At 38.5% G+C, this 72089-nt stretch overlaps 3 protein-coding genes and 1 non-coding gene across 4 annotated transcripts in view; all 4 read left to right on the top strand.

The window, feature by feature from the left end:
• The window catches only part of SERPINB2 (serpin family B member 2), a 10816-nt gene extending 4286 nt beyond the window's left edge, over window positions 1–6530 (top strand). The window contains exons 3-7 of the mRNA XM_049782079.1: window positions 716–844; window positions 1328–1445; window positions 4904–5046; window positions 5660–5824; window positions 6126–6530. Coding sequence (XP_049638036.1) covers window positions 716–844; window positions 1328–1445; window positions 4904–5046; window positions 5660–5824; window positions 6126–6530 — 960 coding nt within the window. The remainder of the gene's footprint in view (window positions 1–715; window positions 845–1327; window positions 1446–4903; window positions 5047–5659; window positions 5825–6125) is intronic.
• Window positions 6531–13649: 7119 nt separating this feature from the next.
• Window positions 13650–13812, top strand: LOC126021055 (U1 spliceosomal RNA). The gene has a single exon (XR_007499671.1). It is a non-coding gene; the product is annotated as a U1 spliceosomal RNA (small nuclear RNA).
• Window positions 13813–14756: 944 nt separating this feature from the next.
• Window positions 14757–32166, top strand: LOC126020592 (serpin B10-like). The gene is made up of 7 exons (XM_049782082.1): window positions 14757–14924; window positions 17181–17243; window positions 17819–17956; window positions 19522–19639; window positions 26597–26739; window positions 28654–28809; window positions 31762–32166. Exons 1-7 carry the CDS (start codon window positions 14757–14759, stop codon window positions 32164–32166), a joined length of 1191 nt encoding a protein of 396 aa, XP_049638039.1.
• A 14514-nt stretch (window positions 32167–46680) lies between these two features.
• LOC126020589 (serpin B8-like) lies at window positions 46681–58262 on the top strand. The gene is made up of 6 exons (XM_049782080.1): window positions 46681–46857; window positions 49061–49198; window positions 50999–51116; window positions 52654–52796; window positions 54193–54345; window positions 57823–58262. The coding sequence occupies exons 1-6, from the start codon at window positions 46690–46692 to the stop codon at window positions 58225–58227; spliced, it is 1125 nt and encodes a 374-aa protein (XP_049638037.1). The 5' UTR covers window positions 46681–46689; the 3' UTR covers window positions 58228–58262.
• The last annotated feature ends 13827 nt before the right edge of the window (window positions 58263–72089 follow it).

The following is a 72089-nucleotide window of genomic DNA, read 5'->3' as shown; positions in this document are numbered from 1 at the left end:
TCTCAAGTTTCTATTTCTTTAAACATAAACTATTAACTAAATGATAAAATTTAGGTATAGATGTTAATTTTGGGGGGCAAGCAACTTTTATAATCACCTTCTAAATTATAGATAAATGTATTTTGTAATTTTTTAGGCAGTGAGGGTGAGGTGAAGCCTTTTGCTTCATGACCCTGTTACCTAGAAAATTATGAGCTAGGTCAGGTGTACCAGGTTCTTCAAGATGGAAAATTCAGCTAGGAATATGAGGACTGACTGAGCACTGTCTTTTGCATTTACAAATTCAGATTCCCTTTGATGGTCTTCTAAAACCATGATATTTCTATCACATACTCTACTATGTAATTAGAAAGTAAGCGAATTTGGAAGTTACATGAACTTTTAGGAAATTATCCCAAGCCATGTTTTATTTTTTTAAAGAAAATTAAGAAATCTTCTTAGCTGTCTATAAAAAAAGCTATTCTTTCTTCTAGGTTGCTAATTATTTTTGATATTTATTCAACCCATTAGCATAGCAAATTTAAACTTGTCAAGAGTTAGAGTTATAATTTTAGAAGGATCTATATTAAAAGGATCTATTGAGATTCTACTATGCACCCAGGAAAAAGTATATATTAATAAGAAAGATTTGTTGTTTTAAACATTGCTTAAAACATTGTTTATTAGTCCTAAATTTATTAGTTACCTAAAAACATTACTTTCTTCTGTCTTTAAGGCTCAAGTTGCAGATGAAATCCATTCAGCCTTTCGTTCTCTCAGCTCAGCCATCAATCCATCCACTGGAGAATACCAACTGGAGAGCACCAACCAGCTGTTTGGAGAGCAGACTGAGAGATTCAGGAAAGTAAGTGACATTTTCACTTACTGTTTTAGCAGGTGACAGTCTTGAAATGATTGCAATTTCTAAGCTGCTCCTCAGACAACCACCATATCTGCAGTACTATCTGTCTCTTTAGCCCCAAAGCTCTTCTCTAGGACCATCCCTAGTGTCAGAATTCTGTACAGATTTCCTTGCTGCGAAAGTTTCACTTGAAGTACAGTACATTAGAACAAAACTGAATTTCAGAGTCACTGGGAGTTCCTCCAGCTCAACATCTCTCTCCTTAGCACCAGTCAAAAAAAAAGATGCTAAAGGGCAGTGACAAATGAATGATGGCCTCAGGTTCTAACCATCTACATCCTTATCTTTTCTACTTCCTGCACTCCTCACAGCCAAACAGCATTCCTCAAGGTCTTTCAACTTTAACAGGAATCCCATAATTAATAATCATATCAAGAGTTGTTCACTGTACATTTTATGTAATCTTTGGCTTTTTTTACTTTCAAGGAATATATAGAGCTCTCCAAGAAATATTATTCTACAGAACCTCAGGCAGTAAACTTCCTCAAATGTTCAGAAGAAGCCAGAAAAACAATTAATGCCTGGGTCAAGACTCAAACCAAAGGTATAACTAAGGAACTATTTTTATTTTACATTTAGAGAATTCTTATTTGTATTTCAAAACCACCTTGAACTTAGCCTTTATTCCTTATTAGTTATTCAAACAAGCTATTTTATTCATATAATATTACTTGTTTAGATGACAGAGGATTTTAACAAGAAAAAAATTAATTGAAATGTACTTATGCACATCATGTATTTAGCATTTAGCTAATATAACTTTGGATAGTACCTAAGTGCTGAGACCAGTGACCTCAAGGCAAAAACACATTTTAACCCCTTTCCTCTTTCACCAGTTTCCATTGTCAAGTTTATTGAGTCTCTGGCTTACCTTTTCATGATTTTCCAGACCATGTTTACCCTTATAATTCATGTTCTTTAATAATTTTCCTGACTCCAGTCTCTCTTTGTACTTTTTACAAATAATCAAACTTAAATCATTCACTCATTGCTACTGAAGACAGTCATCCAGTAAAAATATTTATTCATCATACACTACATATGGAGAGGAGGGGGGAAAAGATCCCAGGCCTAAGAGTCTTGGGTGAGAACTCAGATAGAAAATCGCTATAAATTGGGGCCAGAGAGATAGCACAGGGGTAGGGCATTTGCTTTGTACACAACCAATATAGGACGGATGATGGTTTGAATCCCGAAATACCATATGGTCCCCTGAGCATGCCAGGAGTGATTTCTGGTGCAGAACTAGGAGTATCTCCTGAGCGCAGCCAGGTGTTACCCAAAAGCAAAAAAAAATTTCTATAAAGTTGCGGCAAGTGCTTTATCATGGTACAGAGGGACCATGCAGGGGAAAACATCAGAAAGGCTCTGCCTCTTGGATTCTAGGACAGGAAACTTCCTGGGATGCTTTGGTGGTAGTACTGAGGAGATTGTGATCCTGTGGTCCTGGATTTAGAACTGAATCCTCAATGAAGCACATACATAGATGGGCCAGGATTCAGATGAAAGGAGTTTTGAGCATGAAAGAGAGGAATTTAGTTTAGTCGGTCTATTGAATAATAATAGGAGAATATAATGCTACAGATGCAAAATGATACTTATGAGGGAGTCATAGACACACCAAGAACAGACTCTAGTGACTTTCTACTTCCCTCAGAGATAAAAGTCTCTATCTTGACTTCTGAGTTTTTAATAATCAAACAAGTATTTTATGAAAGTCCCAGAGAGGGAGTTCAGGGCTTAAGGGGCATCCAAATTCTCACTCTTTCCTGGAGGATCCTTTCTCCCAGCCATGCCATGATCATTGCAACTTCATGACTTTTACAGTGCTTTAACTTCATGACTTGATTATCATATTTGACTTTGAACTATCATTGAATTGACTTCAATTGGTTGCTTTGTAATATCCTCAAGTCCATAATTATTTGAGAGGATGCCCAACATGATACACTTTCCCCATGTTCTCACATGATTTAGCATACTCTTTGGGAATGCAGAAAACCATTCTTCTAACTTTGCAGGTACCACTAGAGGTCTTAAAGAAAGACTTGATGAATAACAACTTGATGAATGACAATATCACCATAAGGAAAAAAAAAACAAAAATGATCATGAACATGTATTTCATGATCTATCTTACAGATTTAGGAGTTATTGGGATTGGAACATTATTTTATTTAAAAGTATTACTTTGTGACTGTCTGTAGACTTGAAGTCCAAAAGAAACTTTTCTGACTAATCCAAAATATTACTAGCAGCTAGTGGTTTTGCCAGATTCCCTCTTTTTCAGTTCCTTTTCCTAAATTTAGAATGAGTAAATAAATATGTTAAAAGTTAGATCACTTAACAAAAAATAGGTAGATTTTCATTTGATTTTGATATTTACAGAATTATTTCAAGTATTTGTTTGATATTTGAGTTTCTTATTTCCCATAATGTAGAAAATTTACATTGAACTAAGAAAATTTTATAGAATTAAATGGCTTTGGTTCTATAAAGTTGTTTTAGATCTTCACCACTATTATCAATTTACAAATTACTCTAAAATATGGACCAACCATTGACACAGAGAAAGCAATGTACATGAAGGTAAAAAGAAGCAAAAGTGAAAAAAAAAGAGTCCCCCAAATAGAGGGAAAGAGGAAAACTTTCCTTATTGAGAACATTATGAATAGTTTCTCTTCTTAAATTTTCTGTTGAGTGGTTGCAAATCACTTGTACATATGGCCAGAAGGCCAAGTAGTCATTTCTTTTTTTTAAACCATATTTTATTTTATTTTTTTTTAATTTTATTGCATTGAAACCATTGTGATTTACAAGATCCTTCATAGTTGGGTTTCAGACATAAAATGAATCAGGGCCAATTCCACCACCAATGTCATTTTCCCTCTACCAAGTTCCCAGAGGGTATCCCAACCACCTCTCTTTGCCCCAACAGCCTGCCTATATAACGGACTCATTTACAGTTTAGATTATAAAAGTTTGGGTCTTTTGATTCCATTGTTGTTAACGTTGGCTTGGATATTTAGTCTGTCCATATTTTTTTTTATCTCCATTAATGGACATGAGACAGCTTGATCCCTTTATATTTTGTTTCTCCTCCTCCACTTAGTTTCTTTCCTTCTTGCTATACTCTGGGGCCAAAGGTTTTGCGACAACTCCCATTTAGGCCATTGTGATTTTGGACAGATTGCCAACCATCTTACCATTGCATTCTTTTCTATCAAATGGCACTAGTATCTCTCACATACTAGAACATTAAATAAAATAATGAATTTAGTGGTTAAAACAGAGAGGGGTTTTTCTGTAACTGGTCAGTTTCTTAAACTGACTTAAAAATCTATTCCGTGAGTACACTATCATTTATGAGAATGTTCTCCAGCTTAGTTATTTAATTTCTTGCTGGTCATAGTACTTTGTATTATTTACTTCTATCCTAAAATTGTTCTATAATTGGTTTTGAATGTTTCCTCACTATTTTTAACTTCCTCTAAGACAATTTTTATTTCTTCACCTCTTGTATCTGTGCTACTTCTAGAAGAGTTAATACAACTTCCAGAAATAAATTTTTAATGAGTATATAGGTTGTCTGATGCTATCAGGTGATTTAAGTGGCATACTGTAGATAAGCACTATAAGCTTCTTTAAAGGCCAGCTATCATTTTCTTTTCAATTAAATAACTTCATATAACTATCAGCTTTTGATAAAAATGTATCCAAAACCTGAAAATATCCTGTTTAAGAATAATGGCAATTCTCCAATTTTAAACACATTTACTCCTTCATTTTACAAATCTTGAAATATTTAGTCTGTTTTTCTGATACCTTAAGTATATCAAGAGAAAACGTTATGTTGCAAGCTCAACATCTCTGCAGACTTTGATAAATGTAGAGATTGAATTCGATGATGACTAAAATCACTTGAAAATAAAACAAACAAGAACAATAAGAAGCTCAGAAATCTTGGTCATAAACTCTAAACATATATTATATTTTCTGTAGGAAAAATCCCCAACTTGTTACCTGAAGGTTCTGTTGACCAAGATACAAAGATGGTCCTGGTGAATACTGTCTACTTCAAGGGAAAGTGGCGAACTCCATTTCAGAAGAAACTCAATGGGCTTTATCCTTTCCGTGTGACCTCGGTATGAACCAGTCAGATAACAGTTCTTACAGTGTTTAGAGCAGGGGTCTTCAAAGTCTTTAAACAGGGGGCCAGTTTACTGTCTCTCAGACTGCTGGAGGGCTGGACTATAGTTAAAAACTATAAACAAAATCCTATGCACACTGTACATATCTTATTTTGAAGTAGAATACCAAAAGGAGAACAAATACAATATTTAAAATAAAGATCAAGTAAAGTTAAATCAGCATAGTTACCAGTATTTCAAAGGAACTATGGGCCTTGTATGGACCCCTGCTCAAGAATGAGACAAGTTGAGAGATAGAAAAAGAAAGGGGAGTTGGGGAGTGAGATGTACACCCCACATATGTGCACTGTACTCTAAGTAGTTGGGGACTATTCTTGTCTCTGTGCTTGGGGGTAATTCTCAGTGCTATTAGGGGGACCAGGTGGTAGTGGTAATTGAACGCAGTGTAAAAGAATGTCTTTCAGTCTTTTGTGCTTTCTTATTGTGTCTTATATGGTTGATTTTAAAGAAATCAGCACTATAACATAATCTGTGCTCTTATATTTCTAATTGTAAATCTCTTTACATCTTGGTATCAGCTTTTATAGTTGACTTTTTATCATCCTAGACTCAGAAAAAACCTGTGAAGATGATGTACTTGAATGAAAAGCTGAACATTGGATACATAGAAGACCTAAAGACTCAGATTCTAGAACTCCCTTATGCCGGAAATGTCAGCATGTATTTATTGCTTCCAGATGAAATTGGAATGTCATCTACTGGCCTGGAATTGGTAAGGCTTTCTGATTCCTTTAAGTTGCTTAAAGTCTTCAATACACATATCGTTGAATGTGTATATAACTTAGGAAATGATCTGAAATTTCTTTCAAAATAAGATGAATTGCTTGATAATAAACTCATTCAAAATCCTTCACATCTCTCCTACCTGCTGCCTTCTTGCAAACCTGCTGCTAATCGATTGTGTTACCATAGTATCCATAGTTCAGTCCCTGAATTCTAACAGTAGAGTTCAATGCTATGATCTTTCTTTTCTTCACACTCAGCATGCTTCTCTTTTATTTTTGGCTTTGTAGTTGGAAAGTGAAATAACATTCGAGAAACTCAGGAAGTGGACAAGCAAAGACACAATGTCTGAAGATAATGTTGAGGTGTATATCCCTCAGTTCCATCTAGAAGAGAGTTATGAACTGCGACCCATCCTGAGGAAGATGGGCATGGAGAACGCCTTTATTAAAGGCCAGGCCAATTTCTTCAGGATGTCAGAAGGGACTGACCTGTTTCTGTCTGAAGTGTTCCACAAAGCCTCCATAGACGTCAACGAGGAAGGCACTGTAGCAGCTGCCAGCACTGGTGGAGTTATGACAGGAAGAACTGGGCATGGAGGACCACAATTTGTGGCCGACCATCCTTTCCTATTCTTTATTGTAGACACCATGACCAATATCATTCTCTTTATGGGACAGTTTACCTCTCCGTAGAGTGGAAAGGTCTGCTTCTGCAGAGACTTTGTAAGCCTCAGGTATCATATGCCACATACCTGTAAATGTTTTCTTACATTTCCTTTTTTTTTTTTTGAACAACTTCTACTTCACACTTACTAATAAATAAAGCTACATATAAGTAATTGTTATGGTCAGATTATGACCATATTAATCATATGGTCTCCCAAAACGACACTATGGTTAATATATCTATTCCTTATTACTAGTTTGTTTTATTGCATTTTTATGATATTTACTATTTAATAGAGTGTTTTCACTGTTATTCACTGTCTATTTAATGTAACTAGGAAAGTTACAGTTTCAAGAGATCATTATTTTTCTATCTGTGGAGATGCATTTACTGATTCAGATCAGGAAGGATGCGTAGGTATCTTTCCAGGATTTTGATAATAAATACGCAGAAGCAAGCATTGAACAAGAGGCAGATATATGTTAGTGCCTTTATAGTCTTGTGTGTAAACAGAGAATTGTTTGTAACTTGTGTAAAATGGCAGAGCTATATAATAAACATGTTTTAATTAATGAATGTTTGAGATAATTTCCTTAAGTCTTCAGATCATAAACCTATAAATGTGACATCTCCTGGAGTTTCCAGGAATAGGATGTCTTAGTTGAACTTGAATAATCCTCTTCCCAAATAGAATAAAGGAGCACAGTTAATTATCAGCCCTATACCACAGTCCATGTGGAGGGGAAAGGTTGGGGCTTATGAAAAGTGGCTCAGGATTGTTTTCTCTTTTCAGCAAAAGAAGTAGAAATTCAGAATTGTGTGAGTCAGGGTCCTATGGGCAAGGAACCCCTTGGTTAAATTTTTAGGACTTCTGGAATAAACAATAAGCTTGGTTCCTGGTCCAAGAATTGAAGCAGGTCAAAGGTACTGAGTTCAGAGGAGCAGAGATGCAACAGTCACAAGAGTTAGAGAGGAACTATGAGATAACTTCTCTTAGACTTCAAACAGTGCTGAACAGTTTTGAGTGGAGCAAGGAAGCACAGAACGTATTTATTTTTAGAGAACTAAAGCAGTTAGAAATGGGGGCAGGGGATGGGGACAGAGCTCTGAGCTAATTGTAGAGTCTGGTTGCAGATGTATACGTAGAGTATGAGAAATATGCCCAAACACCCTTTGATATAAGGCACAGACCCAATGGAACAAGGCACTAGGGAAGGGCCTCAAGACCTTGTTCTAACAGTTAAAACTTGTCCCAGCACAGACCAGAATATGTGGGAGGGAGAGTTGGGCTGCGAAGCTTTGTGCGCTGGAGATTTTTGTATGTAAAAAGGACATAAAGCTTTTCTAAAATTGCTATGATGGTTACATGAACATATATGTTATTTGATAAATACTAGTGATTATGACTATTACTTAAGTCTTCATGCCAAGTTATCACAAATCCCCCCAAATTAGTCAATTAATTTAATTTTATTTATTTATTTTTCTTCTTTGTGGGCCACACCCAGTGGTGCTCAGAGCTTACTCCTGGCACTTCACGAAGGGATCAATCCTGGCAGGCTCAAGAAAGCATATGAAATTCTTGATCATCTGCCCATATGGCCAGTCAGGGGCTCCTGCCTTTTTTTTTTTCATAGAACCTTGGGACACGATTACTTGTTTTACTACATATTTATTCATTTTTCTATAAAACTAAGAAGAAAAGAAAAAAGAAAGGCTGGGGCCAGGAGCCAAATGATCTCAGATGCATTTGTGGGGAAACAATAAGGAGAGAATTAAATATCCAAGCCGAAGTCATTGACAATAGAAACAAAAGACCTAAACTTTATCAATCTAAATTTAAAGAGGTCTATTATATTGGCAGGCCAGGGGGCAAAGGACGGTGGTATAGGATACAATCTGGATTCTTTTGTGAAGGGAAGTTGACACTGGTGGTGGGAATGGCACTAATTCACTGTATATCTGAAATTCAATTATGAAGGACTTTGTAGATCAAGATAGTTTTTTTTTAATAATTTTTATTTTGACCATATTGGCTTGCATATCTTTCACTGTAGTATTTTAGGTACATATTAACATTGAATCAGGGGAATTTCCATCACCAAATTTGTCCTCCCTCCACCCCCATTCCCATCTTGCATCCCAAATCCCCTACCCTCACCCCCTGGGCTGCTAGAATAAGTGGTCTCCTCTGTGTCTAGTTTACTACTTAGTGATCGTATATCTGTTTGGTCCTGGTACCGTCCCTTATTTCACCCTCTATTTGAGAGGCTGAACTAGATAGTTCACGTTATGTGGTTTTGTTTAAAGAAAAGAAAAGCTATAAAATGGGGTAAAAAATCAAATAAGCTGAAAATGGGCAGAGTCCTTCTAGAGGCTCTCAACCTCAGTTTGAGAGAGGACAGGAAAAAAGGAATTGAAAAACCATACTAAATACAAAAAGAAATATTATATAAAATATCCAGTGAGCACTAGATCATGATAGTTTTAATAAAATAAAATTTTTTATAAAAAAGCATATGAAATGCTGGAGACAAACTCACATCAGCTGTGTGCAAGGCAGACACCCTACACACAGTACTGTCATTCTGGCTACTCAGTTAATTTTTTAAGGCCTGAATTATATGTAGTCTATTTCCTTTAATAAGATATTCTTGAAAATTAAGGGACTCTCACTTTTACATTCTCCTAATTTAGCTTTATGTTTCTCTGTATTTTAAAAAGTGATCTAGACAAGTGATAACTAAATTTCTAAATTATTGCAATTAGGAAACTATTCATATTTTACTTTTAGTATTGAGCTAGAATCTGGGTATAGAATCATAAATTCAAAGCACTTTGCGGGGCACTTTAGGGTTCTGACTTGATTCAATTCTCAAGCCAACATTTCTTTTTGTTGTAGATGAGCAGAATATTTTTAACCTGGAAAAACCTCTTGCTCTGCCCTGGGAACTTTTCAGCCAGTGCCATAAACAGAGTATACTGTGTCCTCCCCCACCTGCTCAAACTGTTGAAACCCTTCTCCCCATTACTATTATAATTAGTGATGGGTTCTTTGAATAGCATTTAAGATGAGATTGGGTCATAGAAGTAGAGTTTCCATGATGTAATCCAGGTTCTTCCATCAATATGAAAGAATCAGATTTTCCTTCTCACTATGTGAGAATGCAGGGAAGTCAGGCTTTGTGAGTCAGAAATGGGCTCTCCCTAAAAGCCCAACCCTACACTCACCCTGATCCCAGGCTTGTAGCCTCAAGAACTCTGGAAAAAAAAAAGGTGGTTTTTCAAGCCACCTAATCATTGGTGATTTGTTATAGAAACCTGAACTGAATCATCCCTAACAATAGCCTTGGTCCCACTCTAATTTCTGCTTTGACCTCTATAATCAGATTATCCTACACAGATGTATCTGAAATTCTTCTCTATCTCAAAATAATTTTTTTCTATGTTCTATAAATCTGTAATTTTTTAAATAAAAAATGAATGACTATCAACCAGATATATGATCACTAAGTAATAAGCTAGACACAGAGGAGACCACTTATTCTAGCAGCTCGGGGGTGAGGTTGGAGGATATGGGATGCAGGATGGGAACGGGGGTGGAGGGAGGGCAAATTTGGTGATGGGAATTCCCCTGATTCAATGTTAATATGTACCTAAAATACTAATGTGAAAGATATGTAAGCTAATATGGTCAAAATAAAAATTATAAAAAAATAAAAATAAAAGACTAGAACAAGACACTCCCTACCCATTTGCTTAGACCCTTTTTCTCCATCCTTGCTAGAATTGCTAAGTATATTTTGTTAATTGGATATAAGATTGATTTGTTAGGATTGATTTAAATTAGACTCTTACCACTTTCTCTTTTCATGCTCCTTTCTACTCCAACAGGCATTAAACTAATGGACAACAATATTTACTGACCTAGGTAAATTTAAAGTAAAGCTGGAAATCAAGAGATAAACGGGGAAGGATTCCCTTGGAGAAAGTTTAAAGGAAAAGTGATTAGAAAGTAGCTGTCAAAATGATGAAATCATTTCTTGGCTGGTTCCACAGAATCTACTGGGACAATGACCTTAGCAAGCAGCCAGATCCTCTGGATGTTACACAGGACAATAGCCCAGCTCACTCTAGTGAGCCATAGTCAGCTAAGACTTTGAGAGCCTTGACAGGATTCTTTCAGCGAGTCAGGGTGCTGAAACAGTAATAATGTCTGCTTAGCACAGAGCAGATATTCACCACAAAATTTCTCACTCAAGTCAGGTAAAACACTCTGCTCTATATTCCATAGCAACCTTCAATAGGCAACTCTGGGCCAGCTGATTAGATATATGGTACCCTATGAAAAGAAAAAAGAAAAGGAAACCACATGAAGAAAATAGACCAATGCCTTCTAAGTGATGACTTCTTACTTTTAATCCCTTCTAGATTGTTCTTCTATTCTTATTTATTTTTGTCCTTTCCTTTATTATCCCATGCATACAACAACAGAAAATAAAATGACAGTCTGTCACCTTTCCTTTCTAAAAATATAGGATCATGAAGAAACATTCATAGGGAGAAATAAAGGGGAACCAGAAAAACAAGGAATTCTTGTGTCTAAAACACTGGTCCTGCAGTCTGGACATAGGGATGAGAGAATTGACTTCAGCCTGGCTTTGTCTTGCACTAAACTCCAAACATGAAAAGGTTTTTTTGAATAATTAAACACAAAAGCTTAACTGTTTCTATTTATTATTGCCTGTAGTCATTTCATTCATTCATTTAAAACTTTTTGTTTGTTTGTTTGTTTTAAATCAAATCTACAGAGGCAGATTAAAGAATAGCTCTTTACTGTTGGTAAGCAGACAGAGGGGAGATTAAACCAAGGAAGTGTGAGTAACCATTTGTCATAGTTCAGGTCTCTACTTGCTGACAAGACATAGAGTATGAAGGTAATGAAATAAACCAGGGAAAACTTTGTCATATTACACTATGGTTTTATTTGAGTTTCTGGCCAAGATAAACAAGGAAAAGAGTGAGAGCTTGTTACTGTCAAAAGGGAGGAGCAAATATGAGGGAGGAGCCTGAACTGTTTTACATTTCTACAGTTGGAAGTTACTTAACTCAGTCACTGGCTCTTTCTAAAGGAACAAATTGTCAATTTTGCTCCAGCAGAAGAAAACAAGGTATTGTACATTTTTCTTTGTTTAAATACATTTGTTTATGATTTTCCTTTATATTGAAGTGCTTAGTTAAATAACAAATGATCAAGTTCTTCTTCCCCCCAAAATATCCCATCCCAGAAATAACAGGTAAAGCTACTATCCAGGAATTGTGCACAATCCAGATAAATTTATCTTTGAACTCACTCCAATTTGTACTGGAAAGAGTAACTGAGAGAACATTTCCTTCTCAACAAAGCTAGAGAAATTGCTTTCCAAGGGAACTGTGAAACATTGCATGACTTTTCTTTTTAGTGATGCTTTTTGATTGGTTCTACCTTTCTCTTTATGTCCACAGAGGCAATAAAATAAAATATTCTCAGAATAACTGAGCAAATATTTCTAACCCTTTAGAAGAGGGGGCTTGACAACATGTATTTTAATCCTAGTCATTAATGAATGAAATTAATGGTTATGTTTCAACCTCTCAGACCCAAACATTATCTTTTTGGGAAAACCATTTCATGAACTGTCTTCTGTCTTGTGAAAAAAATCTAATTTCCTAGTACCATCACTTTACACTAAGTGTTCATAAAACTATATTGTGTTCATATAACTCTCCTTAAACTCTTGGAAAACAGCTTTAGGTAATGTAGACGTTATTTTATTTTCCCTGTACTTGTTAGTATTATCATTTTTCTTCACAGTGATATTAACATTTATGGTTTGGATGCATAGTTACAATACTCATAACTGTTAAAGTGCCCGTTATTTTTACAAAATTTCTTTCCAAAATTCTGCATTTTTCTGCAAGTTTTTCACTGTTGTATTAAATTTTACTAATGATGCTCTTAATACTTTCATAAATTTCCTAAAAAAGTATATAATAGATGTCTGAGGATGCTTTTCAGTACACGAGCACATATCTTGCATGATTGAAGACCTGCATTTGATCCCAGGAACAAAAAGTACTATAAAATATAAATTAATAAAAGAGGGGAATTGTTTTTTATTTTATGCTTTGCACATATCTGATATATTGATGATACATTAATTGAGAAACTAATGAGTTGGAAGTAATTGTATTTAAGTTCCTTCAAGTATCTTTCAGTAAACTATTACTCTAGGAATTTGTTTTAAGTATCTAAACTCTAGGATAAACATAAACCATACATAAATAATATATAAAGTTACCAGATCCTAAGATGCCTTTTCCTCTTCCTGACAAGTATGTTTTAACCATGAAGGTAAGTATGTGCCTTCTTAATTTAATCCAAAATTCTGAAAGCACATAATGACTTTACAGGCAGTAACAAAAATAAGGTATTGTTTGAAGACTATGACCATGCTAGGGAGGAAATTTAAGATGAAATTGGAACTTCTGAGAAAAAATAATAGCCACAGCCAGGTTCTGACATTTTGAGAGGGTGTAAAATTATTACAATATGACTTGCTATTATTTTATTTAATCTACTAATGCTACTCTAGGATTATCATCAGTTTCTGGGATAGGTGAGAACTATAGTTAGAGCATTATTCAAAGATTGATGTTGTTTGTTTAGGTCCAAATCTGTGGTGAGGAATGATTTTTCAGTATTAAAGTAAATCCAAGTTATGATAAAACCAAATTTGTCTCCACTTGCCTTCCCTGAGTCAACTATTTTAGCCTCTCCCTGGATTCAATTACTTGACAGGAGAATTCCAATTCTTTCTCATGTTCACAGTCTAAGTGTCTCAAAGAGCCTACTGAGCTTAGTGCAAGAGCAAGTTTTATATAATACTGGCACTTTGTGGGGTGCTTTAACCTAGAATTTGACTTATTTTTAATCATTTAAGCAGGTTAACATATTTATATACAGTGACAATGGATTAAACAAGTTTTTTCTCTTTAGAAAATCCAAGTCTTAAAAGACTTAAAATATTAGCCTAATTACTTAATTATTAGGTAAATTTTGGGAATTGACTATAATATCAAAGAACAAAAAAAAATGAAATAGAATACTTACCTGGCAGGGGAGATATCATGATCATAAAGGTGGTTTCCCCAGGGTGAGGCTCATCCATTGCACTCCAAGTGTGCTGACCCCTGTGATTTCCCCAAATGTGGGAAACTCAACTGCATAATTTGTGGTAGTGGTGACTACATTAGTGCTCTCCCCCTAAAAAAATGAAAGAGAGAGAACCTGAGTTTCTTTGTTTCAAGAAAACTAGTTTTAGAGGATTCCCAGGACAGACACTTACTTATCTACTCAGACGGTCAGGAAAAAGTTCAAAGAAAAAAGAGGAGATCGGAGTGAAATTTCCATAAAGGAGTAAAAAGGCATTCCAAGAATCAAAAAAATTACAATCATGGGGTGAAGAAAACAGATTAAAAACTTAAAATATTGGGGGTCAGATACATGAAAACATACACAACTGGAAAGATTTATGATTATTTCTCATTGCTTGTATGAAGTCAGCAGTGATTCTTTTCTTAGTTGAAATGAAGCCCAAGGACTGAATGAGGAGAGTCCTTATATCTCACATCTAGAACGACTTTTTAACCAAGCATTTCCAATAGAATGAGACTCAACATTACCAGAAGTGCATTAGCACTAAAATTTGAGGCAATTCTTCTCAACTTAACTTTCTCCTATGTAAAATAATGTTGGACTGAACTTTTCCTAAAGTTTACTAGACTCTTATGAATATATGTGCTTATATGCAAATATACCCTTTTTCATATAAAATTATATAAGAAAAATAAATATAGGTACATAAATGTGAAATACTTATAGTAAAATTATACAGTATTAATTTTGTAATTTTAATGAATGACAGTTTTTACAAAGATCTTTCTATAAAAATGAAATAAATGGGAAGCATTATTAAAATAGCTGTATGAATGTGCGTGATTTGGGCCACACCTGGTGGTGCATAGAGTTTACACCTGTCTCTGTGCTCAGGCACACATGGTTGACTAGATGTGGTAAATCTGGAGGATCAAACCCAGACAGGCCATGTTTAGGTAAAACATCCTATTTACTGCACTCCCTATCACTTTGACTTCAGAATGTATCATTAATATGCTCTCTATCTCTGTTTCATTTTCCTTAGGTTTTCAGAATGGACTCCCTAGCAAAATCAATCAATCAGTTTGCCCTGGAGTTCAGCAAAAAGCTAGCTGAAACTCATGAGGGTAAAAACATCTTCTTTTCCCCTTGGGGCATCTCAACAGCCTTGGCCATGGTGTATTTGGGCACCAAAGGTACAACTGCAGCCCAGATGGCCCAGGTGAGTACTGAAGGTCAACTGTTCATGTAGCTTTATATATGTTCTTTCGAAGAATCTGAGTAGATGATGTGAGAGTTTGATCCAATACCAAATATAAGTGTATGTGCAATATTTTAAAAAGTAATAGCTCAAAATTTAAAGAGTATAAACTCATTTTTCTAATCCAAGAAACATTTCCTTGAAGGGATAAATAGAAAAATCAAGTGATTTTGATCCTTGTGATTTCTTTGATTAATGCTTGAATAAATTCTTGGCTGCCTGGATGAATCTACAGAGAATACTCAGAAGATTTAACAATACTTCTGCATAAACAACTATTGGTTTTCTACAAGCATAATCAAAGCATTGTATGTGGATAGTCAGAGGTAACAAAATACACAATCATGTAACTATGAGTAAGCATAGTTGCATACATAAATACATACATTTTATATGTATATGCTTTTAAAGGACAAGTAACAATTTCTATCCAAGAAGGTGCCTTCTGTACTAAGTATGGTTAAATAGTCAGTAATTTTTAGTAGGCAGACAAATTATATATTCTACCAATTGGGGCCTAGGATTTTGTTTTATTCTTGTAGGTCAAGATATACTGTGCAGTTAAAAAAAGTACAAAAAGATCCCAGCTCATAACTATTTAAAAATGTTTCATTATTCTAAGTATTAACTACAAATGGCTAGGCTTCATCTTCAATAAATTTCAACTTGGTCCATCTCATATAAGTGTGTTTCTTCACCCCCTTTATTAGGGCAGCCTCTGTGTCAGGCTAAGGGCATCTTCTATCAGCCTGGGTCAGCTTAGCCTTCTGGTAAGATAGTGCCCCTTGTGGTGAACTGAGCTCAGGATGTAGGAGATGGAATCATTGGCCTGTTTTCTATTATTGTCTGGTTAAGAGGAAGGAAACACAGCTGTCAACATTCTTTTCTGCTAACTGAAATGCTGGAGGAGCACCAAGAAAGTGTGTTATATATCGACTGATAATAATGAGACCGGAAGCATTTATAAAGAAAAAGCCACACAATCCCTATCTCTGTATTTCTCCCCTCCCTACAATTGGGGCAATGCTTGTTTCTAGTTAAAGAGTTTAAATGGTACTTTCAGTTAAACATCTTAACTTGCTTTCAAAGCAACTACTGGTAAAAATTTGACATAAAAAAAAAAACAAGAGAATTTGACCAGGGAGTATATTACCAACATTTTCTTAAATTCCAGATAAAGTATTAAATAGATAGACTAATTGCAGATATTAGTTTTTTTTGTTTGTTTGGTTTTGGTTTTTGGGTCACACCCGGCAGCACTCAAGGGTTACTCTTGGCTCTGCGCTCAGAATTTCTGCTGGCAGGCTAGGGGAACCATATGGGATGCTGGGGTTTGAAGCAGGGTCCGTCTCAGGTCTGCAGTATGCAAAGTAAATACCCTACATCTGTGCTACTGCTCTGGCCCCAGAAATTGATTTTTTAAAATTTATTTATGGGGCCGGCGAGATGGCACTAGAGGTAAGGTGTCTGCCTTGCAAGCGCTAGCCAAGGAAGGACCGCGGTTCGATCCCCTGGAGTCCCATATGGTCCCCCCAAGCCAGAGGCAATTTCTGAGCGCTAGTAACCCCTGAGCATCAAATGGGTGTGGCCCGAAAAACCAAAAAAAATAAATAAATAAAATTTATTTAAAGTGAGGGGGCTGGCGTGATAACACAGTGGTAGGGCATTTGCCTTGCAAGCTGCTGACCTGGGATAGACCCAGGTTGGATTCCTGGCATCCATATATTCCCCAGAGCCTGCCAGGAGTGATTTCTGAGCAGATCCAGGCGTAACCCCTGAAGCACCGCCAGGTGTGGCCCAAAAACCCCCCCAAAAAATTTTTGAAGTGAGATTGGAGAGATAGTAGAATAGGCTAGGGAAGGTGTTTGTTTTTCAGGTAGCTGACTCAGATTCCATCCTTGGCATCTTGTATGGTCCCTTGAGTTTGCCAGGAGGAATTCCTGCCCCGGGAGCCAGAAGTAAGTTCTGAGCACTACTGGGTGTGATCTCCAAACAAAACAAACAAAAAAAACCATAGCAAAACAAATTTATTTAAAGGCAGTACTTGATTTACACTACAGCAACAGAAACACGATTTACATCAGAGCTCTCTTCCTTAACTAATTTGTTCTACAGCTATTGGAGTGACTGACATGTATTTATAGTCAAGAATTTCATATGACTATTCCTGCTATCTGTAAAGTTCACTTACATTATTTCCTTTTATTGAACTTACAGGTGCTCCAATTTGATCAGGATCAGGATGTCAAATCTCCTGAAAGTGAAAAGAAAAGAAAAATGGTATGCTTTACTTTTTAATTTTTAAGTGGATTATTAAGGAGAAGTCCCTTCAGTAAATGTATTTGAGTGACTAATAAAGTAATTTAATCTCTGATGGATACTTTATTTGTGGCAACACATTCAGATTATGGAAACATTTTTAACTTCAAAAGGATCCTTTTATTTCCCTTTATGTTTCTCCCTCTTTTTCTTCCCTTTTAAATCTATCCCTTTCAAACTTGATTACCTTTCTAAAACAAATGTAAAGAAAATGATACCTTTAACATCTTATTACTATATTTTTGTTTCTGGGCCACACCCTGCAGTACTCAGGAATTTCTCCTAGCTCTGCATTCAGAAATCACTCCTGACAGGTTTCAGGGGATCATAGGGTGCTGGGGAGTGAACCAGGGTTGGTCAGATATAAGGTAAGTGGCCTGCCCAATGTACTATCTTTCTATAACTTTTAAGTTTTTACATGTGTCACATTAAGAAACAAATATTGCCTGCCTTAGAATCAATGCAAACGTTTGTTTATAGTATATGAATAATAGATCTTGTTCAATATTTTCATTTGAATAATCCTTTTCTTATAGGATTTCAATTCAGGCCAGGTTGGAGAAATACCTTCTGGCTTCCAGAAACTAATTTCAGAAGTCAACAATCCTAGCAGTGCCTACATTCTTAAAACAGCCAATGGAATATATGGGGAGAAAACATACCCATTTCATAATGTGAGTGAAAATTTATTGCTTTAAATTAATAGAAAAGACAGAGTCACATGCTATCAATGAATAAACTCTTTGTCTACTTCTCTTGGGATACCAGGGACAATTATAATGTGGTCAGCAAAGTAGGTGGTACCCATGGTTGTAGGAGCCTCTGGTACAATTATAGAGGCAATTTTGTTTGCTTAAAGAAAATAAATTTTCAGGCACACTGAGTGATTTATTATTATTTTTTTCTGAAAGGGGGAAGTGGGTAAAATAAGTTTGTGAATCTTTGGTTTAAATCAACAAACATCTAGTTGTGAAGGAAACTGATTTGCAAGCAAGATCCAGAGATCTGACTTTTGTTCAGATTAAAGGAAGGGAATTGTGATTTATATAATAATCCGTGGACAAGTGTTCATAGTAAATGGAACCCAGGAGATAAGAGTAACAAAATATAGTGAACCCTAGGAACAGTGGTGGTGTGGGGCCACAGGAGTCTGGCAAGACACTGTACTCAAAAGCAAAGGGCTGGACAAATCCTTCCACTCTGTGACTTCATTGAATCTAGAGAACCAACATGAATGTTAACAAACCCTTCAGTGCAGACCAAGACCTCATCTTGTGTTCTGACTTTTCAGGGTGATGTAGCTTGAGTTGGGTCAACTAGTTTTTCCTCATTTTTTCCCATCACACCTCAGAAGAGAGAAGAGAGATGTGGATACCCAGGGACACGGGAGAAAGCACCAAGGAAGAGCAAAATGCAACTAAGCAGTCTTATGATTTTCTGTCCATTTCTAGCTATTCCTGTTCATGTCTGATGAATTCTGACTTAGAACTTAGAATATTTTTATTTATTTTTAAATTTTTCCTCTCTCCCCCACTTTCATTAATATTTTAAAAGGAATACATAAAAGCCAAAGGGCATTTTTATTACTGGTAGTCTCATGAACTCTTGATCACTTCCTAGTTCTCTTGAGCTATGTAGGCGCTAAGGGAATAGGAGGACACAGTTCTGAAATGATGGCTCTTAAATAACCACAAACCTAGGAGGAAGAGGCCAGTATTTTCTATTAGGTTTGCAGATAAAAAATCTTGGACCATGCATAGACCTCAGTACCATGATGGCAGATAATTGTGCTTAGATTCTAGGGTAATTTAGGATCCACAGAAAGCTGTTACCAGACACATGACCTAATTTTGGTTTGGATTTTGTTGCAGAAAGTCAAGAGCAAGTTTCAGTACTTCTTGGCTATTGGAATTTTCCTGCACTTCACAGATAGGGTTTCTGTTGCATTCTGGCTCCAATTCTTGGGCATGAATGCAAACAAAAGATGGTATAGAATTGCTGGAGACATGCCTTTCTTCTCTGCCAGCCACTTTGCATCTCCAGTATCTTCTCAGCTAAGTTTAAAGGGGTCAAGGATGCTCTCAAATTGGCTCAAAACTGAAGTGTGGAGGAAAAACAACAGAAATGGGGTTGATGTTCATAACTATTCATCTGCCTACTTGGGCTTTTAAAAATAATATAAATGATTTCTTAGCTTTAGGACAATTTTATGAAAAGGAATTTTTACTTTATCTTTCAGAAATATTTAGAAGACATACAAACATACTTTGGTGCCAAATTACAGTCTGTAAACTTTGTGGAAGAGTCTGGAAAAATCAGAAAGGAAATTAACTCCTGGGTTGAAAAACAGACTGAGGGTAAGTATTTTTAAGCATAATTTGATTATTTTGAATTTTTTATAAAATATATTATAAGTCTTTTGTAAGTTAAGCTGTGGGAACATTCTAAATGTGCAGAACCTTGTTTTTCTATTTTAACTTCCCCTTTGTAGATTCACACATTAAACAGTATGCATTATCTAAAACACAAAAGTCAGGTCACACACTTTACCAAGTAGTTCATTCCAAAGATGAGTTAAGGGGTAAAAAATAGAAAGATTCAAAAAAGGAAATGAGAAATTTTGTTGTATTTAAGAATTTTTAAAGAAAATATTTCTGAGTCCTGGTCCTGGGACATTAAATGTTCTAGATCCTCTTAAATACTTTTGAAAATAAGAATATACAGTTGCTAGGATACAGATAAGCTGCTATAACAAAGGGATCCTAAGTAAGATGGTTTAATACTAAGACAAAAGTCTCTTCTATTGTCTCACCCATAGGTAGATATAAAATATGTTCCAAAACACCATTCAGAGGTTAGGTCAGTGCTTAGATCATCCAAAGGAATCATGATTTCCATAATATCTTTCCTGAGATTCCCTTTATACTATTTCATTCATCCTCTCTTGAACTCATATTACTCTAGAAGTCTAACCAGAATATCACGATAAATGTAAAGCTAAGAAAAAAATTTTCACTTCTTTTACCCAATAATACCTCATCCTTATTCAAAGCAATTTGCAAGGAATCACTTATGTAAAGATAACCATAGTAACATAGCACTTATTATGAAAAGCTAAGACAAAATATCTAACATCAGAACTGGTTAACTCAGCAACTATCAGCACAATCAACATTTGCTATCAGAACTGGGGGGAAAAAGTGTTTCACCTTTATCTCTGAGCTCAAGATGACACTTGCAATTGTTTATTTTTAAATCAACAGGAAATTGGGAAAGAAATCTAGTGAAACTGCTTTTCTTTGAAGGGATAAAGATTTCTACTTGTCATGTTGCAGGACAACTTTTTTGCCCCAGTTTTTCCTAGGCTTATTTTTTATTTTATTTTTTTACAGTGACTGCTCTTTCAGACTTAGGAAAACAGGGGTAGCCACCTTGCTACTTCCTTCTTGCTTCAACTTCCAACTTGCTTCAATAAAATCTGAAAAAAAGTTTTCAGACAAATCGTCACTTGTTTACTAAAATTTGAGCATTCAATTTCTTTTTTTGCCACACCCAGTGATGCTTAGGGGTTACTCTTGGGTATGTGATCAGAAATTATTCCTGGGTTGGGGATCATATGGGACTCTGGGGGGAATGAACTGCAGTCTGTCTTAGGTCAGCAGTGTGCAAGGAAAATGTCCCATCATGCACCATCGCTCCGGCCCCTGAGCACTCAATTTCTAACAAAAAAATAGGACTCTCCTAGGTGACTTAGCAGTTCTTTATGAAATAAGGAAGAAATTAATAAGGGATACTTAAAAAAAGGAAAGCTGAGACTTTAAAGAAATTATTATTCAAGGTTCATAAACAGAACTTGGTGAATATTAAAAATTAATTCTGCTCAAAAGTACATGAAAATATATTAAATGCACTAAATATAATTAAATATATTAAATACCTCCAAACTTCAGAGTTTATTAAATACATATGTATGCAGATGTAGGAAATATATATATATACATATATATATATATTAGAAAAAACGGACTAAAGTTTCCCCATAATTCAAATTCAATGTGCTTAAAGAATTTAGTGTCTTTTGCACCTGTGGTGTCCCTGTGTTTTTCCGTCATCAAGAGTGGCTTCACCACCAGAAGACATGAGATACCTTTGCAGCCCCCACTTTTTCTTCCCTTTGCTCTCTGGGACTTAGTTTTTCCTTTACAGTCTCTCTCCCTGATCTACCACTGTGTTTCCAACTGTTGTCATCCATTCATCTTCATCAAGATAGTAATCTAATATTCTAATATTAATATTATTAATACTAAAAAAAATACTCCCTTTAAATTCAGCGCCCATTAAGTCACCCACATGAAAGTGCCAATATATGCATAAGACCAGGTGGACCATGTCAATACTGTACTCAGAACCATACCTGGTGCCTTGTCACCAATGGTCTGAATCCAAGCTCCTTTCAGTGACATGGAGTCTGCCTGGCCCTGCATTTTAAGCTGTGTCACTCCAAATTTATCACTTAGAAAGTCTGAGTGGCCATGTGCCCACAGTGCTTGGTATAACTCACTGGTCTGTGACTTGCTTATGGTGTCCCCATCTATGTGAACAACCTCCTTTCCCTGTCACTGCCATTCTCTCCATTGTCACTGGACAACTTCTCAACAACTCAAGTCTCCAAGAAGAGACTGAACTTCCTTTCTCAAACAAGGGCCTTCTTTTCTTTCACACAGCACTTTGGAAACTATGAACTCAATGTTTACTAGGATTAAGAACTAGTTATTACTAATAATTCATTTAGTACCAATTAGTTATCAATTAACTATTATTAATTCATTATTATAATAAACATTCTCATTGTGATTAATCATTACCAATAACAATAATTAGTTATTATTTATAACTAATTAGCTATTAATTAGTATTGAACATAAATTAGACTCATGGGCTCTGAGAATCAGTAACCCTTTCTGGTGGCTTATCCCAGTTGTTTCAAGCATTCAGGCGGTTGGGATGAATTGAGGAAGTGGGCAAGTCTAAATTCTCAGTTCCCTTTTTACTTAACTAGTGACAAAAGGCAGGGTGAGGCAAGATCATGATACTTTCTCCTGATTCGGTGTCACCACAAAGTGATACGTTATTCCACAAAGATAAGTTGACATTGCTGTAGTGGTTGTACTAGTCCAGTTTTCATGAGACATGAGAATGATTGTATGGGCAAAGGCATGCCCTAATGGCTAAGAGAAGTGCAATAAAGAGAAAGTAAAAGAAAGAACATCATTGAACTTATCATATCTCTTTATTGCCCAGAAGTTAGGCAGGGATTCCATAGATAGGAAAGCTGGTGGTGGTGAAGCATACACTGCTCTGTATGCCCTTCAAAGGTTTTCAGAGCCCAGTGAAGCACTGTCTGATGTCTCATAAGTTTTGGTTTTAAGGCCCTTGCCTTGTTTCCCCAATGTAGACAGACTGAACCCTGTTTACTCAACTGTCCCACTCACATCTGACCAGAGATAGCTTGAAATTTGACTAATTGGAGAAAGGAGTTGAGATTTTCACTAAAATTCTTGTTCATTAAAATTCAAAAATTATGTGTAGTTAAAATTTGCAATAGTAGACAATACAGAAATTTCACTTGTGCTGAACTGAACCAATAAAGTCTTAAAATTAGGAAGGAAGGAATGTCTTCAGTTAAGGATTCAAGAGTCAAATTCTCAGCTGACCTCACTTTGAGAAACCTCTGTGACTTGACTGTGTTTGATGGTGCATCAAATAATTTCGCTCTGGGGTAGGTGGTGGAATCTCTATGCTCTACACCCAACCTTCAGTCCTACAGCCAGATTGTAATGTATTGTAATGGATTGTAATTCTAGAAGAAAGCTACTCCACTGAGGGAAAGAACTGTAGCTTTTCTTATTATGTTTTATATATTGGATACAAAATATGGGACTGGGGAGCTATTCAATATCAAATAAAATAAGAAATGCAGCAATTTAGATATTTCTTTCTTTCTCTTTCTTTCTCTTTCTCTTCTTCCTTCCTTCCTTCCTTCCTTCCTTCCTTCCTTCCTTCCTTCCTTCCTTCCTTCCTTCCTTCCTTCCTTCCTTCCTTCCTTCCTTTCTTTCTTTCTTTCTTTCTTTTCTTCTTTCTTTCTTTCTTTCTTTCTTTCTTTCTTTCTTTCTTTCTTTCTTTCTTTCTTTCTTTCTTTCTTTCTTTCTTTCTTCCTTCCTTCCTTCCTTCCTTCCTTCCTTCCTTCCTTCCTTCCTTTCCTCCCTCTTTTTATTTCATCTAGTAGTGCTTAGTACTTATTTCTGGCTCTGCACTCAGGAAAGGGACCATTCCTGGCAGACTTAGGGGACCATATGGAGTGACAGGTGTTGAACCTGGGTATGTTGTGTTCAAGGCATCCTACTCACTGTACTATCACTCCAGCTTTTGTATGTGTCCATTTTTCTGCTAGAAATAATAACACCCAACATGTATTTGAGAACTTTTATTCCAGGCACTTGGCATATATATTCCTTGCAATAGTACTTTAGAGCAGCATTTCTCAACTAGGGGTCCCAGGGCTCACCTTAAGCCCCAGGCTATTTATAGGGGTCACAGATGGAAATTATGCAGTCAAATTCTCTACCAATGAGCTATATCCCTGATGAGTGAATATTATGTTAAAAACTAAACCACAGGATCTAGAACAATAGTACAGTGGGTGGCCATTTGCCTTGTACACTGCTAAACTGAGTGTGATCCCTAGCATGATTAAGGGAAAGTGGCAGGGTCTCCTGGCCAGCGTGAGCCATATCAGAGATTCTCCCCTTATGCCTTCAAACAAAGCTCTTTCCAAGCAGATGCCTGGACTGCTCACCCATACAAGCCACTAAAAGCCAAATTCTCAGTCCCTCTGCACTGATTACTATTATATTTTTCTGGGTTGTTATTTTCTATAAGCTTCTTAAAACTGGGGAACTGGAGGTTGAAAGATAGTACAGGGATTAAGGTGTTTTCCTTACATGTGGCAAATCCTGGTTTGATCCCTGGCACCACTTATGAGCACTACCAGGGTTTAACTCCTGAGCACAGGACCAGGGATAAGCCTTGGAGCACCATCTGGTGTGAACCAAACCAGGGGGTAGGAAGGACTTGGGAATCTTATTTTCTCAATGCGCATAATCCAAAATTTCTTAAATGTTGGGCATTCTAGTATCACAATTACGATGCCTTCAGCACTTAGTCTGAAAATCCTAAATTTGCAGTGACAATGTTTCTTTCCTATTAAATACCGTAACTATCAAGTTATGTGTTAATGTGCTTATCCGGCCAATAGGTGGCGCTTTAGTCCTCGCACTAAAATGTCTCCAGTCAAAATCGCTTTGTGTATTATGTATTCTGAAATTGCATTTTAGTTTTTGTTGTTGTTGTTGTTGTTCTATTGGAGCAAAATATATCTTAAATGTCCCAGCATAGTTTTGGGTTCATATTAGTTTCTTAACAAGCAAATGATCCCAGGGAACAATGAAATACAACTTAAATCAAATTCAAATAGGTAGTTTGAAATTAATAGTGTATATGACAGCAGGTAAAAGGGCCACACACAAGGACGCTCACTCTTTACATTCTAATTTCCACCCACTTTTCCAGAAAATAATTAAAAATTAGAAACTAGGTCACTGTAGCTCCTTTCATCTATGTATATTTAAACTACATTTTCTTACTGATTTTTCCTCATTTAAATTTTTTAGACAGAAAAAATATAAGATGTTAAATATTCCCAACTTGTTATCTTAATTATAAAAGTATTTTAGTATGTCATGTATAGTACTTATTTTAACAAATTAGTTCATAATGCATACATTAAGAATTAGAAATCACCTTTTTTTTCTGACGCTTATGTCCTCTCCTAACACCAAAGTAATCATGTCATAAACTATTGCTGCAACTTTTCTACCAAAGGCTAATTAACTTCTTCACATTTTCAAATGAATATTAGATGTTTGACCTAATAGTTGCTTTATTATTTGGTGCTTTCTTTTCACCATTTTTTTCCTTTTTTCATAGTCTCTGTTGATTGATAGTTTTCATTTGCCCTGCTTTCCTTTAATATTTGAAATAGTAGAAGATTTATGTGTATTTTTTCTAGTTGTTGTACATATATAGTACATTATGTGTGTGCATAAAAATTTTGCATGCATTATATTTGTATATATCTTGTCTAGCTATAATCATGGAGTTATTCTTTCCTAATCTTTCCTACTACTCACTCTTCCATTTCATCCTATGATTTCTGGTATATAGGTTCAAGCTGTGAGCTTTATACTGAATATTTTATTTATTGAATATTAATAGTTTTAAAATATTAAATCAATATTAACTTGTTACTAACTTACTCTTCTGTTCCCAGCTCTCTTCTGATTTTATTTCTTGGCTGGCCTCTACATGACTCCAATCTTCTTTGAGGGCACATGACCTTTTCCTGTAGTTCTCCTGTGTGTCTATGTTTCCACATAGCTTTTTCCTTTCTCCATATATAAATTCAAAGTTCTTTCCCTTAATTAGGACATCAGCTATTGATTTAGTGTCCACCATAAAAATCAAGTATGATCTTATCATCATAAGACCTATAAAAACTCTTTTCTATTAAGACTACATTTACAGAAATGAGGGCTGAGAAAAACATACTTCTTGGGAGGAACAAAATTCAGTTTGACTCATAACAGTACTATTCTCACAAAAGCCCACACAAGTAAATATTTCTTGAAAAAAATCAAATAAATTTTGAAATAATCATTGAAGGACAGTCTAAAAAAATCAATGTTTAAGGAGATCAAAGTTACAAAAGACAAAGAATAAGCCTATGTTCTGGATTAAAGAGGGTCTGGTGGGAAACAACTATTAATAGCAGTTTGGGATCTTTTATTGATTTTTGGTGCACATAAAAGGACTTGTTTGGAATAATAAAGGGAATTTAGATAGGATGTTATTAGTATTATATTAATACTAAAGTTTTTTGGGTTTTTTTTTGGGGGGGGGCACACTCAGTGACGCTCAGGGGTTACTCCTGGCTATGCGCTCAGAAATCATTCCTGGCTTGGGGGACCATATGGGATTCTGGAGGATGGAACCAGGGTCCATCCTAGGCTAGCACCAGCAAGGCAGACCCCTTACAGCTTAGTGTCACTGCTCGGGCCCCAATGCTAAAATTGTTATTTGAAATATTGGTGAATGTGAGAAGTTATAAAATAATATTTCATAATATAATTTTAATGAGCCTGCCATGCACCAGAATGTAACCAGCCTATTGAACATCTATCTTTTTACTATTTTAGGTAAAATCCCCGATCTTTTACCTGAGGATGCGTTGGATTCTACAACCAGAATGGTTCTGGTGAATGCTCTTTATTTTAAAGGATTATGGGAACATCAATTCTCAGTCCAAGACACCACAGAAAAACCTTTCAGAATCAACAAGGTAGGGACTGTTCAAAATCATTGATATGACATGGAAAAAGGTTCTCCTTTAACATCTAGTGTGAGTGTGAGTGTGTGTGTGTGTGTGTGTGTGTGTGTGTGCGAGTGTGTGTGTGTGTGAAGATATATTTCTGTCTAGGGAATACATCCTTGAGTCAAATATTCACTCTTTTTGCTCACTTGGTAATTCTTTTTCCATCATTATTTTCTCTGCAAAAGATGTTGCACACAATTTATCGCTCACCCTTCACTGAAGCTATGACAGATGAGGTGGGGGAGAGGGGTTATTATATTTAACTCCCAGGTGAGAAATACAATGTAGCTAAATGGGTAATGCTGTGTCTGGCGTTAAAAGCTCACCACAACCAGAACCATAAACATTTCACTTCCTTCTACTCCCAGTTCTACCAAAGAGGATCTCCTACCAACCCCTTACTCTATTCTCCAAAGAAAACGAAATAAGAGGTTTCAGTCTAATCACTTTCACAAAGGTTTTGCAGCAGGGCAACTGTGACTGATTTTACTCTCTATACTATTTTGCTTTTTAAGAATTTTATTTCTTTGAAACAATAGATTTCTTTGAAACAATATGCCAAGTTATTATTATTATTTTTGGCTTGTTCCACTTCTCAATGTTCGTTGAAGGATTTTCTTCTTCTTCTTGGTCTGACGGTTCAGTTTACACTTTAATGAATGTCAGTTGTTTGAAAGTAGCAGTTTCTCTTTCTTCACCTTCTTCTTCCCTCCCACCCTCCCTCCCTCCCTCCTTCCTTCCTTCCTTTCTTTTTTTTTTTTTTTGGCCACACCCAGTGGTGCTCAGGAGTTACTCCTGGCTCTACACTTAGAAATTGCTCCTTGCAGGCTCTGGGACCATGTAGGATACCAGGAATAGAACCTGGGTCCATTCCAGGTCAGCTGTCTGCAAGGCAAATGCCCTACAGCTATGCTCTCCTACTACTGGCCTCCTCCCTTCACCTTCTAACTAGAGGCATTTGTGAGTAAAGCTGCTAGAGATATTTCGTGTCAGGTTTTGCATGATGTAAATTTTTAACACACTTTGGTACATTCAGGAGCACAGCTAGATAACATGATAAGTAGGGAGACTGGGTTTTATTTCCTAAGAAGCTGTCAGACCATGCTCCGAGTGGCATCATTCTGCCCTCCCAGCATCAGGAAATGGCATTTCCTGTTCATTCTATGTCTTCATCTATGTCTTCATCGATGTCATCTGTGTCACATCTCTGTGTTAGATCTAGGACACAACTCTACCTTCAGTTTGTGTTGTCAAGGCTTTGGAATTTGTTGGTCTAACAGCTGTGTAGTAATGTTCTTGTTATTTCTAATTTTTTATTAAAAATTATATCCTCAAGGATGTATGATTTTCCTTTGTCATAAGCATGTTTTATCTTGATGTACATCCTTCTTGGGGCATTATCAGTTCTTTAACCCATTTTAATAAATGCATTGTTGGCTTTTATCATTATTCAGTTACCAAGGTTTCTTGGCAAGTGTTGAATATCAGCTTTTTAAAGAAATCTTTATATTTAAATATATTATCTGCTAATTTATAGCTGCTTTTTTCATAGTCTTTTCCATTTCATTATACAATATCAAAATCCATATGTGAAATAATGCTTATTCATTCTTGAAGTCTTTGGGGTATTTGTAGAGAGTTTCCAGGGCCTTTTAAGCACCTGTCAACTCTAGCTGTTTTTTGTAGGGAAAACAACAACAATGCCAGGGAAGCAGCTCCCATATAATCTATGAATGAGGTTAATTTAGGTTCCACATACTTCTAGAAAGCATGACCTAAGATATATATACAGCACAGAATCACCCAGAATTTGCCAGTGTTTCAGACCACTGAAAAATATTAATGTTGATACTAAGTGATATTGTCAATTATTTCCTATAGACTACAAGCAAGCCAGTGCCAATGATGTTTATGAAGAAAAAACTTGAAGTTTTTCACATAGAAAAGCCACCAGCCATGGGCCTTCAACTTTACTACAAGAATCGTGACCTCAGCATGTTCATAATCCTGCCAGAAAACATCTGTGGGCTAAATCAGGTAGACAAAAATTTATCAGACATGGTATTACCATGTCCCAGATCTCAGGTGTTACTGATCTATGGACAAAGAGAACATGTGTTTTAGACTGCTGATTGGTAGAAGAAAAACAAACAATATTCCTTGAGTCCAAAATATCTTCCTTTCACAAGAGAATTTAAGAGTCACTCTTGGGCTGATATTACTGTCCTTCAGAAAGGGAAAATAATATGAAAACACCTACCACATGATGTCCTTTCCCCGTTCCTGACATCCACACATACACACACACATGCATACAAACATTATTTCTCATTATCAAAGTTGTATGAATGGATATAAGATAAAAGTGTAGGTTTAGGCTGCAGTGATAACACAACTGGGGGGGGCATTAGCTTTGTACTTGGCCAATGTGGGTTATATCCCTGGCATTCCATATGGTCCCCTTAGCCTGCCAGGAGTAATTTCTGTGCATAAAGTTGGGAGTAACCCCCAAGCACTGCCAGGTGTTGCCCAAAACCAAAACAAACAAACAAACAACAACCAAAGAACATTAGGTTTTTCTTCTCTCACTCATAGACCTGCAAAATAGGAGATTAAAGATTTTATTTTATTTTTATTTTGGGGAGGGGTCACACCTGGCAGTGCTCAGGGACTACTCCTGGCTCTATGCTCAGAAATCGCCCCTGGCAGGACCAGGGGACCATATGGGATGCCAGGATTTGAACCACCAACCTTCTGCATGAAAGCCAAATACCTTACCTCCATGCTATCTCTCCAGCCCAAAGATTTTAATTATTTGCATTAATATAGACGTAGAGTTACTTGAAATTGAAATTAATACTTGAAATTGACTTCTAAATCTTTTAACCCCACCCCTTTTTACAAACTTCACAGTCATCAGGAGAAATAGACTTTATCTAGATCATCTAAAAATACTATTTAGAAATAATATTGATTTAAAGGTTGGATTTCACTGAGTTCTCTAGCACTTTCCATTATGTTGCTCTCTAGGTTCCTGCCATGACTTTGGTTCGATCAGGTTTCTTATCCATGTCTACACTGGGCATTGATTTTTCATACAACAGTGATCTGCCTTTCTTTGTGCAGAGCCTTCTTTCTTTTCTTTTTTTCTTTTCTTTTTATTTTTCAAATCACACTGGTGGTGTTCTAAGTAGACAGCAAACCACTGGGGTTACATCTTGGTACCACAAACCTATTGTTTGAAGAGTGCAAGTGGCTGAGTTAAAGACACTATCATATTATTAATCTATATCACTTATAAGACGTCACAAGGTGCTGGAGAGATAGCACAGCGGTAAGGTATTTGCCTTGCATGAAGAAGGATGGTGGTTCAAATCCCGGCATCCCATATGGTCCCTCCAGCCTGTGGGGGCGATTTCTGAGTGTAGAGCCAGGAGTAGCCTCTGAGCACTGCTGGATGTGACCCCCCCACCCAACACCCCCCCCCAAAAAAAAGACTGTCATGGATAGTGATAGTTGGGTATAGAAAAAATTTTTTTAGCATACTAGCTGTGTTTAGGCATATTCCTGGCACTGCACTCACAGATCATATCTGGGGAGACTTGGGGGCCTCTACGTGGTATTGAGACGTAAACCTGCGTCATTCATGTGCAAGGCAAAATGCCTTACACACTGTACTATTGATCTGGCCTGGTGTACAGAAACTCTCCAAGTATTTTAAAAATATGTCCTTGGTGAGGCCAGAGCAGGGCACAGGCGCTATGTCATTTGCCTTGTATGTGCTAACCTAGGACAAGTGGCAGTTGGATTCTCTGGCATCCCATATGGTCCCCCAAGCCAGGAGTGATTTCTGATCATATAGCCAGGAGTAAACCCTGAGCTGAATCAAAGGGTGAGAACCCCCAAAAAGGCAAAAAAAAAAACCCCAAAACAACAAATATATATATATATATATATGTGTGTGTGTGTGTGTGTGTGTGTGTGTGTGAGTGTGTGTGTGTGTGTGTGTATGTGTGTGTGTCCTTGAATACATACTACTAAAAATCAAGTTGTGCCTTTTTCTACTCCAGAGAAGTCCTTGTTCTTTCTTAAATATTTATTTCTCATTTTCTCCTAAGTAAATTTCTTTAAATAAAACCTACTTTAATCAAAACAAAATCAAACTTTTTATAAGTACATATGCAAAATAAGAAGCACTTCTTATTATAAAATTAAATTATAAACAGGTTAAAAACACTCAGAGGACTGCATTTATTATCTTAGTATTTACTTAGTCTTGTATTTATTTATTATTATACTATTTATTACTCTTTATTTATTTGAAACATTTTTATTTACAAGTTTCATATTGTTGGTGATAGCATAGTAAAGACCTTTTATTTTTTATTTCCCTTTGTTCCCCATAAAATTTTTTTCACTCATGTTTTCAAAATGAAATTTTATGTTTATTTTGAGCCACATCTGGTGGTTCTCTGGCCCAGCTACTCAGGTATCACTTTTGGTTAGATCAGGGAATCTTAAGGAGTGCTGGCTATAGAAACCAATCAATATAAATCAGTTACTTACAGTAACTGGTCTGCCTGCTATTCTATCTCTCCAGCCCCAGAATAAATACTGTTGTATAGGCTCTGGCATAAAAGCTGTTCTACAGTGTTTATACTTATATAGAAAATCTCCAAATACTTACATTGACATATTTTCAAGCATTATTAATATCCTACATATGATTGCAGAAGTACTTCCATTTGGAAGCAATGTCTAACACTTCCATATCTTAGGAACAATTCATCTGCAGAACAGTGACTTTGTAGGTCAGCAATGAGAGGAATCTCATTACACAAAGAATTTCCAACATGCCTTTTTTGTTACTCCTAGGAGTGAGAATGATAATAATGTATCTATGTAATATCTAAAGTTCTCAGGCCTCCAATGTGTCTCACTCTACTTTCAAATATATTAACTTTTTGTGTCTTGGTTCCCAACCTGCAGCTGGAGGAGGCCCTCACCTATGAGCAGCTGAGTGAGTGGACCAGTGCGGACATGATGGAGATGTACACTGTGGAATTGACTCTTCCCAAGTTCAAGCTGGAAGAGTCTTATGACCTCAAGACAACCTTAACCAGTATGGGGATGAAAGATGTCTTTATCCAGGGCAAAGCTGATTTCTCAGGAATGTCCGAAGACAGAAACTTAAGTTTGTCCAATGTTTTTCACAAAGCTTTTGTGGAAATAAATGAGCAAGGTACAGAGGCTGCAGCTGGTTCTGCCGGTGAGATTGGTTTGCGAATTAGACTACCTACCATTGAATTCAACGTAGACCATCCCTTTATTTTCTTCATCAGGCACAACCAAACCAATAATATTCTATTTTATGGGAGGTTTTGTTCTCCATAAACCCCATTTCTGTAACATCAGATATAACAGTGTAAAAACCATGTTCATAAGATTGGAAAAATACAATTATACAAACATGAGTTGGTAGCCTAGATCACATTTAAACATAAGCAAATAGATACGTTTTTATATTTTGTAGTGATTTTATCCAACATATATATATATATATATATATATATATATATTCAGAGAACATGGAAAATTTAAGATTTCTTTTATTGTGATTTTATTTACTTTTTGGAAATTACATTGTCCTGTGCAATGTCTAGTGATTTTTGTGATTACCTGTATTATCAGTGTCATTTAGGTTCACATTCATCACTTGATGAGTAAAAATATATCTATAAAGGTGCTATGATGACAAACAGAACTTTCTCAGGAATTTTGATGGTTCATAAATTACTAAAATTAACCCCATCCTTTCCTGCTATTTAAGAGGTAGAACATGGAAAAACTATCAAGACTAAAGTGAAATTGAGAACTTAGCTAGCAGCAATGTATCAAAGTTGACTTCTTACTTAGTTTTCCAAGAATATATATAGCAATGTTGGATGGAACTTTATTAGATATATGCCAGAATTTCCTGGAATATTTTTTCAACTTTTGATATTCTATCTTTTTCCAAAATAAAAATATTATTGAAAATTTGATTGTACATGGTAACATATTTTGAAGAAGTATTAAATTGTACCCCTAACATAGTCATGTAAACCAATGTTACTTAACTAACAATAGTATGTTTAGTTTTATGTATAGCTTTATGTATGTTAGCTGCACTAAAATTTTAACAATATAAACTATAATATTTCTAAAATATATAAGTTTGGGCCAAAGCGATAGCACAGTGGGAAGGGCATTTGCCTTGCATGCTGCATTCTGACCAAGGTTTGATCCCTGGCATCCCATCTCAATCCTGCCGGGAGTGATTTCTGAACACAGAGCTAGGAGTAACCCCTAAGCTCCGCTGGGTGTGGTTCCAAAACATAAAAATTAAAAATACATAAGTATGTATTGTGAATTGTAAACAGATATTCTTAGTGGTATAGTATCTCCATAATATGGAGTGGGATTTTTATATGTCTTTCAAAAAAATCACAAAACACAGTTGTTTCATTGTAGTCTTATGGCTCTGTAATTTCCCTAATCTTAAAGAACAACATTCATTATTGGCTGCTTTTCTTACATTTATCTAATAAATAAAAGATTGTAGCTGACATGAACTATACACATACACACACACACACACACACACACACACACACACACACACGCATATTAGGATACTATGCTTTTACTTTTGTCTCAAATTTTGGCTTAATATTATAGGACAAAAAAATATTCCGTGCTTTAGCTCCAAAGACAGGAACTTGTAATACCTCAGTGAAACCATTTTCCTGACCCATCCTAATACATGCAGCAGCAGAAAAAATTCCTGTATTGTAGAAAAAATTTTTAAATGTATGTATCATTATGAAAGGTAGGTAATAACTGGGTTAGTGGAATAGAAGTGAATGGGGGTCTTCTTTTTTTATAACCAAAACCCAACTACAAACATATTTATAATCAAGGTGCTTAAATAAAGATATTATTTTTAAAAAAGAGTTCACTTGAACAAAAAAAAAGTCATAAAAAAGAAAATGCTAACACCAGCCCAGAAGCTGACAATCAAAAAATAATAATTAAGCATCATTTTTCAAACATATAATCAGAAAGAAAAGAGATGATGCAAGGGAGATCAGATTAGTCAAAAGCACCCCGCTGTCATTCATTTAAAAGGTGTCTGCTGAGCTCTGGTACTCAGCTGGTCCATCAGCTAATATTTGGGACATGGAGCCCAAATTTCTGAATGCAAAGATCCTCATCCACTGATATGGAATGAGGGCACTTCCCAACCAGTGGAGGAAGTTGGTTCTAAGTGGTAGCTGGTATGAACAATGTTTGCAAAATTTTCTGTGATCATCTTGGAGATGGGTGTGACTTCATCAGGAAAGGGGATGTAAGCAGGGACTCAAGGCAGCCTGTAGTTTGGCCCTTAATTCTCTCTAAGTCTACTAACTCTCAGTTTCTCTTGCTACTACTGCTTATCCTTATTAGAATATCCCTGCCTCTATTTAAGTTAGCAACTAGTGGTTTAAATTGCCCTGGTTTAAATTGTCCTGGTGGCTTCTGTCTCTTGAAGTGGTGGCAACTACCTGTGCGCCTCTTTATGGCCAGGAAGCTTGTGGCAGATACCTCTAGGCTTCAAATGATAGTTTCCCAAACTCATCATGACTTAAGTGAAGGCAGCGGCTAATAAAAATACCTGACCATAGGTTATCATGGGACTTTGTAGGAGGACATGGTTGGGTTTGGTGGCAGAAATAACAGTGCATTCAAAATCTCTTGTAAGTTTCTGGAAAATGCAAAATCTGGCATAGTAATTAATGTCACATTTCTTCCAAAAGATGACATTTGGGAGTTTGTTTATGGAGGGGGAGGGCATTCCTTGCATGGCTCAGAGAACCATTAAGAGCCAGGAATTGAAATTAAGGTTACTGGTGCAAGTGTGTATTATAACCCTTGGAGAGGTCCCTCATCAATGCTTTGCACATTGATTTACAGTGGCTTCTCAAAGCTGGGCACACATGTTCGTTGCTGCATTTTTTAAAAATCACTTGTATTTATTGGGAAATTTTATGATTAGTAGAAATACATTTTGGATGAGCTAAATCAGTGTTTCTCAACTGGGTACCTAGTGATTCCTGTGGGCACCCACAATGTTTCAAGGCCACATGTGAAAAGTCTAGTAAATGGGGTGCCAGGGTATGAGACCTGGGGTCTAATTAACAGGGCAGGAGGACACAAGAAGGAAACAAAGTAGGAATGGGGCTATAGTCAAAAAAACTTTGAGAAACACTGAGTTAGATATTTACATTACAAACCATAGCATATTTTAGGATTGGGTTGCTACTATGGGGCCCACATTTGATGGGGAAATAGGAATAAAGGATCGAAAGAGATCCCAGAGAAAAAAGCCACAAATTGGGAGGACAGTTCAAATATTATTCAAGAAGGTTTTGTGATTTTTTTTAGTGGGATAAGTTGACTAAATATATTAGCAGAAAAGATAGTTGAAGCGATTGAATATACACAAGGACATGGGCCTACTTTCCAGAAAGCACCATCTCCAAAGGGGCCAGGTCAGTTTTTAAGTTAAAATCACAATTTCATTCCACTCAATGGTTCACCTCCCAGGAGATGCCCTGACTTACTTGGTTTTATGTGCCAGCCCTTTAATGTTCTCCAGAAACAGACTGGACTTTTTATGGCCACTGTTCCTCGTGATTAACCCCTCTTCCTTTACAGAAGGAGGAACACTCTTTAGAAGTCTTGTGACAATATTACTAATGAGGGTGTGGTGGCAGAGCAATATCCATGAAGAGTCTATCTGGGCCTCGATCATGAGATTCTGTAGGAGTCTGAGCCCATCATACAAATAGCTTCTCCCTCATTGTTTCTCCCTCAAACAGGAGAGGCAAGGTCCACCCTCTTCCGGGTGTTTCCTACTTCCGACAGGCACTTTTGTTCCTTTGGGATTTATCAATATGGCCAAGTGTTGTTTTGACCTGACACTTTCCAAGAATCATAGCAGGCTGCTGTTATGGGGCATATTGTGTCGAGTGTGGAGGTGGGAATATATGGGTGAGTAGGAGGTGTACAGTCTTGCCTGGATAATATGGGCAGAGCCTGAATGTAAACTCTGTAGGAACCCCACTCACTCTTGGCTTTTAGGGAGAATCTTCTGGAGTGTTTGTTCACCCCCAGTTTATGCTCTCAGTGGAGCATAAAGGTCTCTGTTTTCCCCAGAATATACCAGCTATGCCTGGATTCCATACCCTTTTTAAACTAGTGGAAATAGTCATTGGAGTTTCTAACAGCCAGGGCTCAGAATTCTAGAAGCATGTGGGAAATTCAGGCAGCCAGGTTTGGGTGAGTTTTGAAAAATTGAGGAATGAGGAGAGATTGAAAACACATTTGGTTTAGGTTGGATGGAGAGTTGAGAAAGGGCAGTGTCTTTGTTTTCATTGTAGGACAGTGAACACAGAAATTTGAGAGAAGTCAGAAGGTAACATTACTAGAGCATTCTGACTTAGAAGGACAAACTTGCTCACTTTCAGAGCCTCGCAGAGTTTTTGAAAACATCACTGCCAAGCTTTACTTCATCAATTTGTGGATATTAAAAGGGAGAAAGAACAAATAATGTTTGTAGAGTCTGGGGAAGATGTCCCTGGACTACACTATTTGATCTAGAGTTTGAAAAGATCAGCTAAGATACCAGACACCACAAACATGTGTGAATATACAAGATGGAGATACCAGAAATAGTTTGCTATGGATTAAAAATAAAAGAAAAAAATAACCAAGCCAACTAACAAAGAAATGACTTTACACTCCTGGACTTATTGTAAATTATCTTTACAGAAAACCACGGTATAAAGGTTTTTATACATGTTTTTCATAATCAGATCTATAATGTTTATTTGGGCTTTCAAGTAGAAATCAGTTCAAGTTCATTAAAAATATTTTTATAATTAATACATGGGTTGAAAATCAAGGTTTATTTGACAGTCAGTGTTTGTTATTTTCTATTTATTTTCTATTTAAATCAGTCCATTCCTTGAGAATACGTAATCACTGACGTCATCACTATATGTGCAAAAATTAACTGAATTTAAAACTAGGTCTTTGAACGACCTTTTCACAGTCAAACTGAGATGACAGCAAATACTTCCTTTTAATCGTATTGTTCTCATTGCTGTAATTTTTGTGAACATCAAGTTCAATGCAAAACAAAACAAAACAAAACAAAACAACCAGCTTTAACTGCATTTCCGTGAAATCAAATCTAAATCCCCACCTCTTGTTCTCTAAATATGTTGTATACTGTTCAAATATATTAGCAGAGTTGGCATTCAAAAGTTCCTGCAAATACTAGGACTACATTCAATCAACACTATATGTTGAGCAGCTGGTAGCAAGAGGCAAACCCGAGTTCGATTCCCTGCATCCCATATGGTCCCCCAAATCCACCAGAAGTGATCCCTGAGTTCAGAGCCAGGAGTAACCCCTGAGCATCAGTGGGCAGGGAGGCCCTCTAAAACAGTGCTACTGGTTGTCCTGTCAAAAAAAAAAAAAGGGGGGGGTGGAAAAGACTAGTTTTTGGCATCTTTAACCTCCACTTTTACTTTTTGTACTTTTCCCATTCTAAAGCCTCAGTTTGAAAAACATTCTTGAGCTTCCTAGTAAACTTGAACATGAGCCAAGAAGAGAAAGCTCCCCTACCAGGCCAGGAGCACTGGGGGCCAGAGCAGCGGCTTCCCTGGGGTCTGTCCGGCTGGGAGTGTGGGCTTGCATAGGCCAGCCCTGGGCTGAGTCACCTGCCGGAAGTTGTGCTGGAAATCAAAGCTCCAGGGAGCATCCTCCGGGAGAACAGCCTCAAGGGCAGCAGCAGCTGCAGCCTCCGGAGCAGAAGAGGACCAACCTCCGGGTAAGGGGCCGGAGATTCCACTCTAGAGGCTGAACCCGCTTCCCTGGAGCTCCGGGGGTGCTGGGGAGAAAGGCAAGAGGGGTGGCCAGGACTGTCCCGAGAAGAGGAGGCGACGAGCTTGGAGAGCAGGGACATCACCCCGGATTATCAGAGCTCCAGGTTGGAGCTTGGCCCAGGCCGGGCGCTGAGCTGCCGGAGCTTGCGCAGACACGTCCCGATCTCTGGGTGTCCCGGCGTGTCCCTGCACCAGGGCTGGGCGCTGCCACGCGGGGAGGTCATTGCAGCAGCCGAGGGTCCCTGGAGGCCTTGTCTGGAGGAACCCTAATAGCGCACCGCTGTACCCGGAGTCTGGTACTAGCTCTGCGGAGTTTGGGAGTTTTGGGCCGCTTCCGGGCTGGGGCCTGGAGATCTGGTGCTGCCCCGCCTAGCATTCCTCCTTCCCAGGCTCCCCCTCCTCTGTCCTTCTGAATCCTCCTCCCGGGGCCTTCCTTCTATCCTCACTCTCCAGTCTCCCCTTAGCCCTTTCCCCACCCCGCACCTTTCTTTCCTTCTCTCCCAACCTTTTGCCCTTCTCCCTGCCAGTCATCTCTTCTCTTCTTCCAACACTCTCTCCCTCCCTCCCTCCCTCCCTCCCTCCCTCCCTCCCTCCCTCCCTTCCTTCCTTCCTTCCTTCCTTCCTTCCTTCCTTCCTTCCTTCCTTCCTTCCTTCCTTCCTTCCTTCCTTCCTTCCTCCCTTCTCTTCTTCCCTCCTTCATTTCTTCCTTCCTTTCCTCCCTCTCTTCCTCCCTCCTTTCTTCTTTCCCTCCTCCCCTCCCTCCTCTTTTTTCCTCCTCCCCTCCCTTCTTCTCTTCTTCCCTCCCTTCCTTCCTTCCTTCCTTCCTTCCTTCCTTCCTTCCTTCCTTCCTTCCTTCCTTCCTTCCTTCCTTCCTTCCTTCCTCCTTCCCTCCCTCCCTCCCTTCCTTCCTTCCTTCCTTCCTTCCTTCCTTCCTTCCTTCCTTCCTTCCTTCCTTCCTTCCTTCCTTCCTTCCTTCCTTCCTTCCTTCCTTCTCCTTCCCTTCTACCCCTCATCTTGCTTTTTTCTTTTCTTTTCTTTTTTTGTTTTGTTTTTGCTTTGTTTTCTTTTTCCTTTCCTTTCTTTTTCTGTTCTCATTTATGTTCCTTTCCCACCGTCTTTTACCTTTAACCGACTCCTATCTCAACAGCAAGGAATGCCACCTTTTGCCTGCTTCATGTCTTCCTTAACCTCAGTGTTTCATTAAATGCCTTCTCTCCTGGCTGTTTGAGACTTTTCAGGCATGAAGGACTTATCATAGGTAGAGTACCCTCTGCTCCTTTAGGTGAGAAATATTGAAGAGGACCACATGGGGCCTGAAAGGAACTTTGAAGAGAGTCACATTGACTCTTTTATTTTGTTTAGTTTTTGGGATTACTCCTGGTTCTGTGCTCAGAAATTACTCTTGACAGGCTCAGGGAACCATGTGGGATGCCAGGGATTGAACTCGGGTCTGATGTGTGAAGGCAAACTCCCTTCCTACTGTGCTTTTGCTCGGGCCCCACACTGAGCCTTTTATGTCCATTTTTGATAACAACAGTCAGGAAGTTTATTATTTGTGAACATTGAGAAACTGGAGTGATTTTCACCCTTTCAGATTCCTTCCAGGGCTGCCTCACCATAGAGAACACTCAGGCTGGGGCTGGTCAGTCCTTTCTGAGGCTAATAAAAGATAATCAAGGTGTAGTGGGGAGAAGCGGGTCTCATGGAGGTAAAGGTGGCCATGGGGTTGTCTCAGTGCCATGAAGCTGATACTGACATTTATAGACCCACCCTCTGGGACAGGTGTCAGTTCCAAGGGAGACAGTTTTGCTGTGAGACCTTCTGCTGCTGACCACTGGGTTCCTCTTACTACCTGTATACCAGGAATTTTATAGAACCAGGTGACTTTCCTCTTCTTCCACTCAGCTGATCCTATTCTCCTGTGGAATCAGGATGCTGATGTCTCCTAGCCTCTTGCCCTAGAACTTGGGTACATATTAAATGCCCTGGCCCCACTCACCATGGAAACTCCCTTGTTGGTGTGTTTGTTTCTGTGAGTCTGGAATGTTTCCCCACTTGGGGAAACCCTGACTTGAGATGGATCAATCTCTTGTCTGACTATAAACTGACTCTTCTGTGAACTGTGGTTCACAGCTCCCCCCAAACCTTTAATTATCTAGGCACCTTGTCATAACCCTGTTCCTCCCCTGTCATCAGTCACTCCGCCTGGCCATTCCATTCTAGCTTCAGTACCAGAATGTTCTCTGGGTCACTGGTCCATGACAATAGTTTATCATCAGGCTCTTCAGTCTTAAAAATACACACACATACACAACAACAACAACAACAACAAAACTAAAACACCTTTAACTGGTGGTACTTAAGCATTAAGTGGTGGAGCTTAAACAATTTTCCTAAAGCAACAATGTATTGATAATAATATTTATTTAGGAACCTGGGCATGACTTTCCAGGTCATAAATCATGTTCAAAATTTTGTACCTGCCATGAGGGTACAAACCACTCACTATAGCATGTCCATCATGGGAAACCAATTGCCCCACTCCTTCAGCCCTGAAATACACAGCCAGTCTTGCTGCATTCTTGGTCGCCGAGCCACTGATCCAGCCTTCAGTTCACCTCACCCAGCTCCACCTTATAACCTCCAGCCTTTTAGCCACCCCACCCATAATAAATTTATAGAACTCTTGCCCAAGCCTTGAAGTCACTCCACCTATCTTTAACTTATAGAACTGTTCAAATTTTATTTAAAAATATTAATAACCAAGTTGTTCATAATATAGTCAAAATACAGAGATTAAATATTCCAACACCAGTGCTGTCACCACCAATGTGACTTTTCCCTCTACCAGCATTCTGTTTCCCACCCACCACCTAGCCTGCTTCATGCAAGCACAAACAAATTGATTTCATATTGTTTGTTACAACACAAAGGCAAATGGAATGATTAAGGCTTAGGTCAATGAGGGTCAATTTGCAAAATTGTTCTATCTTTCCATGGTATTACTAAAGTCAGTGTCGAAGGATCCTTTGGGCTGGGATTGGTGTTAGTTGAGGCTTCTGTGTTCCTGTTTAGGCTCACTGGGCTATCCAGTTTGCTGTGATCTTACTGGGCTGGCCCTACTATGAAATGTGGAGGTGTTGTGAGGCCATGTGAGGCTATGTGGCCTAGGTTCTATAGATCTGGAACAAACAATAGCTTGGAAGTTTGGTAAGGGTAAGTAAGACCTTTTTTGTTGTTGGAGACTGTCTGGTTTTCTGAGGGATGCTGTGCCTTCAAGCAGAAAGGGGAATCTACCTGTCCTTATTTGAGAAGGCCTTAGAGCAGGGGTCTCAAAATCATGGTCCGCGGGCCATTTGCGGCCTTCCCTACAACATTTTTGTGGCCCGCAGATGGCCTTCAAATATCATAGTATTCACAATTATTTGCTTACCGAATAATCGCAATAAAAATCGCATTAGTAAGAAAAAATCGCAAAAAAATCGCATTAAACATTTGGTATGCAAATGTTTAATGCGATTTTTTTGCGATTTTTTCCTTACTAATGCGATTTTTATTGTGAATATAGGTATGCAAATATTTAATGTGAGTTTTTGCGATTTTTTCTTACTAATGCGATTTTTATTGCGATTATTCGGTACGCGAATAATTGCGAATACTTTGCGCCTAGCACAGACATCATTTCCACTGCTCCTGCCTATTGTCCCTTGCGTTATCGGAGGCCTGAGGGAGAGAAGGGAGAGAAGTTCATTACAGAATTAGATTTTGTCATACCTTTATCATGACTTCATCAAAGCCTGTAGTGAAGAGAAAGATTGATGACGAACACAGACAATTTCAGGAAAAGTGGGAGATGCAGTATTTCTTTGTTGAGCACAGGGGCATCCTCATGTCTTATTTGCTCAGAGAAAGTTGCAGTGCACAAGGAATACATCTTTAAATGCCATTATTCAACTAAACATGCTGAGGAGTGTGTAAAATATCAAGAAAATGAGAGAGCCAAGTAGGTTGCCAGCCTTAAAGCATGTCTAATGAGGCAACAAGATTTCTTCAAGAAAGCAACCAAAGACAATGCTACATCAGTCGAAGCTAGTTACATGGTTAGTGAGATGATTGCTAAGGCAGGGAAACCATTCACAGAAGGAGAGTTTGTTAAAAAATGCATGTTACAGGCTGCAAGTATTATCTGTCTGGAAAAGAAAGGTCAGTTTAGCAAAATCAGCCTGTCTGCCAACACTGTGGCAGAGCGCATTTCTGACATGTCAAGTGACATTTATTATCAACTGTGTGAGAAAGCCAAATGTTTTGATGCATACTCAGTTGCTCTTGATGAGGGCACAGATATAACAGACACTGCGCAGCTCACAATTTATGTCCGTGGTGTTGATTGCAATTTTGAATTGACAGAGGAGCTGCTCACAATAATTCCAATGCATGGCCAGACCACCACTAATGAGATATTTTAGCATCTGTGTGATCCCATTGAGAATGCAGGTTTGCCATGGAAGAGGTTTGTTGGAATAATAACTGATGGAGTGCCATGGATGACAGGGAGAAAAAATGGACTGGTGGCACTTGTTCAAAAAAAACTTGAAGAGGAGGGTGTAGAGAAGGCCATTGCTCTTCACTGCATTATCTATCAGTAGGCCCTTTGCAGTAAATGCCTGCCGTGTGACAATGTGATGTCTGTTGTGAAATGCATCAACCAAATCAGATCCAGGGGCTTAAAGCACAGGAGGTTCCATGCTTTTTTAGAGGAAATGGAGTCAGAACATGGAGATGGGCTCTATTTCACCGAGGTACATTGGCTCAGCAAGGGAAATGTCCTGAAAAGATTTTTTGAGTTGAGAGAAGAAGTGAAAGCCTTCATGGAGAAGGATGGGAATGCTGTTTCTGAGTTGAGTGATCACAAATGGCTCATGGACTTAGCTTTTCTTGTTGACATCACACATAAGCTGAATGTACTAAACAAGATGTTACAAGGCCCTGGGCAGCTTATCAGTGCCGCCTATGACAACATGAGAGCATTCTCCACAAAACTTGTGTTATGAAAATCCCAGCTCTCTCACACAAACCTTTGCCATTTCCCAGCATGCAAGGAACTTGTGGATGCAGGCATACTATTCAGTGGTGAGAAATATGTTGATGCTATTTTTAAACTAGAGAAGGAATTTGATTACAGATTTGCAGACTTCAAAAAGCACAGAGTCACTTTCTAAATTTTTGTGGACCCCTTTCCTTTGATGTGCAAGATGCCCCTCCTGTGCTTCAAATGAAGCTCATTGACCTGCAATGCAACTCTGATCTCAAAGCCAAGTTCAGGGAGATTAGTGGAAAAGCAGACATGCATGGGCAGTTTTTGAGAGAATTGCCCCCCAGCTTCCCTGAGCTTTCCCGAATGTTCAAGCGCATCATGTGCCTTTTTGGGAGCACATATTTGTGTGAAAAGTTATTCTCCACATTGAACTTCAATAAGTCAAAGTACAGGTCTAGACTTAATGATGATCATCTTCAAGTCATACTCAGGGTCTCAACTGCTTCCTCTCTAAAGCCAAATGTGGTTCAGATTTGTGAGAAGAAGCGCTTTCAAGTCTCTGGCAGCAAGGAATAGGCAAAAGATGCCATGTTCAGAACTGTTCATGATCTTCACTCAATGTTCTTCTATTCATGTTCAGAAGAAATAATTAAAACTGTTAATAATGACGTCTGAGGACATTTTTTTTGTGAAATTCCTTATGCGGCCCTGTCTCACCCTGACTTTGCCTCCTGTGGCCCCCAGGTAAATTGAGTTTGAGACCCTCCCTTAGAGTTTTCTGCCTGTAGAAGACTACCCAGGAAGAGTTGCTAGCCATCGTTATTTTTTGGAGCCACTTATCTTCTAAACCAACTCACTCTCACCTTCTTTGTGGCTTCCAAGACTTTATTTTACTTCTTAGCACTTTACAAGAGGGCAGACTTGGCTGGAAGTTATGTGTGTGCATATATACAGTATACGTGGTGTCTCCGTGGTAGGAATGATCACCATCTCAATTCATGAATATTTCAAATGATGTTTTCTCCAACATTAAATAAGGAAACCACATAAATGAACATTGAGTAAAAATTCTCTTTTGAATGTACTTGTGCAGAGTGAGTGACACGTAGTCTGTTCATGCTTACACCAGGCTTGCAGAAAACATTGATGCCACATCCTTGAGCTCGGTCAATTTGTTTTTGGGTGGCTCTGTAGCCACTTTTCTAAGACCTGAGAATTTTGTTCAACTCCTCTGACTTTTTGTAGAAGGAACATAAGTTTTATGCCTCTTTGTTCTATAGGCTGAAAAGTAATTCGTCCTCCCTCTTGCTCTGTTTTTAGGTTTCACTTGGATTGAACTTTGCATCCAAAGGTATTTTTTATATTTAATTGAACTAATTCCTCACTTAGATTTATCAGGCAATTCTCTTTTTGTTTAAAGTTCCAACGCTCTCAAACATGCTCATGTAGAGATAGGATTCGTGCGGTCAAAGCAGAATGGGGAAAAGACGTCATCCTGTTTTCCCATTCCAGTTTCTATTCCCTCCTGTGTGAGCTGGGGCACATATTAGGAATGTGCACAGATGCATGTGTGTGTTCCCCATGTGCATTGTGTGTGCTCCCATGGTTTCCTTACATTGGGGTGATGCTAATGGGATACTGATAATTCTGATCTGGACCTCAATGAAAGCAATACATCTCTCCATGTCTTTGCCTGCTCGGGCAGGATACACACACACACACACACACACACACACACACATACACTCACACAAAACACACATGTAGACACATATCCTTATGCTTTGAAGATTATGTCCTCTTCACCCTCAGCCCAGAGTGCTGGGCATCTTCTCAGTTCAGATTTAGTTCTCTGTTTCACCTTACTCTGCTTTTTGGAATATTTTTGTGTTTTTGATTGCTTATTTGTTTTTGGGTCACACCCATCAGTGCTCAGCATTTACATTGGGCTCTGCACTTAGTAATAACTCTTGGATGGGATTCAGGAAACCATATATAATGCCAGGGGATTGAACCTGGGTTGGTTGCATGCAAGGTGAATATACTCTCTGTTGTCATATTGCTCTGGCTTTTTTTTTGAATATTTTGTTATTGTTGTTGTTGTTGCAGTAAAAGCAAAATGGGGAAAAGTTGTCATTCTGTTTTCCCTTTCCACCTTCTATTTAGTACAAGCTCTAAGATCTCTTCTTGTAGGCTGGCACTATGAAGTTTAATTTTCCATTCTGTCTCTTATTCCCTGAAACATCAAGTGTAAGATAAAGAAATGGGATACTGGGAAATGGCCAGGAGGCAGGTTGAATTCTTATTCTGCTGTGGGTTTGCCCGAGGCAGGGACATCTGTATCGTGAAGTCAAACACACAGAGCTTTTACATCTTGAGCCCAGGGAAGGACTGGGCCACACTATTATGAAGTCAAACACACAGAGCCTTTACATCTTGAGCCAGGGAGGGACTGGGCCACACTGATCTATTCTAAATCAGGACTGTGGGACCTGAGTGCAGAGCCCACTGATATAGGCCATATCACCAAGACATTTCTTTTATAGACCCTTTAAAACATTTTTGTCAAACTTTAAGGAATTTGCACCAATTTGGACTTTAGAGTATGGCTTTTACATTTAAACACCCCAAAATTTTCTTTACCCTTTGCTTTATTCTTTATCACAGACATACGCTCTGGGAAAAAACATGTCTTCAGAGGAAGCTTCAAGGGAGACATTCAAGGGTGAGAAACTCAAAAATATTTTTATTCCCAGGGAAACCTTTGAAATAGTTGTGACCAGGCATGTGGATGCCTTTTCTCTGTAGCTGGAAGTTTCCAGCACTTTGGGATTGGCTTTTTGGCTAGTTTTTCAAACAGAAGCATATATTTTTGCATGTATTTTTAATTTTTATTTAAAAATATTGGGCTTGAAGAGTAATATGACAGGTAAGATCCTTGTTTTACATACTGCTGACTTGATTTGATCCCTGGCATCACATATGGTCCCCTGAGCCCTGCTATAGTGAGTAATCTGAGCACAGAATTAGGAGTAAGCTCTTGAGGATTCAGATGATGAGCTCAGCTATATGTACCCTAGTTTACCACAGCCCCCATAAAGTACTCATAGAATGAAAATTAAAACAATGACTTCATAGAAGAAGATAAATATGAGGTCACCAGTTTTCTGCTCTCTACCTTGGAGGAATAACTACCCTGACTACTTTGTAGAGTTATGTGTGATATATCACCTAGAACAATGCCCACTCACTGGCATGGGTGCCCGTAGTATCATCATGGTGCTCTGGGAGGTGCTGATTGGGGCTAAGGATGGAAATCTTGGAGGACAAAAGTATCCTTGGCATCAGCACTTTGTGAGTTCCTTTCCTGTTGACCCACTGCTTTTTTTGCCCTAAATTTGCTATCTAAATGCAACACAAAGATGATTTTCTGGAAGGTCCCAAGTCCCAAAGCATCCAGCAGAAGTAGTTCTTTTCCTGGAGGCTCTAAGGAAGAGAATACTTGCCTCCCCACACTTTTGCTTTGTTGAGGCTGCTTGAGGTTTCCTGCCTTCCTTTCACTTAGCCCCACATTCCTCTAACCTTTGCCTCTTGATAACCAACTTTCCACTGACACTGGCCATCTGCATCCCTTTTAGGAAGACCCTCATCACTTGAGCACCATTGGATGTACAAGAGAATCACCCCCTACTGAGACTTCTTTATTCAGCCCCATTCACCAAGCATCCATTGTTGTGGATTTATAGGTTACGTCAGGGGGTGATCTTTAGGGTGCAGTAGTCCACTGACCACAGCCCACTGTCCACTTAAGGGGGCTCTACTGATCCCGGGATGCACAGTGCTGGGGATAGGGTTGACTTAAACACTTCTCTGTTCGATACTTCTGCTACAGATCCTCCTTCCCAGATGGATCATCTCCAGGAAGCAAATGGCAATTTTGCCATCAACTTATTCAAGATGTTGGGTGAAGCAGACTGCTCCAAGAACGTGTTTTTTTCTCCGCTGAGCATTTCCTCTTCTCTGGCCATGGTCTTAATGGGGGCCAGAGGAGACACAGCTACCCAGATGCTCCAGGTATGCCTTCTCTCCCCAAAGGAGAACCTTGGCTATCTCCCCACACTGCCCAGAGCTGGTGAAAACTAGTGTGTATTTGTGTGTGTGTGTGTGTGTGTGTGTGTGTGTGTGCGCATGTGTGTATGTATGTGGGGGGGCAGGAGGAAATGTGGGCAAGGAAAAATTATATGGGACAAGCAGTCTTCTCTTTCTTGGCTCCAGAGAAAATTCTGTCATCACTTTGTTTTTGGCTATTCCAGCGAAGCCATCCTTAAGTAAAGTCAATTCTGTGTTTTGATTCAGGGAAATTGTAATTTGATTCACCCGAAGGCAGAGAATTTCAACTTGACCTATTGTAATTGTTTGCAAATGTTTTATTTCAAGTGGAAATTTAGCCTTTTCAAAGAAATGCCCCCCCCCTTCACTTCTAGCATAGGCTTGTGCAAATGTGGGAGAATCATAATTTTTGAAGGTGCTGAATGGGAAACTAGAATATTCTGTGCAACTTTCCCCCATGAAACTTTTCTACATGGATGGCTTCTGCAATGCAGATATTTACCTCACTGTGTCTTGCTAGTGTAACTATTTTGTCATGCCAGTTTGCTGCTCTACTGTCCTGAGTGCACAGTTATGTCCCAGATGTGCCTCCAAGGCTGCGGTTAGATGCCTGTCATTGTTGCTCCAGCTCCAGAGAGAAGCTTTGGGCTGATCTGAGGAGACAAAGAAAGAATGTTCATGACAATAAACTGTAGGCTGAAAGTTGGTATCAGTTCATTATCTCCCTTAGGCAATCCTGCTGTTTGGGAAGGGCAGAGTGGAGGGGTTAATGTACATATTAAGATACTTCATAGACCTTGGTATCTTTTTGATTCTCTTTTTGTTTTGGAGCCACACCCAGTGGCACTCAGGGGTTGCTCCTGGCTATGTGCTCAAAAATCACTCCTGGCTGGGGGACCATATGGGATGCTGGGAATCAAACCCAGGTCTGTCTTGGGTCAGCAACACACAAAGCAAATGCCCTGCCGCTGTACTATTGCTCCAGCCCATCTTTTTGATTCTTATTGCTTTGGTGGTACTAGGAATAGAACTGGGGTTCATACTTGCAAGACAAGTGCTCCATGGCTGGGCCACATCCTGGTCCCTAACCTTGTTCAGGAAATGATGAAAGCAAGGCCTGAATGATATGTTGGGCAAGGCATTAGTCTGCCTGTGACAGACCCAGATTTGATTTCTAGCACTCCATATGATCCTGCCAGGAGTGATCCCTGATTGCTGAAACAGGAGTAACCCCTGAGCACTGTCAGGTGGGGCCCCAAACCAAAACCAAAGCCAAACCAAAGCAAACCAAAAAAAAAAAAAAAAAGAAAATGATAAAAGTATTGCCACAAAACTGCCATTTGTTGTTTGACCTACTTTTAAATCTCTTCTCAGTGCTGGAGTGATAGCACAGTGGTATGGCATTTGCCTTGCATGCAGTTAAACCAGGAGGGACCCGTGTTTGATCCCTGGCATCCAATATGGTCCCCGAGCCTGCCAGGAGCTACTTCTGAGTGCATAATCAGGAGTAACCACTGAGTACTTCAGGTCTCACGGGTGTGGTCCCAAAACAAACAAACAAAAAACCCCCAAAAACAACAACAAAAATCTCTGCTCAGAAGAATTTGAGTATAATTACTGATGAAATATTTTCATGCTTATTTCCACTTGTTTTGCTTGGTATTCCTTGGACCATGTTACATTAATTCCAAACCCTCCACCTGTTCTTTTTTTTCCTTCTTCATGGCAGGAAGAAACGGAGCACATCAGTGTGTGTGTGTGTGTGTGTGTGTGTGTGTGTGTGCGCACGCGAGCATGTGTCTCTGTGTGTGTGCGTAGGTGTGTTTGTGCATGCATGCATGAGCGTGCATAATTACCTACCTTAGATCTACCTTAGATTTTTTTCCTTCCTGAGACCTGGTTGTCATAACGGAGAGCTGCCACTGACATCTAGTGGACAAACCTCAGAACGCTGCAAATGCCTGTGCAATGCATGTGATCACACCCACAAGCCCCCCCACCCCCATCAGCAAAGACTTGGACCCCGAAAGTCAGTCGTGACTTTCAGACTGTGCCAGTCTGTTAAATCCAAGTTCTTCTAAGATGGGGGGGGGTCATCTGTGATCTGTGATAATAGTCCAAGAGTTTGATGGGATCTTAGTGGCTGTCCTGCTGTGTCCCTTTCCAGGCACTTTGTTTGGATCCAGGCGAGGCTGTCCATGCTGGCTTCCAGTCCCTGCTTCGGACTTTGGAAGGGACCAACGAGCAGTGCCTGCTCAGAACGGCCAGCAGGCTCTTCGGGGAAAAGACTTGTGATTTTCTGCCAGTAAGTGGTGATGAGATGTGGAAAATGAAAGAGAATCCAGAAAGACAGATATCAGCTGCCTTCCACTGGGCTCACGGTGACACTTAAGCATTGAGTGGTGGGATTGCTTTGGAGAGACTTTCCTGGTCCCTCCTGGACATCTATCTTCTGTCCCTTCCTCTGAACCCTCTTGAGCCCCTTTTCACTCCGGGTGTTGCACTGTTCCCATAAAGCCAGCCCCCAGTATCTCTTAGATGCCCCTTCCTCTCTTCTGAGTAACCCTGGGCATCACCCCGGCCCACATGTCCCAGTATTTTTTGGGGGGGTCACACCCAGAGGTGCTCAAGGATTACTCCTGGCTCTATGCTCAAAAATTACTTCTGGCAGTTCTCCGGGGAAACCATATGGGATGCCAGGGATCGAGCCTGGGTCTACCATGTGCAAGGCAAACACCTCTTTGTTGTGCTATTGCTTCAGCCCCAGTATTTTGTTTCCTTGCCTAATTTTCCCGAGGCTGCCCTGCCCCTTTTCCTTCTGCCTTGTAGACCCACACCATAAGCAAAACAATCCCCTCCCTCATTAAAATCTGTCTTAAATGTAAGTCATTCTGATTGACTTTAGCTTTAAATTCCATGCCTGAGTGCACTAAGCGAGACCTTCAACCTATCTGTGCAGGGGACTGGGTGTAGGATGTAGGAATTGTTGGGAAACCCAGCTGCTATCTGATTGGCTGACAGAGCCCCTGATATTCTCTGAGCTGCAGTAGTCCCATCTGCTGTGACATGCTGGCCCTGGGGAGGATTTACTCCAGACTTAAATAGCAGTGGATGTAAACACGTAAATATCTCGTTCCTTCTATTGGCTGAGGCAGGAGACTCCTGGCCAATCAACGCTTACTCCAAAACCGAAGCCCAACTTTTGCACATTGTCATTGGTGGATTTGGGGACCCAGGAACCATGCTTCCACCTTTATGGGTTACTTGGCCCCTTCTCTCTACCTCTTTCTTCTGTAGAAGCTAAAATATTTGAGAGCAGGAGATGGGCGGAGGATGGGAGCCAGTGGACAGGCACCCCTATGTGAAACCAAGTTTCTGAGAGGTGAGTTATGCTGGGACCTGATGTACCACCTAAAAGAACTTTCTGGATTTTATCCCAGTTTATATGTCAGGATTTATCTCCCACCCCCCCCCACTAATCCCTTACACACATGCAAGAATCTACCCTACATAAACACATTTAATGCATCACATTACATGTTTTTTATATATTTATATGTTTTCTTGCACACACATTTTATTCCTGGAGAATTTTCATTCTTGTAAGATTTATTGATAATTGAGTTCCCATCATGGCTCTTCCCACTCACTTCAAACATTTATTTCAGATACTGGTTTCATGCTGGTGGGACCAAAATATCTAAGCTGGGATACACAGCTCAAGTAATGAGTGCTTACTTTTATATTTGAGGCCAGCACCCAAAAAGTGGAGGAGGGATTAACCTTCCCTTTGAAGGTTCTGTGGGTGGAGGTGGCAGAAGATCAAACAGAAAGTGAATTTATGGGATTGCTGACTTTGGTCTGGGCTGCTGAGTCTGTCTTTATATTCTGTGGGTGTTATTCGTTGTCCTCAGTGGACTGGCTTCTCCTCACCTTGTGTCCTGGCCAAGGGAAACTATCTACACTGCATTGAAGGACTAACCAACTGAGAAAGATTCTATATTTTGGGGAGCTACTTAAAGTATCTCTAGGTACATTAAGATAAACAGAACTTTCACTTCTGTGGGAACCACATGGGGCCAAACTGGACCTTTTGCTTTGGCAGGACTTTAAGGCATCCTGCCAGAAGTTCTACTTCGCCGAGCTGGAAGAGCTGTCCTTTGCAAAGGAAACAGAGGATTGCAGGAAGCATATCAATGACTGGGTGGCAGAAAAGACTGAAGGTAAGGATGCTACATTTAGTAGACTTGAACTCATTGAGGACAGATGCCATCATAGGCAGGGTCACCATCTCCACAGTGCTGTCACTGTGCCTGAATACTACTGGCCTCTTGGTGCATGTTTGCTGCATCTTTGGACCTGTCAAGAAATTCTGGTATTTTTCTTGGCTTCTTGGTGTATTAGATGTTGGTTTCTGATCATTGCTTACATTTGTTTGTGGTTCTGAGACCAGCCTTTTCAGAATTATGTTGGAAGGTCCCCAAAGCCTTTATCTATGGAGCCTATGACTTCCATAAGGAGGACCTGACCATTCTCTGAAGGAGGCATGATGTTGCCTATGGTTCCTATTTTATTCCAGCAAAGGCACTAGCATATCCCACAGCCTGGCTTCTTCTTTTCCCTTGTTACTAGCTTGGCTATCAGAGCATGATCTTTTCTGAATCTGCTGCAGAATATAGTATATAGTTAAGATATATATCTTATATATAATATATACATACATGTACACATATATACACACATTTATGATATATATCATTTACTAAGGCCATTTTCTGTCTCACTAGAAATATTTCTGCCATTTATTTTTCTCTCTTTGGAGAGAGATGTACACTTGGCTGTGCTCAGGGATCACTCCTGAGAATATTGAACTCAGGGGACCATATTCAGTGCAGGGAATTGAACCTGGCTTAGCTGCATGCAAGGCAGGAGACCTAAACTGTGCATGTCTCTCCTGCCTTTTTGCCTTCTGTTAACTAAGTGCAGAGCATAGGGGATGCTCAGTTCACTGCATGAGCCCCAAACATATAACTTAGAGACTTACAGAGTGATGGTTGCTTGGTTGGGGAGATTTAAATCTGTTTCAGTTGTCATCTTGGGATCTGTAATTCTATCTTTTTGCCCTTTGTGTGGAAGCCACCAAAGGAGAGCCTTTCCTGTTTAAGGGTGTCAGAGTCACTCTGCTCTCTTTCTCTGTGCTTGATGCCATTCCTGGGGGTCTGAGCTTCTTATCACTTTGCCCTCTTTACACCAACTATTGCTGCTCATGCTCTGTGTTAGTCTGATGAAATCATTTTGGGGAATCCCTGGTTTCTGATTTTATTAGACTCTTGGCTTTTATCCCTGATTCCTTCATCCACTCACTCCTTCTGGATGACTGTCTTTTCCTACCCTACCCTAAAAGAGTCAGCCAGACTCCACTGCCCTTAGTGGCCTGATTGAGAAATGATTGAGTCCTCCTCGTTAGAATCAGGACTTGGGTTATTGTTTTAGCTCAGTAACTTGCCTACTCTGTGATCTTGACCCTAAGTTAGCAAATGCTTTTTTGCATACATGTCTCCTTGTGTAACTTGAGGGCTACATGACTGTTTCCTGGAAGGCTTCCAGAAGTTATTGAAGAGCATACATGCATGTGACCCATCATGCTGATTCTAGAAAGAAGGAAAGCCAGCCTGATTCTCAGCCTTTGCTTACGAGCTCCAGGAAAATATAAGGGATTGCTCTCCAAACAGCAATAAACTTCTCTCCCTTTCTTGCCAGGGAAGATTTCAGAGATGCTGAGTGCTGGAATGATTGACCCTCTGACTAAGCTGGTCCTCGTGAATGCCATCTATTTCAAAGGAAAGTGGAGCGAACAGTTTGACAGAAAACACACCAGGGGGATGCCCTTTAAAGTCAACCAGGTAAGAAAGTCGTTTGCAGATGGATCACTGCTTTCTGCTTTTTAAAAAGTATTGTTGTGGCAGTTCTGTGGTGGGGTAAGAATGGAAGCCGGGAGAATGGGGTGGCTTGTGGTGCTAGAAATTGGAGCAATGACCCGAGAACTTTGCATATCCAAGGCAGTTTCAAGGTAGTTACTCTACTCCTTTGAGTCACTGCATCTTAAAAAGAAAATTAAAATGTCTCTTGAAACTAAAATCTTATAGGGCTGGGCAGATTGGTTAGATTGTAGAGCACACATACCTAGCATGTGTGAGGCCCTTGGCTTAATTCTCAACACCTCATGCTCCTCTGAGTATTACTAGGTGTGGTTCCTGTAAAAAATAAAATAAAATTTTATATACCCCCGTGATAATTTGATGCTGACTGTGAAATAAGAATCATATCAAGATCATGAGAGCATCATTTGCTCCTGTAGATACTCTATGTGTATGCAATGATGCAATGATAGAACCTGAACTGTTCTACTCTTAGCAAATTTCCAGTATTCAGGCCACACCTGTTTGATGCTCAGGGGTTACTCCTGGCTAAATGCTCAGAAATGGCCCCTGGCTTGGGGGGACCATATGGGGCACCAGGGGATTGAACCGCGGTCCTTCCTTGGCTAGCGCTTGCAAGACAGACACCTTACCTCTAGCGCCACCTCACCGGCCCCTCAAAGCAGTTTTTTTTATTCCATTTTGAATATGCTTATGAAGGAGGTCAGCAATAATTAACATGAAATTTTGGTTCTGTTAACTAGATAATAGTTTTTTACTCAAGAAGCAGAATAAAAGTGAACTCCCTTTAACCTGTTCATCTATTCTAACTAGAACCATCAGTTGCAAGGTCTGAATCTTAGTTCAATCTCCTTTTAACTTGAAGAAATAATATTTAATTTAATGTCCTGGGAATAATTCTCTAGGCATTTATTTTTTTACTTTTGGGCCACACTCCCTGGTGGCACTCAGGGGTTACTCCTGGCTATGCACTCAAAAATCGCTCCTGGCCTGGGGGACCATATGGGATGCTGGGGGATCAAACCAAGGTCTGTCCTGGGTCAGCCGCATGCAAGGCAAACACCCTGTCATTGTGCCATTGCTCCAGCATCTCTAAGGACCTTCTTAAAAAAGAAAATGTTCCCTAATATAATGTACAGAGTCCTATATCTCCCCTGTATTTATTAGCTGATGCTCTCTTGACTGGTAATATAGAATCTCCTGAGAAAATTGCATATTATACCAAATACTAATATGTAATAATAATGTAAACATAAAGAAATTATAATGATTTATACTGAGGGGTTCTGCAGATTAGAAATGTTTAGGAAACCTCATTCTCTGGAAACTTGCTTTAATTTCTTTCTTTCTTTTTTTTTAGGAGAAAAAGACAGTGCAGATGATGTTTAAGAAAGCTAAATTTGACACGGGCTATGCTGAGGAGGTTCATGCCCAAGTTTTGGATCTTCCCTACGCTGGTGGGGAGCTCAGCATGGTCATCCTGCTGCCTGATGAAGAAACCCCTCTCTCTGAGGTGAGTTCCTGGCAGTGCATCAGCCTGAAACTACTGGAGAGTGGCTGAGTAACTTCCTATCTAGAGCTATCACACAGCATGTTGGATTAATACCATCATCCAGATGTCTTGGCTAACGTGTGTGTATTTCTGCAAAGTACATTTTTAGGAGTGTGAATGGTTGAGAAGGACAACTCTTGATAAAGTAAGAAGTTTCAAAGATATATATAAGAATATTCTTTGTAATCTGGAGAAAAAGGGCTACTTGAGGGTACAGTAATTATTGAATCAAAGTACTGGAAAATGGTCAAGATTTATCTGATTAATGTTTCTGCAAACATGTCTCTGCATGTGGATATCCTGGACATCTGTTTAAGTGGCATATTTAAATATACATTTGATGTTTAATATATAATAAACACATTTACATGTGAATATATATTACAGTTTAAGTGCCAATAGTGTTACAATAGGGCTACAATAGTGTTAAAGTTTCTGGCACTGACATTGAAATGCCTATGACCTGCCTCTCCCATCCCTATGTCATCTCTGGTTCAACACTCCTCTAGCCTCTGTCTTTGCCCCCATTATTTGTAAGTGACAGTATTGGTTTTGGTATGCACCATCACTTCTAAAGGGTAGATCGATGCAAGTCTTTGTGACCTGAAGTTTTGCCTTCATAACAAGATGCACACTTTGAGTTATAAGTGTTTAAACATAAAGGTGAGGAGACAGGAGGTAGAGAGAGTGGCTGAGGGAGGAGTGAGGTCTCTCTTAGGAGGTGGCTGACCTCTTCTTAAATTCAGGAGGAGAGGAAGTTGATTTGTAAGATGCTGGTTGTACTGTACACATATGTATTTAGCTGCTGATTCCCATGATATAACTATTTCCACCATGGCTGAATTGAATCTCTTTAGACTTTAACTTGACTCTTGCCAAAGAAACAGCCAGCTCGAGCACACTATGGATGGCTGAGAGAGTATTGGCCAGTCTACTTTCCTTAGAATCTCAACTAGAATGTTAGTGGAATAAACCAAGGATGAGATTTTTCCAGGGCTTCTGAAGAAGAACATTAGAAGAGTTTATGGCCAGAGCTATCATCCAAACAGTGGCTGTCACCACAGAGGTGAATCTCAGGGTCACTGAGTTCTTGGGAGTTTGACTTGCAAAGGGAAATCCCTTTCCCTACTTTATTTGCACGGGGATAAGTAGACTGAATGATGGGCCTTAGAAGTGCAAGATTCACAACAGGGCAGGCAGAGGGCAAATAAGGTTGCCAGAGCAACAATCCCATGAATTCCCTCATTTATTTTTTTAAATAATTTATTTATTTAAACACCATGGCTTACTAAGTTGCTCATAATACAGATCTTTATAGCATTCAGTGTTCTAACACCAGTCTCACCGTTAATGTACCATTCCATCCACTATTATAATCAGTTTCCCACCTTCCTCCAAGCCTGCCCCTTGGCAGATATAATTTACCTAAATTGCTTGTTACAACTACATACAGAATTGTCACATTTTGCTATGAGGGGTCATTATGCCATTGTCTAAAGCAGTGGTCCTCAAACTATGGCCCTCGGGCAACATATTGTATTTGTATCTGTTTTGTTTCTTCATTGCAAAATAAGACATATGCAGTGTGCATAAGAATTCATTCATAAGTTTTGTTTTTACTATAGTCAGACCCTCCAATGATCTGAGGGACAGTGAACTGGCCCCCTGTTTAAAAAGTTTGAGGACCCCTGGTCTAAAGGGTTACTGAACTATTCGTTACTAGTTGAACCTTCTGTACTTGGTTTTGTAGTTAGGTGGCTTCTATGATAATTTCACATCTTGCATGGTGCATTCCTACTGGGTGTCAGTACTAAAAATTAGGAAGGAGTTATGTGGCTTGGAATCCCTCATTTTCGTTCTTTCCTCCACAGTTCATTTATCTTCCAATGACCTCCGGCTTGCTTTCAACCCCCTGCCCCACCGAAGTCCTGAGATACGTTGTTCATCTCTGTCTCTCTCTCTCTGTCTCTCTCTCTCTGTCTCTTTCTTTCTTTCCTTCCTTCCTTCCTTCCTTCTTTCTTTCTTTCTTTCTTTCTTTCTTTCTTTCTTTCTTTCTTTCTTTCTTTCTTTTCTTTTTCTTCTTTTTCTTTCTTTCTTTCTTTCTCTTTCTTTCTTTCTTTCTCTTTCTTTCTTTCTTTCTTTCTTTCTTCCTTCCTTCCTTTTCCTTCCTTTCTTCCTTCCTTTCCTTCCTTCCTTCCTTCCTTCCTTCCTTCCTTCCTTCCTTCCTTCCTTCCTTCCTTTCTTTCTTTCTTTCTTTTTCTTTCTTTCTTTCTTTCTTTCTTCCTTTCCTTTCTTCCTTCTTCCTTTCTTCCTTCCTTCCTTTCTTTCTTCCTTCTTCCTTTCTTCCTTCCTTCCTTCCTTCCTTCCTTCCTTCCTTCCTTCCTTCCTTCCTTCCTTCCTTCCTTCCTTCCTTACTTACATACTTGCTTTATTTCTTTCTTTGTTTGTTTATTTGTTTTTCTTTCTTTTCTTTCTTTCTTTCTTTCTTTCTTTCTTTCTTTCTTTCTTTCTTTCTTTCTTCCTTCCTTTCCTTCCTTCCTTCCTTCCTTCCTCTTTCTTTCTTCCTTCCTTCCTTCCTTCCTTCCTTCCTACCTTCCTTTCTTTCCTTCCTTCCTTCCTTCCTCTTTCTTTCTTTCTTTCTTTATTTCCTTCCTTCCTTCCTTCCTTCCTTCCTTCCTTCCTTCCTTTCTTTCTTTCTTTCTTTCTTTCTTTCTTTCTTTCTTTCTTTCTTTCTTTCTTTCTTTCTTTCTTTCTTTCTTTTTTCCTTCTTTCTTTCTTTCTTTCTTTCTTTCTTTCTTTCTTTCTTCTTTCTTTCTTTCTTTCTTCTTTCTTTTTCTTCTTTCTTTCTTTCTTTCTTTCTTTCTTTCTTTCTTTCTTTCTTTCTTCTTTCTTTCTTTTTCTTTCTTTTCTTCTTTCTTTTCTTTCTTTCTTTCTTTCTCTTCTTTCTTTTCTTTCTTCTTCCTCTTCTCTCTTTTTTCTTTTCTTTTCTTCCTCTCTTCCTTTCCTTCCTTCCTTCCTTCCTTCCTTCCTTCCTTCCTTCCTTCCTTCCTTCCTTCCTTCCTTCCTTCCTTCCTTCCTTCCTTCCTTCCTTCCTTCCTTCCTTTCTTTTTCTTTCTCACTCTCTGAATTGTTCATTTGAATTTTCTAAGCCAATATAAAGGATATTTGAAATGAATTTGCTATGAATTTTGAAAAATCCTCTTTTTTTTAGGTGTTTTTTAGCTATCTTATTCCTATACCCACAACATTGGAGAAAAGATAATATTTCTAGGGAAATTTTGCTGTGTTTATTAAGAGGAATATCTTCTGTAGTCTGGGCCCAGAACTTGCAAGCTGATTGCATGCTTGTGGGGGTGGAGTGGAGAGGGTCATGATTCAGTGGATGGGTACCAGTCATTGGTAGTCTTGAATTTGAAATTTCCCTTTTTGTTATTTCAGGTGGAAAAAGTACTTACTTATGAAAAGCTCAGAGCCTGGACAAGTTCTGAAAATTTGACCAAAGAGAAAATTCAAGTGTTCCTTCCCCGATTGAAGCTAGAAGAGAGTTATGACCTGGAGTCTTTTCTTCGAAGCTTAGGAATGACTGATGCTTTTGATGAAGCCAAGGCAGACTTTTCTGGAATGTCCACTCAGAAGAATGTGCCCGTGACCAAGGTGGCACACAAGTGCTTTGTGGAAGTGAACGAAGAGGGCACAGAGGCAGCGGGGGCCACGGCAGTCATCAGGAATACCCGCAGTATCAAGATAGAACCCCGGTTCTGTGCCGACCACCCTTTCCTTTTCTTCATCCTGCACCACAAAACCAAAAACCTCTTGTTCTGTGGCAGGTTCTGTGCTCCTTGAGCAGGTGACATTGTATTACAAGGGTTTCTTTTCCTTTCACTCAGACTACCCACAACCGTATCTGTGGGGGTTAGCATGTTGAAATAAAGCGAATGCACATGGGTCTCTGAATGTCTTTACTGCCCGACAAAAGGAGGTGTGGAATTGGGGTTACAGGCCCCTGGAGAGGCTAGACTGCTCTACAATGCTCTCTGAGCACTCCTGGATTCTTTCTCATCAGCCTCTCACAATATCTCATTGGCCTCAAAGCCTGAGCCCTTTTAGGGCTAATTCAATTATTCACAAATCAGCACTGACAATTCTCCACCTGTACAATTTCAAAGCTCTAACCCCAGCTTTGCCAGGCACTGCCAGTAACAGGATCTACTGTCATAGTGATAGAGGTTGCAGTCAGTTGCTATCTCAGAACTAGCCGAAATCAAGTGCCACTCTCTGTGTCCTTTTATGCAGGCAGCTCTGCATGAACCCTGTCTTGTGGCCCCCATCGAAACAGTTGCTTCTGACCTTGCCATGACCCTCAGGATAAGTGAGGTTTGGGACTCAGCAAAGCTACAGGGCTGAACTTGGAATGAGCATCTAAGGGGTGTCCTGCAGTTCTCTCCATTGCTTTTTTCTCCAGAACATAAACAACCCCCCAACAACCTTTCCAAAAAGCTAACTAGAGCGCCACTCAATCATACATCTCAAGAACACTCTATGATAGAAATGGGTCTCCTTAAATAGTGCTTTTTATTTTTCCTAACTCATGAACAATTTGCATTACAAGCAGCAATGTGGAAATTATAGAAAATTTGAACAAGATTATTTAAGCCATTTATGATTTCACCACCCAACAACTACTCATGTTGACAGTATGTACATCTTTACTTATTTTTTTATGTGATAGTTAAGCATTTTTACAACCAATAAATCATGCACTTCTGTAACTTATTTTTGTGCTTAGCATAAACTTTCCTTGGGATCATCAATTTGATGAAATTGTGAGAGTGTGAAATTGTACAGATATTTTTCTTCTTACTTCCCTACCTTGCCTCCCTCCTTCCTTTTTCTCTTTGGTCATATTTTACTCTTATTTTCTATTTTCAAATAAACGTTTTAGATAAAGTATTGAATTTATATAATTTACTTACTGTGTATTCCAATTATTTGCCCACAATTTTAATATTTGTGAGAGATTAAGAAAAATGTTTATTATTTGTGTAGAACATTGGATTATACTCAGTGACATTCAGGAGCTATTCCTGGCTCTGTACTTAGGGATCACTCCTTGAGGTGCTCAGGGGTCATTATGCACTGCCAGATATAAAAGTGGTGTTGAGCATATGCAAAGCAAGCAACATAACCTTTTTACTAAGTTGCATTCTCTTTTTGTTTTGTTTTGGGACCACACCCAGCGGTCTGAGGAGTTACTCCTGGTTCTGCACTCAAAAATTGCTCCTGACAGGCTCAGGAACCATACTGGGTCTGTCCCGGGTTCTCTGCATGCAAGGCAAATGCCCTATCCCTGAGCTATCACTCCAGCCACCACTAAGTTTCATTCTTAAAAAGCATGTGTTAAGATAAAGGTTAGCAGGAACATTTTGAGATTTCTTCCAAGTTGTTCCCCCAGTGTTGACTTTCACTTCCTTGGCACCACCATTTTCACTAGCAATGATTTCTGCCTTTCCCGGTGTTTCTTAGGAGTAAGATTGAAGAGTAGTTGTTGGATGTTTTATTCTTGGAGGTCACAGTTCATTTTCCTAGGAACGATTTCTTTCTGACCTCTTAAGATTCACCAAACAAAACTACATTTTCTGTTAGGTTACACTCATTTAAAGTCAGGGCTTCCAAATCAATGTTGACAAAATCCAAAGGAGAGGTATGTAGGTGCCTATGAATATGTTATTTTTTCTTTTTCTACTAAAAAAAACTATACCTATAAATTAAGAAAAAATCTTTATATATTTTTGTATATGAAAAACCTTTATATTTAACCTGCACATTTAGTAAGTGTGACATATGTTTGTATGTTGAAACCATCACCAGAATCAAGTTAATGGACATACCTGTGCAAAACTCTCTTTTATACCCAACTATTTATGCTTACTTCTCAGGCAGTTGGTCTCCTTTCCTTCACTACAGACTAATTTACATTTTCTGTAATCATCTAAATAGAATAGCACATTGTATACTCATTGGTATGGCTCCTATACTTGGATATTTATTCATGTTGATATGAAAATGATAAATTTGTTCTTATTTATATCTAAGTAATATTTTATTCTAAGGTTATCACATATAATGTTCTTATTAGACATTTAGGTGTCTATAATTTGGCCATTAGAAATCAAGTTCTTTTTTGTTCTTTGGGAAAGAGAATTTGGGGCCAGTCCCATCTCTGCTCAGAGTTTACTTTTGGTTCTGAGCTCAGAATTAATTCCTCCCAGTGCTCAAGCTTACCCTTATTCAATTGTGCCAGTCCTTGTACAGGTCTTTGTTTGGGGTAGATGCATTGGACTAGAATGGCTGGGCCATATGAAATGTCAGAAATAGTTTCTGCCTTTGACCCCCTCTGACATTTCAACTTTACCACACAATTTTTGACAATCCAAATGCATACCACGAGGTTTAATGGGAGCTTACAGTTTTTGCTTTCTTCATCTTAGGAACCCATTTTTTAAAATATGAAACTAGCTGAACCTGTTTTTTTTTATTTGTGAAAAAAATATAGTCCTTTTGATCTGACACAAATCTCTTTTGTTTCTTCTAAGCTCTTCACTGTTGAGGTATCTGCTCTTCAATAAAATTGCTCTGTTTTTATTAGTGCTAGATCTTAGTTGTTTATCTCTGGTTTGGAGAATCATGATTGATATTCAGAGTTTGGTCTCAAATGTTTTTATTTTTCTATAATATTTCTGATGCTACCCTGTTCTTCCTTCCACTGTAAGAGCCTCAGTTTGGCAACTCCCTCCCCTACTTTCTTCTTTGATGTAATCTTACCATCCCGAGTCCCATCTAGTTTGACTTTATTTAAAACTTTGCATTTTATTGTATAAACTTCCCTTTTGCAATCACCAGTACTGTATTTTATGATTTAGAGTGTTAGTTATAACCACTTTGCTTTATAAGTTCAGGCTGGACAGTTTCTTTTCCGGTGTCTGTCATCCTCATCATCCTCTAAAGTCTAGTTCTTATCTTGTGTTTTCAGATAGACAGTTACCGCTGTTAGCACACTGATAGGGATTGAATAAATATCTCATGGCTGATTATTTTTGGAGGCTGACTGGTTATAGTTTCTCTTTTTTTCCTGTTACTTCATCAAGAACATCTTCAGGTCAGAATTGAAGCATTATTACCAATTGTATATTCAAGTCAAACCTGTCTTCTTCCAGTGCTAACTGCTATAGGCTGTTTCAATAGCTTTGGGATACTTACACACACCTCCTAAATAAAGTTGTAGAATTGTTTTTTTTGTTTGTTTTTGTTTTGTTTTTGGGCCACACCCAGTGATACTCAGGGGTTACTCCTGGCTCTGCACTCAGAAATCGCTCCTAGCTAGGGGTACCATATGGGACTCTGGGGATAGAAACCAGGTTCGTCCTCGGTCAGCCACATGCAAGGCAAATACCCTCCCACTGAGCTATTGCTCCAGCATCAAATTGTAGAATTTTTATGCTTTAAATTTATTTCTGCAAGAACAATCTGGCCAGATGCATGGCTTCCACTGAATAGGAAGAAACCTCCACTTCTCCAGCCTGTTCTCTCTGTTGGCTCCCCAGGGCAGTAATGTTCCAAGCAATGTTCTGACCATCTTGAATATATAGAACAAAATAATGTTCTGTCCTGTGTGCATCTGTATCCTCATTTTGTTGCTTGTGCCTTTTATTTTCTAGTGATTGTTTTACAGGATGATTAGTTCTTAGAATGGTTTTTATCCTCTTGCCTTTAATTTTTTCAGAACTGAGTTTTCAGAAGAGGTTTAGAGACCCACTTTGTGACTTGTTTGCAGAAATGGAAGCTTTCTTCAACATGGTCCTTGTAATGATGTTCTTGTCACATGTCCAAGCATAAAATACAGCTTGTTTTTATCAGATACTCACAGGCCTTAAATACATTTGAGTTCTCTCCAGAAAATAAAAGTTAGAGACTTTCGTTTCAACATAAAAAAGTCTATAAATATCAAATCTTGGCAAAGAAAAAGAACAACTTTTATACAGAGCATGAGATTGGGGTGGTGGTGGTGGTGCAGAGATTGGTGGAGTCCCTTTGAAAAGCAACACATCTTTGCTTAATACTTCATACTCTGTAATGAAACATTCCACTTCTAGTTAGAAACCTAGGAATATTCCAGATTTTACGGAGTCAAAACAATGTTTGCAGCAAGATTGTTCATCACAGCAAGGTAAAAGGTAAAATTAAAAAGCAACAGAAAACTTTGGAAAGCCACTGAATTATTAAAGCAAAGAAAATATGTTCATTTTATTTTGTGCCCTCAGAGTTACTACTATATTCAACCCTGGGGCTCTATTCACACTGCTCTACCTTTCCCACACCACAGTTACTGATGTCTTCCTCGAAATATACAAACTTGTGAGGAATACTATATATTAGAAAAAAAAGATCACAGCTACAAGTTTAAAACAAAGATTATAAAACTAACAAATATTAATTGCATTTGCATGAAACTAGCAAGTTGGTGAATTAACTGTATTTAAAAGTATAAAGATATTGTATTTAAAAGTATAAATATAAAACCAAATGATTAATAATTCAAGATATAGAGTTTTAGTTTTCATTTTTTGTATCAAATCCAGTGATGCTCAGGGTTTATTCTGTGTTCTAAACTCAGGGATCATTACTTGAGGCAGCAAGAATGTGTTGTTCCTAGGGCCGGAGAGATAGCATAGAGGTAAGGCATTTGCCTTTCACGCAGAAGAACGGTGGTTCAAATCCTGGCATCCCATATGGTCCCCCATGCCTGCCAAGAGCGATTTCTGAGCAGAGAGCCAGGAGTAACCCCTGAGAGCTGTCGAGTGTGACCCAAAAACCAACCAACCAAACAAACAAAAAACCAGAATGTGTTGTTCCAGGAATTAAACCTGGATCATTTATGTACAAGATATGTATTTTAACCTCTGCACTCTCTAGTTCCAGTAATTCAAAATATAGGATAGTTTTAAATCCAGAACAGAGAAAGAATGTGACTATTTAGATAAACAGGTTACTTCAAACATCTTCACAATACTCTGTTTCATAGATATTTTGTAATCTGTTTCTTAAGTATTCATGTAATGTACTATTAGTATCTAAAAATCACATATATAACCTTTTTACTATATTATATGTAAAATTGATAAGATATTTCACATAAAAGCAAAATTTAACCTAAGAATAATCAGGCAGAACAAGTATCAACTAAGAGAAATAAGACTTTGTATTCTACATGCAATACTCAAATCAAAATATCTTTCCTATTGAAAGACAAAAACCTTGAAATCGAAGATAGTATTTTCTGAATGTGTTTTTCAATTAGAAGATCTCCAACAAAACATTGAAAAAGATGTCTGGCAAAATACAAAAAAGTCAGCAGGTCAAGCTATTAATGTCAATAAAAATAAGTTTTAAGGGAATTATGATGGAGAAATGCTGTAATTTGACTTGGAAAAAGGCTACAAGACACAGTGGAGAGAAATTTTAAATGCTAATGTGACTCTAAGTACAGAGAATACAGAAAGAGAAAAGTAACAAAAACATGATGACAAATCTCATTTGTACAATGACTTTCATGATAAAAGATTTAGATCATACCTCTGCAATTGTTATATCTTATGTCATATTTATATATCTTGTACTTAGTCATACAAATATTTTTTCACTTGAAGTTATTGTTAGTACTATATGTTTTGAGTATAGTTGCCATTGTTTTGAGAAGATCATAATCTTTAACATTAAAAACAATTAAGGTGGATGAGAAAGATGATGAAGTGAAATTCTACAGAGGTGTGGAATTTGATATTAGAGAAACAGAAATTTTTGTTTGAATCAATGACTGAAATTCCCCGTGCTTTATAGAATCTACAGACAGACAGAAGCAGCTCCACTATAGAAACATCTCCCATATGTGAGGATCAAAGTTTAAAAAAAGGACTTCAACAACTTAGAAGAAAATACCAGGGACAATAGCACAGTGTTCTCTCATGTTTGGTAGCATTGGGTGATGCTCTTCTACCAAAGTTCTTAATAATATTATAGACAATATTGTGATAAGACACACAGAGTGTTCTAAAATTTCATAACAATGGAAAAAGTCAAAATATGCTTCAGTGTTATTTTGTCCCAAATTACAATATAATATAATAAAACAAATATTTAACCAAATACAAAGGAACTATCCACATATTGTAAAATAAAGATTCAAATAAAATAAAACACCGAATCATAATTCAATAGACAGAGCTTTTATTTTTTGGGTGATACACAATCTAGTCATGCAGTTTGGATCTGGGGTTATTTTTGATTTGGAAAATGCAGTTCAATTTATTGGATTATATCTTTTTTTTTCCATTTTACTATCTAGAATGCATGTTATTAAAGTATCAGCATCCTCTGGATCAATCACCTATTGCTCAGCTTTTCTATTTCTCTAATTGTAGGTATTTTCTGCTGTATTTTTCTCTTAGACATTTTTTTTATTGAAAGTATTTAATATAATTTTAAAGTAGACAAACATATTTCCTCATCTTCTGATATCTTTCTTTTATTACCAGTCCTATTTCTTTCTGTGTATCTGTGCCCATGTGTTTTAATAATTAGCCCAAATATTAATAAAAATATGCAATTTTTTTCTAAATTAAATTTTCTTCTAAAATATTTCTCCCAGATCAACTCCTTCAAGTGTCAATGCTTGTTATTCCATAGTAAACCAATGTCATTCTTCAAAGTTCTTTGTCCATTTTATTGGCCACTCCTGACTCATAATGAATAATGTTGATTATTAATGTAGGCAGTTAGTGGGGTCATGCTGTACATGTACATGATGTACAGGGGCTTCTCTGCCAAAACTTAAGCTCAAAGGAGACTTTTAAAAGGTGGTAACTCCTGATTCAAAGGAACCTTGAGCTCCTGGAACAGGCCAGAGTGGGTGCAGGAGGTCGCCGACTGGAACAAGTGGAAAGCGGCCATTCAAGGGAACCCTGAGCTCCTGGAACAGGCCAGAGTGAGTGCAGGAGGTCACCGACTGGAACAAGTGGAAAGCGGCCATTCAAGGGAACCTGGTGCTCCTGGAACAGGCCAGAGTGCATGCAGGAGGTCGCCCACTAGGGCGGGTGGAAAGCGGCCATTCTAGGGAACCTTGAGCTCCTGGAACAGGCCAGAGTGTGTGCAGGAGGTCGCTGGCTAGGGCGGGTGGAAAACAGCCATTCAAGGGAACAAGGACAGGCCAGAGAGTGAACTTGCACTGCCTGGCTTGAAGGGAGTGGTGATTGGTCAGGCTGGACTGAGGACGAGGGAAGGTCCAAAACTCAGCGACATCACCCAACATACTCACGTAGAGCCACATCCCAAGAAGAGACCCAGCCTCACATTACAGGTGGCAAAAGCGGGCTGAAACCTGAAGGCACTGCACTCCAAGCCAAGCCAATAAATGCAAAGAAAGATGGGTAAACCAAGGAAAACATTAACAACAGGGGAGATGGAGAGAAATCAGAACAAATTCCCAAGTCCACCAAAACGCTCAGACCCAAGAGAGGAAGACCTAAAAGCAGCCATGAGAATAGAATTCCAAGCCCTACTAAAAGAAATGAAAGACACACTGGCCAGAGATTACAATAAATCAATAGATAAACAAATGAACCAATTTAAACAAGAACTCCTACAAAATATGAAAGACTTCATACAAACAGAATTAAAAGAAATTTGTAAAACTGTAGAAAGCCAGAAGAGCCGAATCGCACAGCTTGAGAATCACATAGAACAACTCAAAGAAAAACTGCAATCAAAAGACAACAAAGAAGCCAACAAAGAAATAGAAGGAAAAGCACTGGAATTAAAAGTCCAGTATTTAATGAACAAAGACAAAAGAAACAATCTAAGAACTGTAGGTATACCAGAAGGGGAAGAAACAGGGAAAGGGGAAGAACAATTAGTCAGGGAGATAATAGCAGAAAATTTTCCCACCCCCTGGAAAGACACATCTGAGCAAATCCAGGAGGTTAAAAGAGTCCCCATCAAAATAGACCCCACAAACCAACTCCAAGACACATAGTAATTCAAATGGTAAGAAACAAAGAGAAAGGCACCCTACTTAAAGCAATAAGGGAGAAAAAACCCTCACATACAAAGGAAGGAACATTAGAATCAAATGAGATCTCCCATATGAAATACTTCAAGCAAGAAGACAGTGGAATGACATATTTATACAACTGAATGAAAGAAATTTTCAACCTAGAGTACACTATCCAGCAAAACTGTATGGAGGGAAGACTAAAATCATTCTCAAAGAAAAATGAACTTGCACTAGTTGAGCAAACAAAACCGAACCTAAATGACCTACTCAGAGACGAATTATACAATCCAAACCCCGATTGTAACAACCATCCTAAACAACACAACTGCACAACAGCCCTCTCTGTCAATAATCTCCTTAAAAGTTAATGGACTAAACTCTCCCATTAAAAGACACATAATAGAGAACTGGATTAGAAAACATAAACCAGATTTTTGCAGCCTACAAGAAACACACCTATAAGTACAAGATAGGCACAGGCCTAGAATAAAAGGATGGAAATCAATTATCCAGGCCAATGGAAATAAAAAGAGCAGGGAAGGCCATTCTTATATCAGACCAAATTGCATTCAACCTCAAAAAAGTGATCAGAGACAAAGAGGGTCACTACTTACTGATCAGGGGAACACTAAACCAAGAAGTGCTAACGCTGGTTAACATCTACGCACCTAATACAGAGCCAGTAAATATGTATGGCAACTGCTTGAAAAACTGGAGAAACACATGAAGGGAAATGTGATAGTAGTGGGAGACCTTAATACTCCACTATCACCACTGGACAGATCCACCAGACAGAAAGCTAACAAAGAAATAAGAGCCCTAAATGAAAAATTAGAAGAATTAGGGCTCATAGACTTATATAGGGCCCTCCACCCTACAGAAAGCAGAATACACATTCTTCTCAAGTCCACATGGAACCTTCTCCAGAATAGACCATGCCTTAAGATACAAATCTAACCTGCATAAAATCACAAAGATAAGGATCATTAGAAGCACCCTGTCAGATCACTATGCAACAAAAGTCAAAATTGACTGTAAAAAAAAAAAACAATGGAGAAAATCCAACACCTGGAGATTAAACAGCATGCTGCTCAAAAACAGCTGGATCAAAGAGATACTCAAGGAAGAAATAAAAAGATTTCTTGAGACAAACGACGATGAAGAAACAACTTGTCAAAACTTGTGGGACACAGCAAAAGCAGTAATCAGGGGGAAACCCATAGCAATACAATCCTATGTCAGGAAAGAGAAAAACAACAAAATTAGCAGCTTACAGGACCATCTTAAGGAGCTGGAACAATAGCAACAAAGAAACCCAAACACAACCAGAAGACACGAAATAATAAAAACCAGAGCAGAAATAAACAACATAGAAACTAAGAAAACAATACAGAAAATCAATGAGACCAGGAGTTGGTTTCTTGAAAGAATAAACAAGATAGACAAACCACTAACAAGACTCACCAACAAAAAGAGGGAAAACACCCAAATAAACAGGATCACAAATGAAAGGGGAGATATTACAACAGAACCCCAAGAAATCCAACACATCATGACGACATATTATGAACAACTATACTCAGTTAGGCTAGAAAACCCTGAAGAAAGTGATAGATTCTTGGAAAAATACCAGCTTCCAAGACTAGAAAAGGACGATTTAGAAAGCATAAACAGGTCAATCACATTGGAAGAAATTGAAATAGTAATTAAGAAACTCCCCAAGAACAAAAGTCCAGGCCCAGATGGTTTTAAAGTGAATTCTATCAAACATTCCAAGAATTACTTCCACTGATCCACAAGCTCTTCCAAACCATTGAAAAGAAGGAATCCTCTCCAATTCCTTTTATGAGGCCAATATCACTCTGATTCCCAAAGAGGGCAAAGATACCACCAAGAAAGAAAACTACAGACCAATCTCACTAATGAACATAAATGCAAAAATACTCAACAAAATCTTAGCGAACCAAATCCAGCACTACATCAAAAAGATTATACACCATGACCAAGTGGGTTTCATCCCAGGGATGCAAGACTAGTTCAACATATGCAATCAATCAACATCATACACCACATCAATAATAAAAAAGACAAAAACCACATGATCATATCAATCGATGCAGAGAAGGCATTTGACAAAATTCAACACCCATTCATGTTGAAAACACTAAGCAAAATAGGTCTGGAAGGAACCTTTCTCAAGACAGTTACAGCTATCTATGAAAAGCCCACAGCTAACATTATCCTTAATGGTGAAAAACTGAAAGTATTCCCACTAAGGTCAGGAACTAGGCAAGGATGTCCACTCTCTCCACTCTTATTCAACATAGTCTTAGAAGTCCTAGCAATAGCAATAAGACAAGAGAAGGGAATCAAAGAAATTCAATTTGGGAAAGAGGAATTAAAACTATCTCTTTTTGCAGATGACATGATGATATACATGGAAAACTCTAAAGAGTCCACAGTAAAACTCCTAGAAACAATAAACCAATACAGCAAACTGGCTGGTTACAAAGTCAATACACAAAAGACAGTAGCATTTCTCTATACAAATAACGAAGTAGAAGAGAGAGAGAGATTAAGAATACAATTCCATTTAAAATAGTATCAAAAAACATCAAGTACCTAGGAATCAACCTTACCAAAGAAGTGAAGTACTTATACCTGGCAAACTTCAAAACACTTCAGAAAGAAATTGAAGAGGATCTTGGGAAATGTAAGAACATCCCATGCTCATGGGTAGGTAGAATCAACATAGTCAAAATGACCATCCTACCCAAACTCCTATATAGATTTAACACAATCCCCATCCAAATTCAGACATCATTCTTTAAAGACTTAGAACAATCAATCATAAAATTTACCTGGAACCACAAAAGACCCAGGATAGCCAAACACATACTAAAAATCAGAAAGCTGGGTGGCATCTCCTTACCTAACCTGAAGCTATTCTAAAAAGCCATAGTGATCAAAACAGCATGGTACTGGTAAAAAGACAGAGCCTCAGACCAGTTGGTTAGAACAGAATTTTCAGACATGAGCCCCCAGATATACAGTCAAGTGATATTTGACAAAAGAGCCAAGAACTTGAAATGGGACAAAGTCTTTTCAACAAATGGTGTTGGTACAACTGGAAAACCACATGCAACAAATTCAAAATTGACCCATATCTCACTCCTTATACAAAAATCAACTCAAAATGGATCAAAGACCTCAAAATTAGACCTGAATTTATAAAGTTTATGGAGAAGAAAATAGGTAGAACACTCAAAGACCTACATATCAAAAAGGTCTTCGAGGATGAAGCAACAATGGCAAGAACTTTAGCATCAAACATAAACAAATGGGACTACATCAAACTATAAAGCTTCTGCATGGCAAAAGAAACCCTACTTAACACAAGAAGACAGTTAACTGACTGGGAAAAAATCTTTTCACCCATCATATCATATAAAGGGCTGATATCCGGAATATACAAAACACTCAGAAAGCTGAGCCCCCCAAAACCAAATAAAGCGATAAAAAATGGGAAGTTGAAATGAATAGACACTTCTCTGAGGAAGACCGAAAGATGGCCAACAAACACATGAAAACATGCTCACCTTCACTCATCATTAGGGAGATCCAAATCAAGACAACAATGAGGTACCACCTTACACCAGTGAGGATGGCTCACATCAAAAATAATAGGAACAATCTATGTTGGCGGGGATGCGGCATGAAAGGCACTCTCATCCACTGCTGGTGGGAATGCCCCCTAGTCCAACACCTATGGAGAATAGTCTGGAGAGTGCTCAAAGTACTCAGAATTGAGCTACCATTTGACCCAGCAATTGCTCTCCTGGGCATCTACCCCCAAGTTGGAAGGACATTCATTCCAAAGTATGTGTGCACCCCACTATTTATCGCAGCACTCAGTATAATAGCCAAGTTTTGGAACCAACCTCGATGTCCAACAACAGATGAATGGATCATTAAGATGTGGTATCTATACACAATGGAATACTACATGGCAGTCAGAAATGATACAATCAGACTTTGCAGCAACGTGGATGGACCTAGAACATGTTATGTTAAATGAAGTAAGCCACACCCTGTGATGCTCGAGGGTTACTCCTGGCTATGTATCAGAAATCGCTCCTGGCTTGGGGGACCAGATGGAACGCTGGGGATTGAACCCACGTCTGTCTTGGGTCAACCAAGTGCAAGGCAAATGCCATACTGCTGTTCTATCGATCCGGCCCTCCGGGCCCCTGTAAAGTGAGTTTTAAAGTTTTTTTTTTATTAAATATAATTTTTATTTTAATCATAGTAGCTTACATATCATTGACAATAATATTTTAGGTACATATTAACATAAAATCAGGGGAATTCCCATCACCGAATTGTCCTCCCTACACCTCCGTTCCCGCCCTTCTTCCCATATCCTCTTCCCTTACCCCTGGGTCTGCTAGAATAAGTGGTTCCCTCTGTGCCTAGCTTACTACTTAGTGGTCTTACACCTATTTGGTCTTGGTACCTCCCTTATCCCCCCACCCCCAATTGGGAGGCAGGACTAGATAGTTCAAGTTATGTGATTTTGTTTGAAGAAGAGAAAAGTAATAACCTGGAGAAAAATAAAGAAAAAAGAATCAGATACTCCGGAAATGGGAGGAGTCCTTCTAGAGGCTTTCATCCTTAGTTTGAGAGATGAAGGGGAAAAAGAAGGTGAAACACCACAACAGTACATAAAGAACTGTAAAATAAAATATCCAGTGAGCATTCCAAAAACAAATAAACAAACAAAAAAACCCAAAAGGGTAAGCACCATATAAAAGCCATGGTATTGAGATAAAAAATGTGGCAGAGCACATAAGAAAAGAAAAGAAGAAAAAAAAATGAAAAAGACAAAAACAATGCAATTCAGAACATTGCAGAACATAGTAGACTCTTCTCAATAGTATCACATGAAATCTGATGGGAAAGTTACCTAGGAATTTGCTGTAGCACAGAATACTCAAAGCACCAACCACAGCCTGATAAATCCTTGGACACCGTGTATAGATAACAATAATATTGAATTGACCAATTTGTTCTACATTTTTATAGTTGTGTTTGCCTTTGTGTTGTAACAATATGAAGTAAATTTGATTGTGCCTCCGAGGAAGCAGGCTATGGTTGTGGGTGGTAGGATTAGAGATACTGGTAAAGTGAATATCTACTGGTGGTGGAATAGGTGTTTGACTACTTAATGTCTGAAATGATTATAGTATGAACTTGGTACATCATGGTCTTATAATAAAGATAAGGAAAAACACTATCCTAAGAGATACAAAAAAAAAAAAAAAAGAATTTAAGGATGCTGTCAGGGCAATCTGGAAGACTCATTTAGATTGGCAATGAGGTTTTAAAAAGAAAATTCAAAACAAGTCATGAGTAAGATTAACTTGATTAATCTAATAAGGATTCATTCCAGGATGAAGAGTAGTGTGTCCAAGTCCATGACATTGAATGATATCTATTGAATGAGAACCAAAATGGTATTGGGTTTGGGATACACCTGTGAGCCAAACTGAGTAGTGATTAAGGAGAATTAAGAGATTGTATAGATGTACCAATCTTC

Source organism: Suncus etruscus, chromosome 10 (assembly GCF_024139225.1).
Source record: "Suncus etruscus isolate mSunEtr1 chromosome 10, mSunEtr1.pri.cur, whole genome shotgun sequence".
NCBI classification, from domain to species: Eukaryota; Metazoa; Chordata; class Mammalia; order Eulipotyphla; family Soricidae; genus Suncus; species Suncus etruscus.
This window is presented reverse-complemented; position numbering and strand designations above follow the sequence as displayed.

Bases quoted from the DNA above. Each gene is read 5' to 3' on its own strand.
- LOC126020592 (XM_049782082.1), top strand. From the start codon at position 14,757: ATGGACTCCCTAGCAAAATCAATCAATCAGTTTGCCCTGGAGTTCAGC. The intron at 17,244-17,818 runs GTATGCTTTACT...CTTTTCTTATAG, and splicing joins GTGAAAAGAAAAGAAAAATG to GATTTCAATTCAGGCCAGGT. The intron at 17,957-19,521 runs GTGAGTGAAAAT...TTTATCTTTCAG, and splicing joins AAACATACCCATTTCATAAT to AAATATTTAGAAGACATACA.
- LOC126020589 (XM_049782080.1), top strand. From the start codon at position 46,690: ATGGATCATCTCCAGGAAGCAAATGGCAATTTTGCCATCAACTTATTC. The intron at 52,797-54,192 runs GTAAGAAAGTCG...CTTTTTTTTTAG, and splicing joins TGCCCTTTAAAGTCAACCAG to GAGAAAAAGACAGTGCAGAT. The intron at 54,346-57,822 runs GTGAGTTCCTGG...TTGTTATTTCAG, and splicing joins AAGAAACCCCTCTCTCTGAG to GTGGAAAAAGTACTTACTTA.